The 72,089-nt window shown below is 40.2% G+C and overlaps 1 pseudogene; it reads right to left on the bottom strand.

Moving 5' to 3' along the window:
- Nucleotides 1-29,158: 29,158 nt before the first annotated feature.
- LOC148016446 (uncharacterized) lies at nt 29,159-55,149 on the bottom strand (annotated as a pseudogene).
- Between the last annotated feature and the right edge of the window lie 16,940 nt (nt 55,150-72,089).

Below are 72,089 nucleotides of genomic sequence, written 5' to 3'. Positions count from 1 at the left end.
TAGGGGTGAGTGGTCTTTTCCTATTCTCTCAACTATCATGTTGTTGATAAATATCGCATCTCCAAACATACGCAAACACATCCTGGAAGATGGCAGGCCACCAGTAACCTGCTCTTAAAGCCTTTTGTGCTGTAAGGCCTCCGCAAGCGGAATCATGGCACTCTTCCAGAATGAATGGCACCTCATCAGGCATCACACATCGGCAATAGATGTCATCAATCCCTTGCCGATATAATGTACCTACGATCAAGGCAAACTTTAACGCTTGCTGCTTAATTTTCCTTCTCTCAGCTTTAGATAGTTTGGATCCAGCCTCTCCTGTCGATAAATAATGCATTATTGCAGCATACCAGGAGGGAATAGACGTCGTATCTATTTTAAATAACAACTCCATGTCACTACCTTCAGCCCCCACAAATTCTTTCGGCTCCCCAAAGTCCACAAGACATTCCACAATACCCTGTAACCTTGGTGGCTTACTGCTGATCTCATAATCAAACTCCTGTAAAGTGATTAACCACTTCGCGAGACGATCAGGCGGCTGCAGCTTATTCATCAATAATCGAAGCCCCTCCGCCTTCGTATAAAGCACAACTTTCTCATAGAGAATATAATGCCTGAATTTCTTGGTCCCAAAGACCATCACAAGACACAACTTCTCCATGTAGGTATAATTAATCTCTGAAATGCCCAATTTTTGACTAGCAAAGGCTATCGAATGATACCACTTTTCTTCCCAAATTTGGGCTAAACAGCAGCTAATACTATGCATGGTGGCTGCTGAAAATATATAGAACACCTCACCTCTTTTAGGTGCTTTTAAAACGGAAGCTTTGACTAGCTCCTGCTTCACATCCTCGAAAGCTACCTTACAAGGGTCGCTCCATACAAACAAACAGCTAAAGGACAATAGATTTGTAAGCAGCAACGTTCTTTCTGCCAAGGCATTTATGAATCTACGGTAATAACCAACCGAAGACAGAAAGCTATGAACTTATTTTGGAGTGCGTGGTGGACCCATGGCAACTATGACTTTGACCTACTCAAGATCTGTCGCAATTCCTACCGAACTGACCACATGGCCCAGCAAGAGCCCATAAGGTACACCAAAAATGCACTTCCGTGGGTTAAGAGTGATACAAAATTGTCTGCAGCACTCAAAACATTTTCGCAAAATAATCAACTACCTTTCTCTCATGGTGGCGGCCCCTAAGTCATCAATAAACACCTTCAACTCTTCAGGGGATATGTCACCGAATGTCTTATTTGTTGTTCGTTGCCACAAACCAGGCGCATTGTATAAACCAAAGGCCATCACATGGTACGCAAAAGTACCAACGACAGTAATAAAAGTTGTTTTCAACTTCTCCTCTTCTGCAATTGCTATCTGGTTGTATCTTGCAAAGCAATCCATAAACGAATATATCTCCCTACCCACTAATTGATCCAAAATCTGGTCAATGAATGGCAACGGGTAGTAATCCTTAATTGTCTACTTATTTAGCTCTCTAAAATCTACACACAATCAGATTTGATTATTTTTCTTCTTCCTGATAACAACTGATGAACACCATTCTGTGTGTTGAACAGGGAAGATTAAACTAGCTTTTCTCAGCTTCTATAACTCCTCAAACAGCCTGTCCCTCAATTCGAAAGGCATACGCTTTACTTTCTGCCGCACAGGACGGCTGCCCTCTTTTACAGGAATAGTATGAATAGCCAGGCTGGAAGGAATACCTCTCAGCTCATCAAAACTCCAAGCAAAGATATCACGGAATTCTTGAATCAAGGACACATAGTCCTTCCTGTCTGCTGAACTGAGCATAGAACCTAATTTGATTGGTCACGGCTCATCAGGCGTACCAAGGTCTAGCTCAATAACATCTGCATCTCTTATACGATCTTGGGGCTCTATCGGCTCATTCAGAGTGATCTGATAGATGTCTTTCGTAGTGGATCCCTCTTTGGACTCATCACTCGATGATGTCTCACTGGCGGATAAATCCTCTAATGTCTCCAATTCTATAGAAGATAGAGGAGCTCTCTCACTCTGCAAGGACTCAGGATAGGCATCAATCACTACGCGTTGAGCACCTCTACCGAATATCAGCCGACCGGCGGGTATATCCACTTGACAGTCCGCTTGCAAGATCCAAGGTCATCCAAGTAATACTTGGTAACTTGGACGCCCTGCAAAACGAATCACCCTAAAGTCCAACAGGCATTCTACATTTGCAACAGTGACATGGACCTTAGTAATGCAACCTTTCGGCTGTCTCAAACTATCATCCGCCATTCTGAGAATTATGGAGGTATCTTTCTGGATCGCAAGATCCAATCTTTCCATAAATTCAGACCTCATAATGTTAACAGATGATCCCGTGTCGACAATGGCATAATCTACTAATATCCCATCGACATAGGCTGCAACCCTTGGGCAATGCTTCTCAGCATGCTCGAACCAGTCATCACCAACTCGCGCAATACCCAAAGGTTCTACGATATACCCGGTACGCTAGATCTTTCTAAATTCCTTGCGTACTCCTGGGGAAAGCTTAATAAGATGTAGAAGGTTCACATCCGGCTTGACTTCGCAAAGAGAGCTCGCCAAATCGAATTCATGATAGTTCAGTAGAGTTCGCTTTTCACGCCAAACCATCCGCTCTTTATGTCATTGAACCGACTTTATTGCCTCTTTTTTAACTTTCACCTTCTTCATCGGTGGTTCCTTATCCCTCTTAACATCGGCTTTACTCTCCACGGGCTTCAAAGGTTCCCCTTCCATGGCAGGATCCAGAACTTGCGTTCCTTTGTCGCCCTGTTTAGGGTTTTCGTCGACAGGCTTATCCTTGTCGGCCTCTCTACCCTTTTGACCTCTTGTAAGGATAGCTCGCAGATTAGAGGTTTCAGCGTCATTAACGCGCATAGCCTCAATCAAACTAACCCCACTACCACTAGGCAGCTCCTCCACTGTAGTCTTTGGTCGTTGGAGTATTTGTTTAGGTCCGTCTTCTCGTTGGGAATCATTTCCTTGCGCACGATGATTAACAGGCCCTCGACTACCTCGCTGGAGGGAACTAATCTTACTCCAGCAACAAGTGGTTGCTAAATGGCCGGATTTCCCACAGATGTCGCACTTGACATTTGGGCAATTTCGTGGATAATGTTGCCCACCACACCATTTGTAGCTAAACCTCGAAGGTGCACCCTCATCTGGGTATCTACTTCCTATCAAATTTTGTTGTTTTTTAAGAAAGTTGACATCAACGGCTATTTTTCGATATTGTTCTGTAATCATGTCGGTATAATGCTTCATCATGTCCTTAACCTCGCCAAGAACATTGGAAGTGCTCGACTCGTAGCCTTGATCATGACCTTGTCATTCCATCGGTCTAACGATCCAATTAGGCACTGGTTATTGAACCACAGGCATGGTATTAGGATTAACTGCCTGGCCTCCACCATTTGGAGCCATTTGACTACCCGTAGGCATCAACATGCTAGGGGGAGCTGGTAATAAAGGCACATTCTGCATCATGTTTCCTCTCCCATTAGGATTAGCCATCGCTATCCCTGGGCTACTACTGCCATTGGCCGTCGCCATGTTATTTCCCAATGCTAGACCCATATTCGGATTGGCACGAGAGGCATAGGCTGCTCGTAGTCAGGATTCCACTTCTTGTACTCGTGTAATGGCAGTATCTATATCCCCCAAAGGGACACTACTCAACTGCAACTGGATATTAAAGTCCAAACCATGCAGAAAATACTACAATTGGGCAGCTACGAGGATAGGAATAGAGGTGTCCAACTTACGAAAAACCTATTTTAGTTTCTTCGCATAAGCACGAATATCCTCGTGTGGTTCTTGGCAGGTTACGTTGAGTACACGCAACCAATATTGCCCACCCCTTTCAGGGGCAAACTCCCTTCGAAAAGCTCCATAAAATGAATCAATATTCAATATGGTTCCGGCTTCTAAACCATGATACCATATGGCAGCTCTTCCTTTGAGAGTCATGTTGAAGAACATCATTAAATGTCCTTCTTCTTGGATGCGACAGTTAAACATCAGCTTTTGAAACTCCCTAATGTGGAGTTTCGCATCTTCCTCAACTAGCCCATTAAAAATGGGTAGCGGGTAACCTAGAGCCGGCAAATCCGTCATTCCTGCAGGAATTGCAATGTGTTGCGCCATGATGGAATTTGGATTTGCACTAGAAATAGGGGACGATGGGGTTACATCTCCTACACTTGATGTAGACTGCCTTCTGGAAGAAAGGGGAGTACTAGAGCTTCCACCTTCTCCTAACTTACTGCTTGTGGCACCAAGACCACTAGATCCACTCCCTCGTAAGGGTTCAGCACTGCTACGCTTAGGGGAATACCTCCTAAGAATTTCAGTACGTCGCCTAGCTCTTTCATCTCTCTTTTGCTTTTGGATTTTGACTAGACAATGCTTATCAATGAATAACGGGTCAATCTCAATATCCTTTGGCATAAACTGCTATCTGGTCCCTAGACAACCAAGATTCGAGGACCACCACTTGTAAGCGGCTCCCGGTAGATGCACCACTGATGGGACCTAAAACGGGCCGGCACTGGCTCATGCACTAGCCGGACCTCTATCATGCGCTCAACAACCCCACAGCCTTGCGGCCAAGAGCATGGATGATACATATATCATCTTCCTAAACATCTTGCGTTTGTATCACGTCTCGTAGTCCAACTCTAACCCAATTAACACTCCTCAGAGGCAGTCCCAGCACATTGCCAAATAGCACGAAGTACGAACATAGGAGGTCCTCCCATGGCTGGCTGTCGCTAACTCACTGCGACTCTCCTACACCTTGGAGATTGGCTCCTCAATGCATCGCTAAACACATATAACACAATATTGCACATATTTCCACTCAAGATACCAATTATTTATTTCCAGGAATGTACCATTTTCCTCACTTTCTTTCCCCTTAGACCCAACACCTAGCCTACAGCTTGGACAACCTTGCTCACTCAACGTTGATCATGTCCCTCTAGAAAGCAATTGCCATGCATCCATGAGATATTGTCTGCTACCTTTTATCATTTCATGCTTGCAAATTGTGAATGTCCACGTGCTCAAACAATTCAGAAAAATCAGCATTGGTGCACATGTGTAAAACATTTCCTTCAATGATTTTGACTATTGCTCGTATGCGGCGTTGCATGAATCTAGCACCGATCAGAAATCCTCGTGCTACCAGGTTCTTAATTTTTAATTATCAACCAACCTAAATGGTATGCATAAAAAACAGCAAGCTTTTCATCATTTCATTCAGCATTTAGACACCTTTCATACACTCTACCCCCTCACCCGTTTAGGTTGTGCATGGTGCATGGGTTTAGGGTTCATTTTCCACTTTTTTTTTTGTATGAAAAGCAATAAAAACTCACTAAAACATAGAGGTAGGGCTGAACTAAGACTAAAACTCATACTTCAGACCCCCCATACATTCACAAACATGAATCTTATTTTTCCTTAATTTTCGGCACTCAAAATCCATTTTTTCCCTATTTTCCCCAATTTTTCCTATTTTTCTTGTATTTTTTGTAATATTAAATAACTAAAAATACAAAGTGAGTTGTGGGCTGTGGCCCTTAGGTTCATTTGTGGAAAAAACATAAATTTAGTTGGTGTGTCTTATTATATTTTCCATTTATATATCAAAAACACCCAATTTTCCCATATTTCACGTGTTTTACGGATTTTACACTATTAATTTCAGACAACACTTATGATTTTCTAATTTTCTGAGTATCAACTAATCAAACTCATAGCAAGCAACATCATAATGCATAATCATCCCATGAGAACAAATATTCATGAAGCAAATTGCATAAAATATCAATTTCCTTTGTAAAAATGAGACTACCGTTCTTTGCGGGTTGCGGGTTTTTATTTGCCATATCTCGAGACTGATTTCCAGCCACCATTAATGCTCATGACAGCCCACAATCAGAAATCTTCCTTCCTCTTGAACCACGGAGCAATCCGGTCTTCATTGGACAAGCATCAGTCATCCATTCTTCTTCTTCTTCTTCACCACATGAATCTGCCTTTAGGGGAGAGAGAGGGAGGAGAGAGAAAGATTGAAATCAGAATTCTTAATAGAGACCGCCATTGGAGGAGCGAAGCATAGTGAAATGATTGGCATCTAGGGGGGATTCACTGCCAATAATCATTGGGGGGGGGAGGGTGTTGCATTGAGACTGGAGATTGGTCATGAAGCCAAGAAGTGCATTTTTCGGGCGCAGATGGCGCCATCCCCTCCACGCCTCCTCCACATTTTTTTTTCTCATATGCATGAAAAATTTTATGCTACATTTAAATTTTGGGCTCCCAAGGGTCACTTGCCCATTTTAGCCAAATTTTGTCCACCTCTTCGCATCTTGACCGGTTTCTTGGCCATTTCTCCGTCCGGACTCCAAATTGAGCTTTGAAAAATCTTGGGCGTCCGGCTCGACATCCCGCATTGACCGGTAACTCTTGTCAACCCGCACAATAGTCTGAAAAATTATGAAAAATCAATAAGTGTCGCTCGGGCGCCTTTAAAGCACTTTGACGCTTAAAATCGTCCTAGGTTGAGCCGCCGCCTTCGACGTTGAATATTTTTCCCTTGATATTCATAATTTTTAGCTATTTTTAAGCACTTCTCGGCACCAAAATTCCGCTCTCAAACATCGAGCAGCATGGTACCTTGTTCGAGACTACTCACAACATGTAGCTCCTCCTCAGTGAGAACCTTATCAATAAGAGAGTTTTCTTGGCTAGTTTTAGCTAATTCCATACCTCGAATGGCACTTAGCACCTCGAAAGGAAGTTGGCACCACATAGATTGGGTCTCTTTGAGACCGCCATTTGGCCAATCACTCCTTTGAGACTGTCATAATCTGGGCTCCCAATTTGGCCATTGTAACGCAATTTTCAACCCAACATTTTTCAAATTGACTTTGACCCTCTAATTGTCAATTTAGTTGCTCTATCTCTAAGAGATTTGGTTGGCAGAGCACATCATTGAATGTTACAGTTAAGTGTAGTTTGTCGGCTTCCTCGTTAGAGATGAGTTGCATGCGTTCATGAAAGAGCCTGTCATAGTGCTCCTCAAGATGTTCTTGCTCTTCCCAGGATAGAAAAAATGGCAAGTATTCTTCAAGCTGCTCCCTAGGAAATGCGCCCATGTCTGCAAGGACATAGACACATGCGAACACTTTGAGCTTAGCATCCAACTCAGTTAAGCATTATGTGACACTTCTATGTTGAATGAGGGCTTGCTCGGTTGCTATCTCATGCAAGGTTCTAGGAGTTTCCCTAGGCTTTAGTATAGCTAGGGGCTCAAGCCTAGAGAAGCAAGATTGGTCAACTCTAGGATTACTTATGTCCTCGGGGTTTCCATGTTTCTACTTAGTCTTTGTTGTTATTGTGTCATAGTTCCCCTTAGATGTGACTAGTATAGATTTTTTGCCCTGTTGTGACAGTGTTATATTCATTCTTGATTGGTCAAAGTATGCTCTATTGTCGGTGGATTGAGTGTTGCAAGCAACCACTAATGGTGATGGTTGCTTTGACTTATCAGAACACATGGATGTTTCTGAGGTTTCACTATTGTTAGGGGAGATGGCAATGGGTTCCTTAGTGGGTGGACTCAATGCTTTATTCTCAAGTTCTTCCATGCTCTTGGTCTCAATCTTCTTGTGCCCACAACCACTTGTAATTGTCGTTGTGTTCGTTGTATTCTCCTATTGATCATGGGCAATCAAGGTGTCTTTCTTAAAAACTCAAGACACTAAACTAGGTCAGCCCATTGATGTGCTTGGTTGGGCCTTAGCACTCTTTTTCTCTCGTGTGCTCTCATGGGACTTGGTTTTGACATGTTGTACAACCTGTCAAGATTGTGGGAGAGAAGGAAGGAGTCTCACTTGTAGCTTTCTTGCTTGCACAATGGGGGAATACACACAAGGGTGGAGGCTGAAAACAGTTTTCCTCTTCTTAGTTGTGTAAGCCAAAAGAACTCTAGTACAAAGAAATAGAAGAACCCTATATATGGGTCTCAAACCAAACTCAACTAACTAAGGTGGCATACTAACTGAGCCACGAACTAGAGTAGATAAGGATAGCTATCATGTAGCTATTATTCATGGGCGGTGTACCAACCGTGTCTGCAACTGACAAGTCGGTGACATAAATACACAATGGTCACCCTGGCGTATCACGAGTGGAGCTTGATATCTCAACACTCCCCCTCGAGCTCAATCCCAATTCCTGCACACCAAGCAGGTCTCTGAACTTGCGCAGCTTCTCTGCGCCCAATGCATTCGTGAATATGTCAGCTACCTGATCCTCTGTGCTGACATAAACTAGATCAATAAGACCTAGTAAAACCCTCTCTTGCACATAGTGATAATGCACCTCAATGTGCTTTGTTCTAGCATGATAGACTGGGTTATTTGCCAAGTGTATACTACTCATGTTGTCACAATAAATGACAACTGGTCCGTCTGTAGACTGATGCATATCATAAAGTAGCTTATGCAACCAAGCTACCTCACATGCAGCCATTGCTGCACCCCTGTACTCAGCCTCTGTGCTCGACAAGGCAACTGTAGGCTGTTTCTTGCTGCTCCAAGTGACTGCAGCACTCCCAAAAGAGAACACATATCCACTGCTAGATCGTCTATCAGAAATACTACCAGCCCAATCAGCATCAGTGTATCCATGCAGCTGTATCTGAACCCCAGTCTCATAAAATAGTCCATACTGCAATGTGGACTTCACATACCTGAGTATGCGTCTAGCCGCATCCAAATGTGGTTTCCTTGGAGCCTGCATAAACTGACTTACCAATCCAACAGCATAGCTCAAATCTGGCCTGGTAATAGTCATATAAATCAAACTTCCTACTATGCATCTGTACATAGTAGGGTCTTCTAGAAGCCCACCTGCATCTGTACTCAGCTTCACATTCTGCTCCAAAGGAACTGAAATAGGCTTATAGCCTGTCATCCCATATTTGGACAGCATGTCCAATCCATACTGCCTCTGCAAGAGCTGTATCCCACTTGGTGATCTAATCACCTCAATGCCCAAGAAATAACGCAGCTCTCCCAAATCCTTCATCTCAAACTTCTGCTTCAATAGCATTTTCACATGAAGGATATCTTCATCACTGTCACCTGTCATAATCAAATCATCAACATAAATAACAAGTAGCATAATACCTTTCTCTGTTTTTCTCACATAAAGTGAGAAATCTGCCTTGGAAATCTGAAAGCCAATAGTGACAAGATACTGTCCTATCTTGTCAGGCCATGCTCTAGGTGCTTGCTTCAAGCCATACAAGGCTTTCTTCAACCTGCAAACAAACTCAGGATGAACAGCATGCACATAACCTGGTGGCTGCTCCATATAGACCTCTTCTTGCAAATCACCATGCAAGAAGGCATTCTTTACATCCATCTGATGTAAAGACCATCCCTTTGATGTAGCCATAGCAATGGCTGCTCTTACGGTTGCCATCCTTGCAACCGGACTGAATGTTTCTTCATAGTCAATGCCGTATATTTGTGCATACCCCTTGACTACTAATCTTGCCTTGTATCTGTTCACAGAATCATCTGCATTGTGCTTCACCTTATAAACCCACTTACAGCCAATTGCATTTTTACCTTTAGGCAAAGGTACCAATTCCCATGTAGCATTTGCTTTCAAGGCATCCATTTCTTCATCCATGGCTTTCTCCCATTTTTCTTTTCCCATGGCTTGCTCAAAAGAAGTGGGTTCTGGTTCCTGTATCACTTTGACCATATATGCATAGTGAATGGCTGTAAATCCATCATATTTCAGCCTATCCACAGGATACCTAGCTCTCGTAGACCTGCACAAAGTAGGTTCACTCCCAGGTGCTCTCAAAACATCCCTGGTCTTCCTTACTCCAGGTGTAACAATAGAAGGAATACCCAACTCATCATCAATGCTCTGTTCTGAGCCACTGGATTCACCATCCACATAAGAGTGACCTGCATTCACATCAAACATGGGCTGATCAACCTTCTCTTTTCCTTTTCATGATATTTGCATACCACTATCTGCATTACTTTGAGAAGATTCTCCTGATCTCAATCTGCCTGTCCATGGCGAAGAATGTGAACCACTGCTAGAGGACGCTCCAGGTCCACTAATATTTTGTGACTGCTGCTGTGAATTCTGTGCAGCATTACCATTTTGTGCATCTACATCATCAATCACATTTACCGGTTTATACCAGCTACTCATCTCATCAAAAACAACATCTCTGCTCACTGTAAACTTACGAGTAGAAGGGTTATAGCATCTATACCCTTTTTGCTGCAGAGAGTAACCAATAAAGATGCACTTCTTAGCTTTTGGATCCAACTTGGATCTCAACTCATCTGGCACATGTACATAGGCAATGCAACCAAAAATTTTCAAATGAGAAATATCTGGTTTCCTACCAGTATACCTCTCCTCTGGAGTCATTCCATGTATTGCTGCAGTGGGAGTCCTGTTCATTATGTAGACTATTGTAGCAACTGCTTCAGCCCAATAAAAATCTGGCAAGTCTTTTTCATTGAGCATGGCACGAGATACCTCTCCAATATGCCTGTTTTTCCTTTCTGCAATTCCATTTTGTTGTGGGGTATGACTGCATGAATATTGCTGCTTTATGCCATGCTCCTGCAGGAACCTTGCAAACTCATTTGAGAGGTACTCTCCCCCTCCATCTGACCTTAGGCATTTTATCTGCAGGCCTGTTTCTTTTTCAACCATCGCTTTAAGAGTTTTGAAATGCCCAAAAACTTCACTTTTCTTTTTCATAAAATACACCCAAACTTTTCTGCTATAGTCATCAATAAAACTGACAAAATAATGACAGCCTCCAAGAGATGCAGCTTTAGTTGTCCACACATCAGAGTGGATTAATTCCAATGGCTTCTTACTCTCTTGAACATGTCTAGGAAATGGTTTCCTTGCCTGTTTTCCAAACTGACAGGCTTCACATACCTTATGCATTTTTGCAACCTTGAATTTCGGCAAACCTGCAACAATATTTTGGGCCTGCATTGATTTAAGTCGCTGTACATTAACATGACCAATGCGTTTATGCCATATATCAATATCTGCAACTACACCGGTCCCATGTGCAAACATTGTTGTACTCAATTTAGACATGTCTGCATCCAATGTAAACATTCTGCCCTTCTTCTTTCCTTTTGCTATCAAGCGACCTTTATTTTTCATATCCTCAACAAAGCATCCATGAGGATTAAATCTGACCTGCAAGCCCTGCTCAACCATTTGACCAACAGAAACCAGATTCTTGGTGATATTCGGGACATGAAATACATCGGAGAGGTATTTCTTTTTCCCATCCTGCATAGACAAAGGAATTTTTCCAATCTGCACAATAGGATGTGCAGTATCATCACCAGTCTCCACAAATCCTAGTTTTTCCATTTTTCTTGCATCCTCCATCCATTCTGCATGACCTGTCATGTGGCTTGATGCACCTGAGTCAACATACCATACATCATTGCTTTCTTCTACACTTGTCACAAAATTGTTCATGTACTGCACCATAAACAAGTGCTCATTTCTGTCATCACCCTGTCTACTAGAAGATGCATAATTCCCTTGTTGCAGTTTTCCATTTATGATGTCATTCTGCTTTTTATAGCAGTCTTTAGCCATATGACCCATTTTACCACAGTAGTAGCATTCAACATTACTGTTTGCATTTTGGCCTCTTTGCCATCCACCACGACCTCTTTGGCTCCCCCTGCCTCTAGAGTTACCACGTCCTCCTCCATAGGACTGGTTTTCTTGAGTTTGCTGCATATTCTGATTTCTTCCACGGCCTCTATATCGGCCTCCTCTACCTCTGCCTCTACCTCTTCCAGCATTTGAGTAGAAGACGGCTTCTTTTGAAGTTCCTCCTGAAGAAGATGCACCACCATTTCTCTGTTTCTCAGAAATGAGAAGAGCAATCAACTCCTCAAAATCAGGAAATCTTTCACGAACTAAAATGGATGTCCGAAACTGTGCATAATCCTTTCCTAGACCATTCAAGGTCACAGAAACTAAATCATCATCTTCCACTGGTGACCCAATGGAAGCAAGTGCATCTGCAATCTTCTTCACCTTCATGTGGTAGTCGTTGATGCTCATATTTTCTCTTTGCACATTGTGCAACTCTTGCTTGAGCTGCATTTTCCAGGCTTGCGTATTTGTGCTATACATTTTTGACAAAGTATCCCATGCCTCCTTTGGCGTACTTGCATCCTGAATATGCACAATCATAGAGTCTGAAATGCTGATAGATAGCCAATACATAACTTTCCTGGCTCTCTCATGCCATGCTTTAAATGCCTGCATTTGCTGTTGATTGGGAACATCAGGAAGAACTGGTTCTTCTTCATTTCCTGCAACAAATTCCCAATATCCTTTTCCCATAAGGAAATTCGTCATTCTAAACTTCCATGCTTGGAAGTTGTTCTTGTCAAGCTTTTCAGTGACAATCTGTGAAAGAGAATCAGATGCCATTATAGAAGACTGCAAAAAATTCTGTCACTGCAAAAACCACAGCTTCACCCTCACAAGGGAAAATATGCAAAACTAGCGAAAGTGGTATTTGACCACACAGTCACTTCCTAGTGACGATTTTGCATCAACAGGCAACAGGGATGATTCTGTAACTCCCAATGTCTCTGCGCACAAGCATACAATGCAGTTTTTACAGTAACTTTTCACCGACCCGTAGAACAGTGGCTGCATAGCATAAAACTGGGCCTTTTCCTGAGTGCGTGCAGAAACTTCCGCCTCCAAAACAGGCCCCGAAATGGCCTCAAATCAAAAAAACAAGGTCGCCAAGGGCCAAAGCCCTTACCCACAGCATATACTGCCCTCTTGCTTCACCGCGAAGGGTGTCTCAACCTGAGACAATGCACTCCTGCACTTTCCGGCTGTGCTACCTGCAGAGATCTGCTCCCAAAACAGAAAATGAAAGCAACACTGCTCCTCTTACCAGAACACCGCGAGCTTGGCTTGCTTTCTTGAGCTCCTTACCACGAACAAGGCTCTGATACCATGTCAAGATTGTGGGAGAGAAGGAAGGAGTCTCACTTGTAGCTTTCTTGCTTGCACAATGGGGGAATACACACAAGGGTGGAGGCTGAAAACATTTTTCCTCTTCTTAGTTGTGTAAGCCAAAAGAACTCTAGTACAAAGAAATAGAAGAACCCTATATATGGGTCTCAAACCAAACTCAACTAACTAAGGTGGCATACTAATTGAGCCACGAACTACAGTAGATAAGGATAGCTATCATGTAGCTATTATTCATGGGCGGTGTACTAATCGCGTCTGCAACTGACAAGTCGGTGACATAAATACACAGTGGTCACCCTGGCGTATCACGAGTGGAGCCTGATATCTCAACACAACCTTGATAGGTTGATTGGCCAGATACTCCATCTCCTGAGCCACATCTTTGAGAGGTTTCTCCTCAAGCCTAGGCTTTAGGTACTTTGGCAATGCTGGAGGAATCAAGGATGTTGATTGCGACACCTCTTCCACCGGTGAATGGATAAGGACACATTTGCTCGTGGTTGTTAAATGATTCTGCCATTTGCTTTGTTGAGCAATTAACCTTACCATGAGCAATGTTGTTACTATGATGCTCGTTATCCTCTCGGGAAATCAAAGGCTCCTTGGGCACTAGTGGCTTTTGTGCATGCTCAATAAGTACATATGATATGTAGTTGTTAAGCACGCTAGGCTGAGGATCTACCCTTCGAATAGTCTAGTTTAGTTTCTTGATTTTCATGAGAGGTTCAGTCACTTCAACCTGTTGAGTGAAGACTTGGATTTTCATCTAGATTTCCTCCTTCGCTTCTTTTCTTTTGACATGATCTGGCCTTCAACTAATAGAGGTGATTTAGCAGGGGGCTTTGGCACCCAGATCCATCGGTTACCTGCATAATACCCTTGAACACGTAGCAACGCTTTGGATATCCATCATGGCATTGTGCTGGCTCTCCATCAATGCCTTTGTCTGTAAGGCTTGGGCTTCTTTTATGGTCTTCTACGATATTTTTAAGTCTAAATCCTGTCCTTGGCATTGTCTCTTAACCTTCTTGTTTCAAGCATGGCCTCGCTCACTGGTTCTCTCTGTTCAACATGCACTTGTATCAACTCTTTCAACAAGTCCTTGCTCTCATTAGTAGGCTTTCCTATTCTGTTAGGACTTCAGTCAGTGTGTGTGTGTACTCTGTTCCATGCATTGTGTGAAATTATGCTTTCGGGTTTTCTTAGGTGTACTTCAAGTGTTGGAAAAAGTGTATAAGTGCAAAGATAAAGTGACTATGCGACTGTCGCACTCTCATTGATGGATTTGGCCTGATAGGCTGTAAGTTCAGTTTCTGGCCGTTCTCACTAGTCCTAGGATCTGTGCTGCGTCGTTCAGCTTGATCAAGATCTGTTTGGGGATCTATGACTTGGTTTGATGCTACTTGCAGCTTGGACTACTAGGTGGTTAGCTAGAGTCGCTTATAAGTCTGCGTTTTATTGATTTTCTTATTTCTCACATCAGAAAAGTGTTTTAAGCATTTGTATGGCCTCTCGGAGTTCACACGTCAGTGGTCTAGGTCAATTAGGGTCCATAGGTTAAAAATTTGAAAAATCTAAATTTGACCAAGCATGTCAAAATTATAGGGGCCAAATGTCTGACTTGGCCCGTCCGAATTCCATTGTCCACCTATCTTCCTAGCTTCCTTTCTACCACCCATTGGCCTTTACAATTTTCATAGGAGGGAGCTTGGTGCTCTTTTACAATAATTTTAGGGGCACCTTACATTTAAAAATATGCTTTTGACTTTGACTTGATTTTTTAGGCCGCCTTGCACTTTTAGCTATTCTCCATCTTGCTTCTTGTTGCATATGAATTCTTAACTTCTTTTTCTTGCGTCTCAAACTGGTGTTAACAATAGTCAATGCAGAGATGGAGGGTCCCATCCTTCTTCTTTTGGAATAGTACCAGGGTTCCCCATGGTGAATTACTTGGTCTAATGTATCCTTGGTCCAAAAGTTGACTGAGTTATTCTTTTAGCTCAATGGCTTCTATAATGGACATGTGAGAGGGTCGCTATTGGCATAGTTTTTGGTATTAGCTCAATCTCATGATCAACTTCTCTTGGTGGAGGAAGTTCTCTTAGCTCTTCAGGGAACACATATGCATATTCCCTTAACTAAGATGGTTCTTCATCAACTTCCTTTCCTTGCTCAATATTATTCAATTTGATTAGTAGATAGGTAGCCCTTTTCTTAGCCTCTTCATGATCCAAGAAGCTTTTGCTAGTTGGATTCTAGGGTTTCTAGCTTTGCCTTGAGTGGTTACTAACTCTTCTTTTCTTGATCCACGAATGTGACTTGACCTTTTTGCAATGAATATGAGCATCATTGGGGATTAGGCAATCCATCCCTAGCAAATAATTGTAAGCTCATGAATTCATAACTTTGAACCACATGTTGGAAGGATTGCCTCCTAAGTTAAACTCCACTCTTCTGGTCTATTGAGCAGAAATTGCCTTTTTTCTATTTTTCAAATCTACTATCAACTTAGATATAGGTATAGTGTTTATTCCTAGACTTTTTGCAATGAGTAGGTGCTTTCACAATCAATTATAAGTATAAGATTTTAAAGGTTTTACCTCAATAGGTTTTTGGGGTCTTGATTTACAGAGAATTGGCAAATGGAGCTCTTTTGTTGAGAGAAACATGTACCATTGCTCTTTCCATGTTTGCTTCTAAAGTGGGATCTTCACCTTCGTCTATCACTTTATTTCTCCCTCAGTGAAGGTTACTTTGGAAACTTTCCCTTTGGTGGTTAAAATTGCTTGATTCTAGCCATGAAATTGTCCTTGGAAAATTGGTTGACCTAACCTTGAGCATTGTCCTTTAAAGTGGCCGAGTTCATTGAAATGGAAATATATTGGTATCTTCTTACTGACTAGCGATACAGTGTTTCCAATGTAGTTGTTTCCGTCTTCTTCCTTTGGCTAGTCTAGAATTGTCCTTGGATCCTCTTGACATATTCTTGTGTTCCTTTGTATAGGGAGCTCAGTCCCCAAAATTTGCCACTCTTGGATGTTGATTAAAGTTTGTGTATAATGTGCCTTGCTTGAATTAACGCGTCTTCTAAGTCAAATGGGGGCATTGCTCTTCAAGACGAGTATGAAATGGAGGGTTTAGCTTGTGACAAAACTTTGACACCTATTAGGTGATGTCCATGGGTGGGGCATATTTCAAAAGGGGTACAAATCTAGAATAGTAGACTTCCAAATTTAATCCGGATCTTTAAGTTAAAGAATTCATTCATTTTCAATGTGTGATATGCTATTGGGAGGTATCACCCAGTTGCAACTTCCTTTAGTTTTTCCCAAGTAATGGTTTCTTCCACAACCCTTGGTCCTTGCACTATTGCTTCCATCAAAGTCAACCTTTTCCCATCAACTTTAGCTTAGCTATCATTGCGTGACTAGGAGAAGCAGCATTATCAACATCAATGAAGTAATCCTCCATAGATTCAATCCAATTTTCTACTTCCAAATCAACATCCTTTCCTTTGCCATCAAACTCAAGTGGTTTGATTTATTTGAGAAGGAATTTCTTCCCTTGTGCTTCAACCAAGGATAAGCATAGGCATGGAAGGGGCAATACCTTGGATGAAATCTTTAACATTTGCAAGATTAGTTGTACGTCTTGTATGCTTATAATATTTGTCTCTCTTCAAGGTTTTCAATACTTAAATCCACAAAATTTATTTTGATAGTATAAAGTTATTATGAAGTATACAATCTTGCAAGAATTTGAGACTCTTTTTTCATTTGTAGCTTGCAATGGAACTAATTAGATTTCTTTATTACATCGAGTAGATAATTGGAATCAAGCTAGGGAGGATTTTGGTTTACAACAATCCTAATTATGAAATTCAGGTACATCAATAATTTTGTAGGTTAGAGATTCATCAAATATCTTTAGGCCTTTGTATATTTAGGGAAGGATTTAAATGTGGTTCTTCAAAGATGAATAGCTGGACTAGCTTAAGGTCTTCCATCCACTTGATTCTTTTAACGTTGCTCTGGATACAGTGGCAAAGGGTTAGTCATACCATCCAAGATCCTTATGAAGTGACCCTACCAATCAAAATCAAGGAAATGCATCGTTGAGATAAACTTTGCTTAGAATACCGATAACTTTTTTCAATCTTCATTACTTTGAAAGAGATTCCACCGATAGTTAGAAGGTGAATCATTTTTACATTGAACATTTCTTTAAAAATGAACACAATAAATATGCTTGTATTTTAATTTCATTTCACTCTCTAATACCAAATATGATATGCCTACTTTGAGACATCCTTAGCGATACAATTTAGTGGTCCATCTTCGAGATTATTTTCTAGGTGAAACCATTCGGTACTCTATTTAATAACATGAGATTGCTATCTAGACTCTCACGTGTCCACTTCCCAATGGAAGTTCTTATTCATTCCCATGACAATTGACTTGAATTTCGTGTTCTAAGTAAACTAATGTCACCTATTTGGATTAACTAGCATTGATCTTTGAGCAACTACTTGTGCTAGATTGCCCAAAGTCGACTCGTATCACACTTGGCTCAAGGAGAGGTAGAGTGTGAGTACCTCGACCCCTCTTTTCATAAGGCAAAGTCTCACTCTGTTCCCCTAAAATGATATGGAGTTAAGATTCTAATTTATTCTATAGGTCAACATTTCGTATACTATAATGCATTGAGTTTGTAAAAAAGCTCTTGGCTTATTGAGACCATCCTCTCTTAGATAACATTTGTTAGGAATCATACCCTCCTAGTTTTCTTGGTTGGGTAGTTTTTAGTTTTCTACTTACCTAATGCATTTAAGCTATACACATAAAATCACTTTTTTTTAAATTAATACTTTTAATCACAAAGTTCATTCAAGTAAGTGAAATCACAATACACAAACAATAAAATCAATCCTTTGTAAAGCAACTTCTTTATTTAGTAAAGATTCTTATATAAGTATTCACCTTTCATCCATATGGAAAAATGGCACAAATACCTTGATTTTCCTAAGATCTTTACCCCTAAATTGTAATGGGACCCTTAGGAAGTCCTTCTGGAATCACATAGGGATTTGGATGATTCCTAGGAGTCTAATAGTTTATTTTCAAGAGCCTCCCTAGCACCCTCTATTCGTCATGTTCCAAGGATTCCCCCACAGAGGGGCCTCTCACCATCAAGGTTTGCTCGAACTCTCCAATGTGGCAAAAGCTAGTCCCCCTTGGAAAGGGACCGTCGACAACTAGCATTGGGGGAGGTCTAGCATGCTTTATTTTTATCCCATTTCAAACTTAGTACATTAGGATTTTGATTCAATTTAATCAACTTCCTAAGTGCATCAAGTAAAACTTGTATGCACCATTATAAGCATAATCAGTTGTCTCTTAAGTAATATTTCTACACAATATACACAATTTAGTAAATTTTAATATACAAAATATCCATTCAATAATTTCTAATGACAATATACACAATTTAATATTTTTTCTTAATCCTAATAATGGTAGAATTTTCTTTGAAGAGGATACTTCTAATCAATAGTTTAATTACCTAATTTAGCTATATTGATTTACATTATATGATTTATAAATTCCAAGAAAAATTATTTTAAGCATATTTTTAATATTTATGAATTCAAAAATACTAAAAGAATATTCTTAATCCAAAATTTTTCGCTTTTCCTATAGCTAAAGAAATACTCTTGATGCGATTTTCACTTTCCCCCATAGCTAAATACATATTCTTAATAAAAATTTTTACTTTCTAATTCTTACTAAAATTTGTTGTGCATTTTTCTAATAATCCTTCCTAAGTAAATGGTTGATTTCTTTGATGCAATCTATTTATACGCAGCCAATGATAATTTATTCAATGGATTGCAATGTCATGCAATTTATCCTAACTTTCAGAATTTAAAACTCTAAATTAATAACCCCTTACTTGTTTCAAAATTTCTTTCCTATTGAATTCCCATTAAGCTATAACTTCTTCATCAAATAATAAACTCTTTTACTTAGATTCTTATTCATATATCAATAAATGATCATTAATCTATGAAAGAACCCAGTTGTGTTACATGTGATGGCATGTAACATCATTAATCTATGAAAGAACCCAGTTGTGTTACATGTGATGGCATGTGATGTCATGTTCATCATGTTCACGGTTGTATTCATAGCTCCTGTGCTCCTTGCTCAAAAATATCATCTCTTTGTGATATGCCCTAATAAAGTCATATTGAATTTTTTTTTGACATGTATGTAGATAGAGTTTGAAAATGATTTTTAGGTCATTTTAAGTGTTTTGATAAATTTTGACAATGGTGAATTTTTTGTCAAGATTTTTCTGACTTTTAGGCATGAGACTTGTTTTGGAAGTTGATTTGTGGTCAAATAGACCAAATTTAATCAAAGTTCTTCTCATGGTGCTCAAAGAGGAGATTTTTATGAGAATATTTTATCATCTCATAGGCTTGGTCCAATTCTTCACCATTTTGAAGGTATGAGTATTCGAAAAAAAAATTAAAAAAATCAATGCTAAAAAAAACATATCTTGCTTTTTGTACTTTCTTTTTGTTTTTGGTAAGTCGTATGACAAAAGAGATGATTTGGAGGATTTCATCAATTTTGACATACTTTTCTTGGAAAATGCAACATTCCTCGAAAAAGCCTATTCTGGACGTGTAAAGCCACCTTGGCAAAAAGCTAAATGAATAGTTATTTTTATCATCCTCGTCATTTAAAATCTGAGATAGAGATTGTGAATGTGACTACAGTTGTGATTGCGATTGACATTGTGAGCAAGAGTGTGATTGTGAGTGAGATCATGATTCTATTATATACATGAAGTTAGCTTGAGGGTGGTTGGGAGGTTTGAGCTCTACATTGGAGTGCAATATTTGATTGTGCTATCTATTGCTATGTTTCCTTCAAACTCTAATATATATTTCTCTTTCTATCTTTCTATTAGTATCTCTTTATCAGAATTGTGTTGAATTGTGACTAGTCGTGTTGCACTCTTTGAGGCCATCATAAATAGGGAGTCCATGTCTGCTCGCTTCGGGTCATGATTAGGAGTCTCGATCGGTTATGTGGATTCCCCGTGAGGAGTTGGGAATTTGACAGAATGTAATAGGATGAAATTTGTGGAAATGTTGGATCTAGAGCATGGTAGGAGTTATGGCGGTTGGAAGGTGAAGAGTGAACTCATGAAGACATACAGTTGGAGATAGAATGCCACACAAGTGAATTAGGTTCCAAGATTGAGACTTGGACTCATAAACACAATCTTGTGTGGTTGGATAATGACTTAGACACTTAACTGAAAGGACAAGAGTACCATCATATTACATTACTCATCTTGCAAGTACAATGCTTTATATTAGTTGGGTTGTTCCACTCTCCTCACTGTGCATATGGGATTCAGGACATCTCTTCCCAGAGCATACATCATTTGTCATTTCTCAACACCCCCCCTCAAATGACAAGTTCCTACACTTGTTGGATTTTACCCCCCCCTACATGGTGACATGGCCTAGGAGACTAGCTCATAGGCAGCCTAATCAAGTTAAAGCTTGAAACTTTACATATTTGGCAAGGGTTTTTAAAAGCAAATCCACTTAGGGAAACATATAGATCCACTATGGGAAAAACATATGAAAGATACAATGAAAAATTATTTAGAACAATTTATCAGAGTTGTTGATGGTAGCGGAAGCATCTTCTTCTTCTCTTTCATTCATGAATCGATTATGGTGGTTACCATTCTGCATCTGTTGTGCTCTTTTACAGTGGGAACATTCACTGGCTATATGGCCAATCTTACCACAATAATGACATGTCATCCGATCTTTGTTATCATGGTGTTGAATCCTCGACCTCTTCCTTTGGGTCCAATAGCTCCTTTGGTGTATAAGAGATTTTCCCTAGATGATGGAACACCATCTTTTGCATTCTTGTTCTTTTGTTTATTCTCTACTCTTCATCAAGAAGAGAGTGCTCAATATTTTTAAGTGAAATATTTGGAACATTACTTAGGGTGGACACAAGATTCTCATATGGATCCTTATTTACACTTGCAAGCAGTATGGCTATTGCTTCATCTTCATCAATATTCTTCTTAAGAGTTGCAAGTTGGGTTTTTAGGCTCTTGGGCTTGTTAATGTGTATGGTCATGGAAGTAGTGTCTTTTATATCTAGTCTATGAAATTGCATGAGTAATTTTACATTTGAATTTGGGTACCAAATATCCTGTCAAGTTCCTCCCAAGTAGTTCTAGCATCTCTAATGCCAAAGATATGATGTAGCACATCATCACTTAGTCCCCATGCAATGATGGCTAGTGCCTTGCTATTTATCTTCTTCCATTCTTTGGTTTTTGGTGGAGCTACTATGTAAGGATCCCGCTTTCTAAATCTTCTTTCCCATCATCTGCATCACCTTCATCATCTTCAAAGAGATCCCAGAGGTCTTTCCTCATGAGGTAGTACATGGTCTTTTCCTTCTAGGCATGGAAACCTTCTCCATTGAACTTTACTATTTGCTCAATCTTTGCCATGTTGATAAGCTACAATTAATCAGCAAAAGACTTGTATTTCAATGTGTCAAGAGACACAAGAATATCAATGTCAAATTGACACTAGTTGAGTATTAGTGCATACTAGTGGGTGCTTGATTTTCTTTGTCTCACGAACTTTGTGGATGACTTTTGAGCTTACTCTCGGGCACTTCTAGATTTGTAATGAACTTCAGAGAGTGTAGCTCAATGATTAAAATCACTGTTGATAGCTTCATTGAGAAGAAACAATGAAAAATGTCAAACTTTGAAGCTTTGGCTATGGCTATCCACAACGATGATGGTTAGGGTTTCATAGATTGTGATAGATAGAGAGAGAATTTTGGGGAGCCCTTTCATCTTGAGATTGGACTCTTGGGATCTTCAAATGCCCCACAAAGATATGGAGAATTGCGCTTATGTTGGATGCTAGATCAGATCGAATCCTTGCCTGCGAAATTTGTGCTAGTTTCATGTATTTCTACAATGCTGGGTCTTGCGGGGCACACTGTCTACCTGTGATGTGATGAAGAGGAGTGCCTCAAGTTGGAAAACAACTCTCTTGAAGAGAGCAAGGGATACGATTCCTTAGTTTGCTCACACTACCTCCTCCAAGGTTAGTAGGTATGACAATTTGCAGGCATAGTCAGGACAACAAGCAATAATTTGTGCAATGCTAGGTAGAAAATACACCAATGTCCTACTGTAAAGTGACAAAAAATCCTTCTTGAGTCAGGGAACACTTCTTTAGAAGGATGCTTGAAGGGATTTGGCTTGTGGAGGGAGATCCAAGAGCTCAAGCAAGTTTCTCTCACCTTGTATTCCCCCCCCTTTTGGAGAATTTTCAATTTCGATTTTTTCCCTCTCACGAAATCAGTTTGACCCAAAAGTTGAGAAATAGACCACTTTCCCTCTCTTCTCTATACTTGTGAATTTTTGTCTCCATTGAAGCCCCTTGCTGGTTGAGTGATCAAAACCCCAAGCATAGGACCAAGTGGAAGATGCAACAGAGAAGATAGACATAGCAAGGACAAACACCACTAGAGGAGTGGATCTACTCGATCTAATCAATCTCATCGACAACCTAGTGGAAAGAGAGAGACCGCTAACATGGTAGAGACAAGTATTAATAGAGCAGACAAAATGAAGAACTCGACTTGGGAGATTTCCTAGAGGTGATCCAAGAAATGGTGAATAAATATAGCACTCAAAGCTAGTTGGACCACCACAGTAGGCTAGCTGAAGATATTATAGTGGATCTTGAGGAGGAAAGAGTGCTAGCACACAAAGCCTTGCAAGGCGTAGTTACATACAACCAGGAACAACAAACTAGAAGCTTATGGAAGAACATAGAAATGCGAGAGATCCAATGAGTGTTACCTCTAATAAGCCAAAATGAGATAGAACCAAGCGCAAAGAGAGAGAGAGAGAGCACTAGAAGAGAACCTGACACTAAGTGAGCTTCTGATGAATTGACTACTAGATAACATGATGGCACAACAGAGTACAACAGCTCTAGTGACTTCACTGCTTGCAGAATTAGGAGTTACCTGGGGCTCCAAGAGCCAATCTAAAATTCATGTAGTCACAAAGCAGCTAGATAAATACCAGCTACACAATGATCCCTACAACTTCCTAGAGCAGTTTGAGAAGGTGTGTGAAGCCAACGACCTCACCGATCTCTCTCAGCAATCATATGCTTTCGACCTATGCTTAGGCGATAAGGGAAGGACTTGGTACACCAGCCTGGATGTTGCAGAGCACAATAACTTCAATAACCTTAAGAATATCTTCATTAAGAGATTCTCAGAGGCTAGATACTTAGACAACTTGATCATACGACTCATGAACGTGAAACAAAGAAATAAGGAAGACATCAGGGATTATGTAACCCATGTGAGGAGTCTCTTTAAGAGAATCCTGATGAACGAATGACCGATGGAGAGAGTAGTGTCCACAGTCTTCATCAATGGGATATAGAGTGAAGAACTTTACAAGGCCTTGGTAGGTAACTCAAGCTTGCAGCGAGACATGCTAACTAGGGTTTTTGATGAGGCAATCGGAGTGGACGACCAACTCAAGAAAAGAAGCTCCAAGAGCTCAAGTCGAGAAGAGACTAACTCTAGAAACTCCAAGAGAGCTTCAACCTCAAGCAAAAGAATAGGCCCAAGTACTCAGGACAAAGGAAAGGGTGCTGACCCAAGTCAAGAGCTAGCAAAGATGAAGATAGAGCTAGCCAAACTACAAGAGATGATGAGATGACCAACATGCCCCTACATTCAATGTGTGTATTGTGGTAGAAACCACCTGCCAACTAAGTGTTAGGACCCTAGGTCTTGATCTTATGCAAATTTTGGTAGGTTCAGCTATGATGCCATGCATTGTAGACTTCCAAGGAGACTTCCATACTCGCAACCTTACAATCAGCCTTACCTAGAAAATAGGCCACCAAAATTCTTCAGAAGGGAGATCCATTAGCTCTCCTGGCACCCAACAATGCTAAACTAGCCATTCCTAGGATGGAGATAAACCCCACAAGAATACCTAGACCATCTAGACCCTATGTAACCCATCTACTGAGCAATGCTCTAGTCCACTATGTGGAGGAGCTGAATGAGAAGAACCTTACGTGAACCCTTACATCTCGTATGACGAAGAGGGTAATCCAATCCTTATGGATTACCAACCAACACCGATGATGGTGTAAGGTAGAGGCTTAGGAGGGCAAACCAAAAAGTTGGATTTCATGTTCGACTTGCAATCACCCATGATATATCTCCTTGCACTGCCTCAAGAGGGAGCAAGCCCCAACCATAACAAGGTAGATCTTAGATGCATGGAGTATGGAATCACTCATCTCTTTGTCAATTGCCCTAGACAAAAACATCCTCTAGTTTGGCAATCCATCCTCTACTTTGGCAAATCCAAGAGAGTTGGATCTCATGTTGGACTTGCAATCACCCATGATATATCTCCTTGCACGCTACCTCAAGAGGGAGCAAGCCCCAACCACAACAAGGCAGATCTTAGATGCGTGGAGTGTGGAATCACTCATCTCTTTATCGATTGCCCGAGATAGAAACCATCCTTTGGTTTGGCAATTGTGCCATCAATCCCTTTGGGGTTGTTTTGTGTCAAGACACTCGATGGGGAGGCCATTCCCACTTCATTGCATGTCATGACCCACCACAGATGAAGCAGGCCAGCATATCATTGCCAAGGTCTAGCAACTTAGATGCAGTCTCAATCGAGAAAAAGAGGCGTAGACGAAGGAAAAAGAAACCAGATGCAAAAATCACACTAAAAACGGAGAGTGCCATGACGTTTCCTGCTAGAAAAAAGGTGAGAGATGCAAAGGTAGAAATGTCAGCTCCAAAGAACACAATATTAGTGAGTTTGGGAATCTCCCAATTTTCATTTTTTGAATACTAGAAAGGTGGCACTCGGATAACATTCCCATAAGTTTCTCAAAACCATATGATGTGACCTATCATTGGAAAGTGCTTGAAAAATGGAATCTATTGAGCTATAGAGCGCTCAATTTAGAGTTATAGCATTCAAGTATAACAAACCCAAAGATTTGACCACGTGTACCAAACTTATGGGAAATTCCCATATTCCCCAATATGGTGTTAAAGACAGCTGAGAAGGGAAGAGCGAAGGTTTGGGAGTACCCCAACCCCAAGTGCCAACTTGAAGCCATTGACAAAAGTGAAGGAGTGGGTGAAAGAGGCCCAAGAACACTTAAAAAACGCTGAGTCCATATTGAAAGATGAGATTGATGATCTCTCAAGTGTAAGAGCACCAGTCTTGCCTCCACGACCAAGGTCAAGAGACGCAACTGTGCCACAAGTAGTACCGCTTAAAGAGCGCCTATATGCTATGGGCCAACAAACCAGTTAGGCCTATTGGCCAAGAAGTGCAAAGTTAGGAGAGAGACAGGCAGTCAACAACCTCCTCGCCATGCTAGTAACCACCCTTGTGACTCTAAACCTAGGAGATCTACTTAGGTAGCATCCGATGCTATGGCAAGAACTGAAGCAATGGGTTGAAGGTCCAATGGAGAAAATGGCAACTAATCCACATTACCACGATGCACTGACTTAGATACCCAGCTTGACTTGCACTTGATACCCAAGTCCTTACACATCAACACTTTTTGGAAAGGCACTAAAAGGCATGCAACCTTACTGGTCCTAGCCATAGGAGACACTACAAGAAACGGAATTGTAGATATGAGAGCAGGAGTTAGTGTGATAAACCATGTCGTACTCTAGGATTGGGGTAATCCGCTTGTTGAGAATGCTAGGTTCAATGTCACCCTAGCCAATGGAATGAAAGTGCGGCCATTTGGAGTGTTGAAGAACTGTTCATTGAAGATTCCAAGGATCCAATTCTCCATTGACTTTATAGTCATGAAGGGAGTGGACTATGAGGTCCTGTTAGGCCGGCCTTGGATACGCAATGCACAGGTCATAGAAGACTATGGCAATGTTTTGATATTCTTGGGAAATAGAACACAAGCAATAAGAGTAGAGATGGATACATGGAAGACCACACTAGTTGACCTGGATGCCATCTCCACCATGCGGAAGGATGACACACAGAGTAAAAACTCTTACAGGCCACTCACGAAGTATATCCCTTGCCTAGAGGATGAGTGAGATTGGATGCATGTACTTGCTACAATTGATCTGCCATTCTTAGATGAGGAAGAGGAGTATAATCAAGCTGTGGAGAAAGAGAGAGTGCCCAAGAAGGAGCTTGCAATGCCCCTTTGCATGATGGCCAGAAGCCCTTGCAGCCAATCCAAACTTGTCACGTTCCATGTCCCTAGCAATAGGCCAGAACTCCAAGAGGTCTTGGAGTACCTAATGGGAAAGTTAGCTAGCAACCTTGCTTCTAACTTGAAACCTCTCAACAATCTCTTGGATGAATCCAAGTGGTCGTGAGCTAAGGTGCACAACCTAAAGTTGATGTACAATCGTACCTTAGTCACCAATAAAAAGAAAACACTGCACCAAGACTTAGGAGATGATGAGCAACTGGATGAAGATAGTTCTCACGACGACGAATACAAGGACTGCTACTCCTTGAGTACTGAGGTCTACCACCCACTACACAAGCCTTCATTGCTAGAATCCCCTCTCAGGTACTAGTGGCCACTATTATGGATATCGAAGATGAAGATGAGAAAGCAATAGAACCAGCTTACCTAAGCATAATAGTCACTGCCAAGCACACACCCTCAATGCAGTGATCAATGAGAAAGCTAACTTTAATGTCCTAACTCATGATCATTGGATCCAAATTGGCAAATAGCAGTTACAGTCCAATGATGTCAAACTTAGCTTATTTGGGGGCCGATCATATGCACTTTTGAAAAAGTGCAAAGTTGCAATCTTTATCAAGTCTAAGAGCATACCAATGATCTTCTATGTGTTGCCAAACACTAAAGATGAAGATATGGAATTGCTATTGGATATGCACATTTAAAAAACAAGATTATTGCAATGTCAACCTATGAGTCCCAGCATATTCACCTCGCCATAGGCAACGTACATATAGTCACCGCTTTCAGTAAGGGCTACGCGACTCCTTCAAAGTCTGCAAAGCTAGCGGTAGAGAAACCCACCATCAAGTCTAAGGAGGGGGGTCATGACCCATTGTCACACAAAAAACACATGGGAGTTCATTAAAGTCGCTCGCCACAGGGACACTTTGTGAGATGGAAGCAAAGAATAATGAAGAGTACTCAACACAAGATAATTATCCATAAGAAGAAGTTTAGATACAAGGCAAATGTGAAAACATACTCATTGATTAAAGATATGGTCAATATACATGTTCAAAAGACTCTTGGTCAAGGGGAGTTAAAGGATATGATCAAAAGACATATGAAGAGCTTGAGATGAATCTTGTGGTGACAAATTGTTCATTAATATGATACCGCTCACCGATATGATTTCCTCCTCTTCATTATGAGCTTTCCCTCAACTTCTATCGTCAACAAGAGACGGGTAGTAAAGATTATGAAGCCGTTAAAGAGAAATTTGCCATATCTCTTTAAGGTAAGCGAAGGATCACTAGGCAACTAGAATTCAAGGTCATAGTCTCTATTTAAAAGAGAAGAGATGGTGCGCAGATCGGACGCAGATAGCTCACGTGGTGAATCCCGGAAGGTCCCCAAGAACAAAGTACTCTACCTTTTTGCACAAAAAACCATGTAAAAGCATGCACGACAAGAGGCAAGAGACAAATTGGGTTCAATCTCCCCCATGCCTTGTGTGAGCGCTTCACAAAGCATGTATTTTATGTATATTTCCAATCTTCATGCTCAATAATAGCCCAATTACAAAAATATGACAAGCTTTTTAGCGTTTGAGTTTGCTTTCTACAAAAATAGGAAAATAAAGCTAATGGACAGTGCCCATAGTGTCTGGCACGCCCAATCTCAATGTCCAAATAGAAATAACATATCCAGGCGCATAAGCGCATACAAAATAATAATAAATAATCGATGTCTCTATAGACATAACAAAATATAGGCGTGGCGCCTATCAAAATATAGTCCAAAAGTCGAAAACCCGCTAGACTCCAATGCTTTCCTCCGCCACTGCTGCTATCTCTACACATCAACTGAAGCATTCACAATCGTTAGTAAAATAATACAATTAAACCGACAAAAGTGAATACCTAGCAATCTTCAGCTACATAAATAAATCAACTGGTTAGAAATAAATCCTAACCTTAATTTATTACGAGTACGCACTCTAAACTCATAAACGTTTATTAATTTAATATGCATTTTGCGGAATCACCCGCTATGGAATCACCCATGTACACACTAAATTAATGAAACGCTCGAAAAGGACAGGCGTCCCCATCAACTTCTCGCACAAAGAATCCTCTTTGTGTATGAGCCCCGGTTATCTAAGTTTACGGAATCCACCGTAAAACCTCACGGAATCCACCGTGTAATATGCCTCCTGGCATCATACCCCCGTTGATGCCAGGAGGCATAAAGAGAAGAAGGTGGAATGTGAGGACTTGATGGAGAGATCTTCGAGGAGGGCGAGGAGCTCATAGCTCATACTCAATAGCCGCCCCCATAGAACTTGATGGTGATATCTTTGAGGAGGGCAAGGAGCTCATAGCTCAAACTCAATAGCCACTCCCATAGAACTTAATGGCGATATCTTCGAGGAGGGTGAGGAGCTCATAGCTCAAACTCAATAGTCACTCCCATAGAACTTGATGGCGATGCAAGGCTCTCCTATTGCCTCCCTTTTATAGATTTTCTCTTCTACTCTCACATTGGGTTTTTTGCTTTTGGCCTCTCAAAAAAAAAGGCTATTTTATTATGTTTGGTTTTTAGAACGTTAAAGCTAAGTTTTCAAAGCTTAAGCTTAAATGGATAACCTTTAAAAGCTAAAATTCTTGATATGCCAGCAGGTCTTTTTGCCTACTCATCAAAGTCACCATCTTGCTGGTCATCTTCATCGTCATCCTGTCTATCAACTCACTACCTTCAGCATTCTCTTCCCAACCACAAGAGACCACATAGAAGTTGCTTCCTCTTCCTGTGAGTCTGCAGGTAAAGGAACACATGTACTAATCTCCTATGAGAATTCACCATTCGAAGACCCCTTCAATGAACCAACAGTTTCATTCATCGTAGACCCATTCACTGGATTGTGATTTAAATCACTCTTATTGTGTATCACTGTTGAGTTTCGGCTAGAGAGAGCAACCTGTATTCTTACATTTTCTTTTACATCAGAGCCATGGCATAGGGCAATAGTAGCCTCATCATGTATTACAGCTTCAATTTCACAGTTTATGCTCACTAAATCTGCCTTTATCTGAATTGGTGAGTCCGCTTTATTGGCACTCAAGGAAGCATTCCCATTAGTGGCTGCTTTTTTTTTCTAAGGGCATTGAAAAAATCACTTTTGTTTTGGGCTTGTACAAAAATCCATTTATCTTCTACAATATCTTTTAATCTCACTCCAGCTGCAACATCTAAAGCACTTGCTCCTAGTTGTCTTTGATCTTGTAAGTTTTTGCATTTACCCTGGCTTCTTGTTCCCATAGCATTTGTTACTTATGTGTTAGCATTTGCAACTCCATGTGAACTTACTTGAGAACCATTGCTCTGGTCAATTTTTGGGGTTTCTTAAACTGTTACACCATCTTTATTACACTTTTGAAATAGTAGCTTCCCTTGGGGAGTTTTGGGAGTACCTGGTCTACCACAGATCAGAGGTCAGTGAAAAGAATTCATCTAAATAAAGCTTGTCAACTGACTAGACTTGATGGAAATTTTCACCCCTGAATCAACTGGACACAAAGACTTGGATTTGTTCTTGTCTGCCAAACTCATTGTCTTAGGTAGAGTTGGAGTCACCGGAATCAACTATTGGGATTGCTTCAAGGCAAGCTCATCCAATCTTTGGGTTTCCACAGCTGGCTGAGGAGGTGTCCGAACTTTAGGAGGGTTCTAAGTCAAAGCCTCAGTCATGTTCAAGGTTGTCATAGGAGCTATAGGAACATGCACAGTAGAACAACTAACATCAGGCAGCCTGAGTTACTGGCAAGATGAATACTTGTTGTAGAGCTACTTCCAGGAACACTTCCATTGGAGGAAGGAGCCTCTGCAACAAGTGTTGAGCTCCAAATATCAATACTTCCAAGTCCCCCACTAGGAATTGGTGTAGTTGAGAGAGGTCCACTTAAACCCCCAAGCAATCTAGGTGATGAAGCTCAAGTCCACCCTAGAAGGCCCTTGTCTTGAAATATGATCCCATAGATTGTAAATATGCATTTAATTAAGGCAATCCCAAATCTTGAGCTATGACCCCTATAAAGACTTTACTCCTACGATAGGATGTGATCAACCATTGTGTACGATCTTTCTCTTGAGAGATCTCATTGTCACCTTAGAAATATTGGCAAACACAAACTCATAGTCCTCCCAAGTTCATGACAAGGAGCGTACTTCCATTGCTAATGTCTCATCAAGGAAGCCTAGGTCCAGCCATTCATAGCTCCTAGCTAGCATGGTGAATGTCACATCCAAGCATCTGATACATGTGACCAAGTCATCCCCCGTGTTCTCACAGCAAGATTAGAAGCCAAGGTAAGAATAGATCTCAGTTCATAAGAGGGTTTCAGGCTTGCATGGGAGATTGGGGTTTGGTTAGCTTAACCACTAATTCTTGTCTTTTGGGTTGTTTAATGGGGTGCCTATAGGTCACTTGTGTGATGGATTGGGCTCGCGGCTCAGTTGATATACTGCTCTCAGCAGGATGTGGAGTAGTTGAGGCACTGGAAGCACTAGGTTGACATGGCCCTAGGGCTAGCTAGTTGCAGCTTTGGTCGATAAACTCATTGAGGTTCTATGGATTTGGTGCTTTTTAAGTCAATGGATTTCTTATTCCTAGTTAGCTCACCACTTTATGGAGATGGGCACTGGAGGGCATGGATTGAGGGGCATGCGTGCTGCTCCTAGTCTTGGGCAACCAAATCCAGTTGTTGCCTTCATAGTAGCCTTGAGCACACAACAGATCTTTGGGTACCCATCATAGCTTGATTGTTCGTCTACTTGGGTAGCACCAACTTTGTCTCCTTGGCCTAGGATGTGATGTTTCATGGTTATGAGTTCATGTGGTCTGGCTTCTAGGCAACTTCTACAGGTGTCATTTGGGCACCCATTTGAGCTGATGTTGCTGCTCAGTGGTCTTGGATGTTTCTCCTTTGCATTGTGATTGGTTTGTCCTGGTAGGGTAGGACAAGTTATAACCCCCCTAGACATTGCATTAGGTTCCTCTACCGGCGCCATTGCAGGTTTTGATGGAGTTGTGTCGCCCTTGTTGAAAGCTGTCACTATCCAAACATTGCCAATGGCAAGGTGAATATACTATGAATCATAGTAAACATTGCAATGGCCTCTATAGGGTCGAGTGAGGTCAAAGTTTGTCAAAATTTGATGTTATGTTTCCATCCGATTTGTAGGTTTTTTTGTCCAATTTCAAGAATCGAGTGTTTGATTCTTGCTTTGTCCAACATTTGAGTGCGAGTACCTAATTTTAGGCATCTAAGTGTTTTGGATCATGTTCAAATAGCCATCCGAGTCAAATGGTTCAATTGGCAAGTTTGACTTGGATGAACGAGGTGTGTCGGAGTGGACAAGTGGTCCGAGTGTCCGAGTCCAAGATTGGGATTGTTCAAGTCATAGTAGGGTTGTTTGAGTTCAAGTGGCCTAGTCTAAGTTCAAGTTGGACTTTCTGAGTCAGAGTGGAACTTGTGACTCAGAATGTCCCAATGGTAGTGGGACTCGCACAACTATGGAATCTGTCCAAATGCAACGGCTGAGGATTTCAAAATGATAAAAATCTTCCCAAATCTCACGTGCATCTTGATCAATCTTCCATCCACAATACTAGAAGAAATTATCCAACATAAAGGCACACCAAAGCTTACTTATCGATCTTGAAGGCATCTTGGTGAAGATCACCAAGTAGAAATGCTATCCAGTCCTATAGCTTTCTCTCTCTGTCAAGCTTTCTCTTTCTCAACTCTAAAATGACAAATGAGCTCTCTCTTTGCCCTCTTGGCTTCTCAAACCCCTAGGTATTTAGTCTTCCACTCCCTTTCTTCTTTCTTTCCTCTCTCAATGCATTGAAACCCCTTTTTCTCCCTTTTTCACTCTGTTTACAGTAGTAGCTCTACTGTATATTTCTCTATTTTTCCTTGTTTTTTCCTTATCAAATCACAAACAAACATTTAAACTAATCCAATCTACTTACCTAAATCCAAAAAACTAGAAACCTTATTTGAAAAGGAGATCAAATACCTCATCAAACTCCCTCTCTCCCTACCTATTACCTCAAGCATCGGTTCGGGGAAAACCCTACTTCAATGCTTGATTCGGAGTATGCAAGCACTCAAAGCTTGAATCTGTTGGTCTTGGCAATTGAATCAAGATGTGGAGCTTTTGCTCGATTGCCAAGATCCATGGATTGCTTATTGTTTCAAGCATTTCAAGTCAAGTGCAATGTCTACCTCTCACATAGTTGTATGCGCTCTCACAACTACGAGTGTAGTGAGATTACCTCCATGCTCGATCGAGTGACCTCCTCCCTCAAGCACTCTAGTATCTCCACAATTCAACTGCAAGCTTCAAGCAAGCTCAATCCTCAAGCTTCAAGTTTCACACTCCATTTCCATACACGTGAGTTAAGAGAAGAGAAGAGAAGAAGATGGAGAGCTTCTCCACCACAGTCCCTCACCCTCACACACTCACTTCCTCTCTCAAGCACAAGCACAAGCATAAGCAAGTAAGAGCAAGAAGAAGAAGAAGAAGAAGAAGAAGAAGACGAGAGCTACTTTTGGCCACACACAAAAACAAGCTTCTTCATTCACTTTTTTCCTTTTATACAAAACCCAAACCTAATCCCCTTTGGGTACCCATCCCTTTTTTACATGCCCGGTTATTTAAGCCTAGGTTCTCTTTTCATATTCCCTTCCTATTTGCATTGTGCCTTCATCCATGCTTGTCTACATTTAGAAATTGCACATGAGGGAGCTTGGCACTCTTTTACAAGGATTTGTGTGTTTTTTTATATTTAAAATGTGCATTTTCTCTTTTACACTTGCCCTGAACTTTTAAGGTTGTCCTTGCTCTTTTTGCATTTTTCCCTCTTATTTCTTAAGCCACGGGATAACCGACTTTTCCATTTTTCCCTGCATCTTTTAAATTTTCCTTTTACTTTCTTTTCACTAGGATTAAGACTTATCTAAAGCTCAAATGTTTGAGGTCGTGCTCTTTCTTGTATGCTTTGAGTTTTGAGGTATCTATTTTAGCCTAGCTCACACTTTCTCAATTTCTCTCTTTCTCTCTATCTCTATCTCTCACTCTCTATCTTCCTTCTCTCTCTCTCTCTTCTTTCCTCTTGTCTCTTCCCCTCTCTCCATCTCTCTCACTCTCTAGATTGTCTCTCTCTTCTTCTCTCTTGTCTCTCCCTCTCTCTCTATATCTTATCTCTTGCTCTTTCTCTCTATCTTCTTTCTTTCCCTCTCTCTCTCTCTCTCCCCCTCTCCCTATGTCTTTTCCTCTCTATCTTCTTTCTCTCTTCCTCTTTCTATCTCTCTCCCTCTTTATCTATATATATTTTCTAATCCATCTCACCCTCACTTCATGTCCATCCCCTTATTCTTTCTAGCCCCACTCCTTGGCTCTCAATCTATCTCTTCATTCTCTCTCTCTCTCTCTCTCTCTCTCTCTCTCTCTCTCTCTCTCTCTCTCTCTCTCTCTCTCTCTCTCTCTCTCTCTCTCTCTCTCTCTCTCTCTCTCTCTCTCTCTCTCTCTCTCTCTCTTATTATCTTCTTCCTCTACTTCTCTCCCTCTCCCTCTCCCTCTCTCTTTTTTCTTCTCTTTCTCTACTTCTCTTGCTCTATCTTCCATTCTTCCTCTTCCTCCCTACTTTTCTTTTCTTCATTTCTTCCTCCGTTTCTTTCCCCCTACCTCTCTCTTCTCCCTAGCATGCTACCAAAAACAAGACTAGCTCATTATGCCTCAACCTAACACTTATATAGTATTATATAAATGCTAGTGATCTTTCATTCCTCCTCTTCATCGTTGCTTGCATGCACTCTCTCACACTTCCAATTATGCCTATGACACAATTATTTATCAAATTTCTATTGGGATTATGGAGTTTGGGATGCCACGGGGAGCATTGGATTGGAGAGGGGGAAGTCATGATGCTTATGAGGGGGTGGCAACATAATTACACAACTACTGATTTGACTATTTCTTTTAAAAAATATTTGAAAGATTTTAATCCTTATAACTTTTCCCTCAAAATCCACATTCAAGTGTGGGTGTAGAATATTACATCCTCTCCCCTTAGAGGAATCAATATATCCTCGTCGCAAAGGTAGGAGGTAAGTTGGATTATATGACTTGTGGATTAAAGTCCATTACACTTCGGATTCATTACTTTGATCATGCACCACTAGACTTAGCCTCTTAAGTATTCAAAATTTTAGAAAACCCTCTGATCATGCTCTTATACTACATAAGGATCTATCTAAATTCGGGTTCCTAATTCTAAGCTAGGGTCACCTGCTACCATTAGCTTATCTAGAGTCAATCTTTTAGCCACTACATTTTCAAGTTAACTCAAATTGAAGTAGATCAATACTACACTTGGTTAATAGTGAGTAAGAAATGATGGGGAGTGGTACATGTCCATCCCTCTACCCATAGGATATAGTCTCAACTTTGGTCCCCTAAAATGGCATTGATCAAGATCTAAGACAACACACTAGGTAGTCAAGAATTTGGCATTTTCCTACTTCTAGTTCCTTGAAGGAAAACCCTCAGCTCACTAAGACTACCCATCTTTAGGATGGACCCGTTGGGGATCCCACTCTCTCACATTTGTCAAGGGTAATTTTTAGTTATCTAACTATCCTAATACATTTATGTTTGATATGGAAAGACAAATTTCTTAATTAACTATCAAACATTGATTTATTAACATAAATTAATTCATAACATAAAGATAGTATCAAACATTCCTTTGAAAATAGCTACAAAACAAGAATATTTATTCTATACATTCTCTAAGGCATAATGCAATCTTGGCATTCCGTTCCTCAACCCAGGGCTCTATCCAAATCTCTTAGCACACAATCCACCAATCCACTCATATCTAGCATCAAGGCTTTCCAGAAATTCCATTCAAAGCTTGTAGGGGTTAGGTTGGTTCTTGATAGACCAAAGGGATGTATGGTCACCTTGGTACCCTTATTGCCTCCTTAGCCTAACATCCTTGCTACCAAGAGACCTCTTGGATCCAGGGCTGGGGTCCTAGCCTCCTACGTGATCAAACTAGCCCCTTGGTGAAAGGCTCTTGCCACTAACCTAGGGGAAGGTCTATGCATAACCATAATTCCATGAATGAGAGAACAATAACTTTTGTGCAAAAACATAATCAAGAAATTAGCCGATCATTATCTACAAGAAAAACATTCGTTTTCCACAATATTAAGACAAACATTTACTTTGAATACCTCATAAGAATCAATCAACTTATCTCGATTAGGAAAACCATCTCTTTTCCAAAAAATCAACCTTTTCTTAAAATGAAAAAATCAAAAAATCAAAAACCATGTCCTTTGGATACTTTGCAAAAGAAGATACAATTTGTAGTTATCCTTACTTAGAATGCAATCACATAAGATTCCTCTTCAAGTAAATCATGCTATTCAAGTCGTTCATGCTACTCTTGTTATAGTATTCTAATCTTTTCTTTCACCAAATTATTGCTGATATTTACCTACTAGATCATATATCCTTTTTAATAAAGTCTAACTTTATAAGAGGCACCTGGAAGGGTTGCAATGATGCAAGTGGAATGGACACATCATAGTTGCATTGAGTGTTATGTATTTGAGGTGTTCCTCTTGGGAGCCATCATGCATCTCAAGATCCTTGGCTCTTTCTTTATCCTTGACAATATTTGTGCTTATCTTCAGCTCCAAGGTTTGAGGTGATGCTCCTTCTTATATGATTAGAGTTTCGAGGTACCTACAAGATTGGTTTAGCTAAAACTTCCTCAAATTCTCTCTTTCCCTCTATCTCTATTTCTTTCTCACTCCCTATCTTCCTTGTCTCTCTCTTTTCTCTCCAACCCTCTCTCTCTATCTCTTATCTCTACTTCTTTCTCTTTATCTTCTTTATTTCTCTCTCTCTCTCTATGTGTGTGTGTGTGTGTGTGTGTGTGTGTGTGTGTGTGTGTGTGTGTGTGTGTGTGTGTGTGTGTGTGTGTGTGTGTGTGTGTGTGTGTGTGTGTGTGTGTGTGTGTGTGTGTGTGTGTGTGTGTGTGTGTGTGTGTGTGTGTGTGTGTGTGTGTGTGTGTGTGTGTGTGTGTGTGTGTGTGTGGTCCTCTCCATCTCCATCTATCTATCTTTTCTCATTCCTCTCTTAATTTGCCTCACTTCTTGTCTATACCCTTATTCTTTCTCTCCTCACTCCTTGGCTCTCTCTCTCTCTCTCTCTCTCTCTCTCTCTCTCTCTCTCTCTCTCTCTCTCTCTCTCTCTCTCTCTCTCTCTCTCTCTCTCTCTCTCTCTCTCTCTCTCTCTCTCTCTCTCTCGTACCTCTATGTTCTTTTCTTCTCTTCCTCTATCTTCCATTCTTCCTCTTACTTCCTACTTGTCTTTTGTTCTTCTCTTCCTCTACTTCTCTCCCTACCTCTCTCTTCTCCCTACCATGTTGCCAAAAACAAGATTAGCCTATTAGGACTTAATATAAGTCATGTATAGCCTTATATAAGGATACTAATGTTTCATTCCTCCTCATCATTGTCGCTTGCATGCACTCTCTCTCACTCGCAATGATGCTTCTATGGTAGTACTTTGTCATTTCATTTCTATGGTGATTAGTGAGTTTGGGATGCCATTAAGGTAATGTTTGATTTGAGAGGAGAAAGTAGTGTGATTACAAGGGTTGGCGGGTTGTTCAAATAATCCAACAGCATAATTGCTCGCTCCTATCACATAGGAGTGAGGTCAAAAATAGGGTATTCCCTCTATCCCTCAGAAGGTCATGGAAATTGGCACCAAGGCAAGAAAGACCCAAGAAGGGCGAATGCTAAGCATTCAAAGATAGGAACTCCACCTTAGCAAATTTCCAGAGCTCTCACCTTCATTGTTGTTTGTGCTTGTAAATCTAGAATCACTGTCTATGAAAGGAATGTATAATCCAAGCTCACAAAAGAAATTTGAATAATGAATCAAGTTGAATTCATGGAGGACGCGCCAAGCTACCCCCAACTGGTCACCAACCCTAGCCAAAGGGGTTCTAAATAACCGTGATGGGAACGTGGACCAAACCCACCATAAGAGGCCTCTTTGTGGGTTGGTTTGAATGTAGGAGGACGCTTGGATGCTAGGGGGGCTCTGGTTGTAGATTCCTTGTCTCTAGGTCCTACTCAAACAATCTATGTGACTCAAGATAGATTCTTGAGGCCCTGTTACTAGTACAAGGGCGAAAACTTGGAGGAAATAAGATCCATCCTCATAGATTGCGGAAATCTACCTTTTTGGACAAAATTTATATCTCAATTAAGATGCTAATATAAAGTCTACTTCCAAGGAACCTGTCTGAAGAACTGATTTTGTATCAGTGCCATAAGTTATGTGAACGAACCCAATTCTCTAAAATGCTTAATTAAGGAAGTTGATTTTAGATGTCACACATAAATGCGATGGGACCTAATTAGATAAGTAAAGAATGCCTATTGAGGAAACTGGGTGGACGGAACCCCCGACAGGTCTGTCCTATGGAAGGGTGGTCCCAGAAGACTAGGAGGCTTCTCACAAGGTTCTACAGTCATATGATCCTTAGGTGCTATTAGGTTAGATCCCGATTCATGCGATTTTAGGGGACCGGAATGGGACTATGCCCTATAGGTAGGGAGGTTGAGAGGTGCATTTGATGGGAAAGGTGAGAATGTGAAAGTCGATGGAGAAATTCGGATCAAATCCATGGAAGATTATTTTACTACTGCTAGAACTGTCCTAGCCAACCAAGCCATGATAGCTTAGCTAAAATTAATTGGCAAAGCTCGACTCTGGTGGAAGCACTAGTGCCAAGATCAAGGCATTCCTAAAAATACCATTACTTGGGATTTGTTGAAAGAATCTATAAGAGGAATATATTTACCTCTATCTTATCACACCCAAAAGATGAATGAGTTCTTTAATTTGAAGCAAATGGGACTGACCATGGAAGCATATTACTCCAAGTTTGTTTCACTTCTTAAGTATGCACTCCCCATGGATATTGTTCAACAAGTGTCTAAGTTTTGCAATGGGCTAAATTCTCCTCTGAACACTTGTTTGGAATCAATGCACCCAATAGACCTCCAAGATGCTTTGATTCGAGTTGCTCCTATTGTGTGGGAAGTACAATTAAATCCTAACAATAATAATTTTGGGAGCTACAATAACCAAAACAAAGGAGGATTCAAAGGTCAAGAAAAAAGAGCCCAATGCCAATTTTACCAAGGTCAAAAGAAAAATACAAAATCCAATGTAGTTGGAAATTTTGTTCCTACCCAGGGAAACATGAATAGTCTTAGGTGCTTTCACTGTAATGAGCCAGGACATTTCAGGGGAGATCATTGGTGGAAACCATTGCCAAGGCCAATTTCAAGGTGAAGGCAAAGCTGCCCAAGGCCATGGTCAAGTAGCTATGGCAAGAGAAAGAACGTCAAATATTACCCTAAAATAGACTAATAAGAAGGAAGACCCTACTATGGAAGAAGATATTGAAAGAGCAATTGTTTATGATTCATTCCACACGAAGGGTCCAAATCATCAATATTCAGTAATACAGACACTAGCTAGTCACCAAGGTAAATCATTTAAAGTTTTGATTGACTGTGGAAGTACACACTCATTTATTTCACCCAAGTGTACTAAGAAGTTAGGAATGGATACAATAAATGCATCAAAACTGCTTGTGGAATTAGCAAATGGAAAGGAAGTACTTTCTACACAGTAAACTGCCAAGGTAGAGTTTAACCTAGGAGAAAACCTTTCAAGTATGAGGTTCAGATTAATGAACTTAGGAGCTTATGAATGTTTACTAGGAATGGATTGGTTGATTCCCAATGATACTCATATCCATTGTGAAAAATTACAAGTCACATTTCAAGATTTGAACGGTGAACTAGCAACACCATGTGAAACAAGGAAACCTAAAGTTTAATTAGCAAAAGCTTCTCAAATTGTGAAAGGCTTGAAGAAAGGATTACATGTTTACTTGATCAAGCTTAATAAGGTAAATCAACCTGGTCAGTAGACAGAAGAAGTATCATCTTGGTTTAAAAGAGTATGTCGACATATTTTGTGAAGAGCTAATGAGCTACCTCTGGAAAGAGAAGTCCAAACTCGTTCCAAGAGTAGCTCTAGTGGCAAAGAGACCTTACAAAATGTCTATTCCTGAAGCCATCAAACTAAAAGAACAACTCAAAGAACTGCTAGAACAAGGGTATATTTGGCCAAGTAGTTCACCATGGGGAGTCCCACTATTATTCCAAAAAGACAAAAGATGGAACTCTCCATCTTTGTATTGACTACCAAGGGCTAAACTAGATAACAGTTAAAAAATGAGTACCTAATCCCGAGGATAGACGAGCTTCTTGATCGTCTACAAGGAGCAAGGATCTTTTCTGAGATCGATCTTCAGTCAGGATATTATCAGACCAGAGTCAAGAATGAAGATATTCCAAAGACTGCTTTCAACACAAGATACGGTCATTTTGAATTCATCGTGATGTTATTTGGGTACAAATGCCCAGCTACCTTCAATAGGTTAATGCAAGACATTTTTCAGAACTCATCTTGATGACTTTGTTTTGGGATTCTTTAATGACGTCCTAACTTATTCTAATGAGGAAGAAGATCATGAACCACATCTTCGTATTGTCCTAGAGACAATGAGAACACACAAGTTGTATGCCAAGAAAATGAAGTATGCCTTCAACACAATATTAGTGAGTTTGGGAATCTTCCAATTTCCATTTTTTGATTACTAAAAAGGTGGCACCCGGATAACATGCCCATAAGTTTCTCAAAACCATATGATATGACCTATCATTGGAAAGTGCTTGAAAAATGGAATCTATTGAGCTATAGAGTGCTCCATTTGGAGTTATAGTGTTCAAGTTATGACAAATCCAAAGATTTGACCACGTGCCCCAAACTTATGGGAAACTCCCATATTCCCCAATATGGTGTTCTTCTTCAAAAGGAAGATTGAGTACTTGAGATTCATAGTGTCTGCTAAAGGTATATCAGTAGATCCTGTCAAGGTCAAAGATGTTCAAGATTGGCCACCCGAACCACTATCAAGGAAGTGAGAAGTTTTCTAGGTCTGGGCAGAATGGTATAGGATATTCATCAGAAACTATGCCCAAATTGCAACACCTCTTATAGACCTACTCAAAAAGTAAGTTGCCATTATCTAAACGCCAATTGAACAGTCTAGTTTTGAGCAACTAAATCATAGTTTGGTAAGTGCTCCTATTTTAAGGATACTTGACTTAAGCAAGGAATTTGAAGTTGTCACAGATGCCATCTCTCTTGCATTGGGATGCATACTAATGCAGGAAGGTCATCCTATAGATTACTCTTCGAGAAAATTGAAAACCCATGAAAAGAGATATGCTACTCTCATGACCTAGAGTTGTTAGCTATGATTCATGCTCTCAAATTATGGAGACATTACTTGCTTGGAAATAAGTTTTCCTTAGTCATGGATCATAAAGGTCTTAAGTGGATTTTTACTCAGCCTGATCTTAATATGAGGCAATGACAGTGGATCAAAATTCTGTAGGAGTATGACTTTGAAATTAAGTTCAGACCTGGTAAAGAAAATGTAGTAGCAAATGCCCTTAGCCATAAGGCATTCCTTAATGCTCTTATCACTAAAGACCATCTAGGGCAAAAACTCTGGCTACAATGGTATCAATGCCAACTAATCCTATCATCGAGTTGACCAAGGATGAAGCAAATAAGAACCCAGACTATCAACAATTTCTTTGGGAAGCTCAGAATAAGGAACAAGATTCCAAACTCAAGACTAAGTATCAAGAGTTCTCTACATATGAAGACAAAGGACTTGTTTATTTCAAAATGAGACTATGCATTCCTTCAAGTCAGACTCTCAAGAGAGAAGGATACTTTGGGAAGCACATGACTCTCCATTTTCAGGACACCGCAGTATGCAAAAACTCTAAATGTTGTTAGGAAAATCTAATACTGGCAAAGACTCAAGGGCGATGTACTGTGTGTCACTGAATGTCTAAATTGCCAAAGGGTAAAATCTGAACGTGTCAAGTTACCAAGAAAACTCCATCCACTTGACATTCCCCAGATGAAATGGGAGTTTATTAGCAAGGACTTTGTAGTTGGGTTACCTTCTATACAAGGAGGATATAACTCAATAATGGTGATAGTAGACATGCTAACAAAGGTTGAGAGGTCCCTCATCATATTTTAACAAAAACCAATTACAAAGCTTCATATATTGTAAGAATTTTTGTAAAATATATTTTTAGGTTACATGGGTTACCTAAACGAATCATCAGTGATCGTGATTCTCTTTTCACATCACATTTCTAGAAGAGTTTATTTGAAGCCATTGGAACCCAGCTTTGTTTCAGCACTGCTTATCATCCACAAACTAATGGGCAAACAGAATGAGTTAATCAAGTAATTGAGGATATTCTCCGTGATTGCACCAAGGAACCTAAAAGGTGGATTCAGTATCTACCCTTAGTGGACTTTGCTTATAATGCGTCCTATCATCGAAGTATTCAGATGACTCCATTTCAGGCACTATATGGTCAAGATTGCCGTATGCCACTTAATTTTTTCAATCCTACTCTAAGGATAGAAGCTTCAAGAAAAATGTTAGAAGAAATGGATGATCAAATCAAGATTATCAAATAGGATATTCAAGCTACTAAAAAGGACTGACAAAAGATGTATGATAATCTAAAAAGGCAAGAATGAATCTTCAAAGAGGGATATATGGTTTTCACCTATGTTTATCCAAAAAAGAGTTATTTTTCTTTAGGAGAATTTAAGAAGCTAAGTCCAAGATATTGTGGACCCTATAAGGTTCTCAAGTGCTTAGGACCAAGCGCTTACAAGATACAACTCCCCAAGAATATAAAAATCCATAATGTATGTCATATTAGCATATTGAAAACATACCTAGCTAACTCTAACCATATCCTTGATGATCAACAAGTTGTAATACCTAACCAAGGAGTCCTTAAGCTATAACCTGACAGAGTAATTGGTGTAAGAGAGAGAAAATTGAGGAGTAGAACCCTTAGAGAATACCTTATCTAGTGGAAGAATTATCCTGAAGAAGATGCTACATGGATAGATGAAAATGTTCTTTATCAACGATACCCATGATTTCCCTCGAGATGAGGACATCTCAATTTCTCTAAGGGGAGGAGGATGTAATACTTCCATGAAATTAAAAATCAGTTGGTTAATTTGAAAGTTAGTTAGTCAATTAATAAGTTAGTAAGATTACTAACTAAAGACTAACTAAAGTAAAAACTCACTAACGCTAATAAATAACAATTTTTATTTTTATTTTAAATAATAGTTAAATCGATGATCATAACCCAACCATTTTTTTAGATTGACAAGGACAGTAGCCACGTATCACGAAAGTCACAACATGAACGAGAATTATGAGTCATATTAGTCACTAGTGTTAATGTGTATAGTATGGATGGTCCAAAAATATTAGATTTTAGGACAAAACTATCATATTTTAGATATTTTAGATATTTTAGATATGATTTATTATAAATATCCTAAAAAGATATGGAAATTTCTAGAACATGATATTATGTAAAAAAAAAGTGAGTGATTTTTTCAGCTGGTTTTGAAGATTTAATGTAAAAAAAAGATTGGCAAAATCGTGTGCATCACAATCGAAGTTTACAAGTAATAAATAGCACTTCAAACAGGGAGAAGGAGAAGGAGCGATCAAAAACATTTCTAATCAAGTGTCTTGATGTTTTACCCCCCTTTCGGAGCCAACGAAACCATCAAATTTGTGATTTGAGCATCAAATTGCATCTTAGAAGTTTCAGATTGCTAATTTTTCCAAGATCCCCTCCACAAAGAGCTCTTCTTCTCAGCCACCACAACCCTTCTTCTCTTATTTATCTATAAATATGGGACATGGGGAGTAGTTTAGAGAAGCACAAGGAGACCCCGAGAGGCTATGAGAAAGAGGTAGAGAGAGGAAGGTAGAAGGATACCCCCCCAAGAGAGTGTGAGAAGGATCTTGAGAGAGTGAGAGAGACAGAGACAGAGACACACAGAGAGAGAGAGAGAGAGAGAGAGAAAGAGGAGTTATCCCAAGAGGCTGCGAGAGAGAGAGTTAGCTCGATCCCCCTTGTCTTGGTCTTCGACTAAGCCATCTTCTCTTATGCGCTCTCATCTCAAATTTATTATGCCTTCCCTTTCTCTGGAACACACACACGGATGATGGCTCCAAAGCGATGAGTTGGAAGGACCATGGGAACCACTACAACTGGTCAAGGAATAGGTATTGCGAGAGATACGAGAGTGCTCGAGGTTGTGAGAGTTGCCACTACCAACAATCGAACATCGGGTGTGGACAACACAATTGTAGTGGGAGCTCATGCTCAACCGCCAAGACCCACGGACCGCTCATTGCTTCAAGCACTTCAAGCCGAATGCTAATGGCTACCTCTCACATAGCCTATGCGCTCTCATGCCTACCGGGTGTAGTGAGCTTACCTACATGCCAATCAAGTTGCCTCCTCTCCCGCACACTCCGGTAGCTCCATGATCCAAGTGCAAGCTTCAAGCAAGCTCGATCCTCCCGCTCCAAGCTCCAAGCTCCATTTTCGTGAGCAAGATAAGAGAAGAGAAGAGAAGAGAAGAAGAGAGGAGAAGATGGAGAGCTTCTCCACCCCACGGTCCCTCACCGTCACACACTCACTCCCTCACACTCTCTCACTCCCTCTCTCAAGCACAAGCTCAAGCAAGCAAGAACAAGAAGAAGAAGAAGAAGAGGAGAGCTACTTTTGGCCACACACAAGAATGAGCTTCTCATTCACTTTTCAACTTTATATACAAAACCCTAAATCCCTTTTGGGCGGTCATCCCCTTTTCCCCTTTTTTACATGGCCGGTCGTAGCCTAGGCCCTTTTTCCCATTGTCCTTCTATCTTCCTAGCTTCCTTTCCACCGCCCGTTTACATTTACAAATTGCACGGGTGAGAGCCCGGCGCTCCTTGAATTAAACCATGATGCGCTTGCACTCTTTTACAAAAGTTTTGACTTACGCTTTTCCTTGTGCGCCTTTCTTCCTTATTTAGCACTCTTCTCCTTGTGCGTCTTTGTCTTCCGTTTCTCTTTGCCTTGACCTTTTTCTTTGTCTTCTACTTTAGCTTTTTCGGATTTTCCACCTTCGTTCATTTGAGGGTTAACATTACCCCCCTCCTAGACGAGTGCCAGTCCCATCGCACTCACCGTCGTAGGTAGCAAGCGTTAGCATGCACTGAAGATGTGGGTGGCAAGGACATCTGTGGTTGCCATGGCGGAGTGTTGGTAGTGGTAGGGAGGAAGGTCGTTGGGGGCACGTTGGTGGGTTAAGTGGTAGGTGGTAGGGCTGTTCTTTGGGGGGGTTGCACTGATGGAGTACAAGTGGCAGTTTGTTGGGGATTTTGTACATGATAATTCTTGGCAGGCTTACAAGGTAATAAGGATAGGAATTCAGAGTTGAGTGTTGATGAAGAGCAAACGACACCTTCGTTGGAGTCTTCAATACTTGCAATTGAAAACCTCTCATAGGTGGTTTTTCCCTAGGGGTAGTGCTAGTCTTCTTTATCGTGCACAAGACATAGTTTAATTAGTTTGGGAGACAGGTCGAACTCTAAGCAACGAACTCTAAGCAAGCTAAGAATATTGTCATGCACTTGAGGACCCAAACTGTGTATATACTTTGGTGCAGATATTATGTGAGTGCTCGTGCATACTTAGATATTACGTAGGTAGAAGACCGCGGGCTTGTTTCTCAGAACGACGTGTGGATGAAGCAAAGTCATCCATGGTGGGAAGAAGTACACGTGAAGGTGTGTGCGACATCCTGTGCATTGTGATTGCACGATGTAACATAATAGAACACAGGGATACTGCACTATCGGTAGCTAGTAGACAGTGGACCTGTGCGATGAGGGCAATGTACTTTTCATGGCCATTCTTGCAGTGCTTACCACAATTGATTGCAATGGTATTCAGGCAAAGTGCAAGAGGGAATTGTGTGAATGGGTTAGGGTGACAGGTCTAACCATAGGCGAGACAAGCTCCCTAGGTTTGTCATGTACTTGATGTGCCCTGAATTATTGTGGGTGATGCTAGGGGGATAGGGGACTAGGGACGGAGCCAGCCGACCAAGGTCACTGGACGCATCTAATTTGAGGACCCCTAGGTGCGGTGTTGTGATCGTGGGTGTTTCTTATCTTTTCGTTCTTTTGTTTTCTTTTCTTTTCTTTTTTTTTCTGTTTTCTTTTTTGTTTCTTTTTCTTATGCCTTTTTTCTTTCTTTCTACCTCTTTTTTTTTTTTTGACGTGCCTGAGTACAACCATTGCAATATGTTGAGGTTATCAACCTTTCAATGGGTTGGGAAATGTCAAGCTCCGAAGGCTCAGGAAATGGATATGACAATGATGATTGTGCCCTAGCCTTGTTGTTAGAGAAGCTGTTGTTGCGATGTTGGTACGATTGAGGTAACAACCGTCATGAGCTCACCACTATAGAGCTTGACCCAAGAAGAGAGCCTAGCCCATGACTATGCTTTGGTTCATGTGATGTGGGCACTCGCAAGGGTGATTTTTCGTGTTTGACAGCGTGGCTTTGTTGCGGTTCTTTGTGCGGTTGGTGGTCTTGCAGTGACTTGGGCATTAAACATGTTTGCACGAAGACCTATGTCATCCTACATCCACTTGTCACTTCATGAGAGTATATGCAAGTCGCATGCGTCAAGTATAACGAACAAATGCAATCATGTCAAGATATAACTTTTCAAAATGCTATGATGCTGATTGCAATGCCTATTCCAATGCTTGTTAAAGACGCGGCATATACTAACGATAGGTAAAGGAAGTGTGTACAAGTGGGGAGCCTGCCCCTTTAATCATCAAAAGACAAAAAGTTATGGGAGGATGGCTTGTTAAGCTACTTGTATATCATAGGGGTTACTCGATTTGCACAAGGCAGGGTGAGTCCGGGTGGTTAGGCGTCTAAAGCTCTATTGGTGAGGGGCTCTTGTGAGGTTGGGTAGGGAAGATGTCGGCTAGGACCTAAATGGTGTAGTCTCTGGCCATGACCGTTTCCAAGATGCTTTTGAACAATGCATCGAATTCTTCCTTATCTTGAGCTGCCCTTTCATCCTTTGAGCACCTAGTGCCCGAGCGCCTATTGGGGGCTTGCACAACCAATGTTGCCACACCTTGTGTGCTTCTTTGAGCTTCTACTTCCCTGACCTAGGGATTCTTCAGCCTACATCCAGGGCGGTGTCGCTTGGGACCTTGTTTCTTTGCATACCTTTTGAGGGTAGGCATGTAGCGCACCGACGGAGGGGCGTGTGCTAGATGTTCCATTGACAGCAGAGAGAGTCTTTGCAAGCCAACTACCCTAGGTGCTCCATGTCTTCCTTGTAGGGGGCCTACAAGATGAGAACCAAGGATTAGGCCTTGATACAGGATAAAACCATTCGCATGTAAAGGATTATAGTGTGGGTTATCAAGCGCATATGACGAGAAGGGGAGGGGTGAGGCATGCAGTGCTTGTTGTAGAGGGATGGCCCCCATGATGATGTTCATTTAGCCTCCAACCATTAGCAGATCTTGGCTCATGCTAACTTACGTAGACTGGTGGTCATGGATTGGGGTAGGGCTCATCCTCGGAAGGATAGACCGAAAAGGGAAAAAGGTGTATAGAAAGGGACTGCACCCTGTCTACACTATCAGAGATGTTGGTCAGCGCTTCCTATGGTGGTAATGAGGGGTGCATGCCCTCCGCCCGGAGGTGGAAATGGTCACACAACTTCTAAATATGTGGCGAGAGGAGGACTTGACAAGCTTAGCCTGTTGACCCCAACTCTTCTCTCTACGCTTGACTATTATTGCTTGTATGTGTTGATAGTGTCTATACAAGGTTACAAAAGTCATTGTGTATTTACATACATATCCATGAATCCATGTCACTTCATGAGGATAAAAGCTAATTGTAGAACTCTGGATTGTATTGGAGTGTGGTACACGCATCCAGTACTCATGGTAGCTTACTCAATACCGATAGATATTTTGCAACATCGAGTAGCATGGAACCTTGTCCGAGTCTACTGGCAACATGTAACTCCTCCTCAGTGAGAACCTTATCAAACAGAGAGTTCTCTTGGCTAGGTTCAGCTAAGTCCGTACCCCGAATGGTAGTCAACACTCAAAGGGAAGTTGGTGCCACATAGGTTGGGTCTCTTTGAGACCGCCATTTGACCAATCGCTTCTCTGAGACTGTCATGATCTGGGGTCCTAGTTCGGCCATTGCAATGCGGTATTCACACCAACGCTGTTCAAATTGACTTGGCCCTCTGATAGTCACTTTATTTGCTCTATCTCTAAGAGATTTGGTTGGCAGAGCGCATCATTGAATGTGACAGTTAAGCGCAGTTCGTTGGCTTCCTCGCCAGAGATGAGTTGCATGCGTTCATACAGGAGCGTGTTATAGTGCTCGTCAAGATGTTCTTGCTCTTCCCAAGATAAGGGAAATGGCAAGTATTCTTCGAGCTACTCTTTAGGGAATGCACGCATGTTTGCCAGGACATAGACACGTGCAAACACTTTGAGCTTAGCATCCAACTCAGTTAAGCACTCTGTGACACTTCTATGTTCAACGAGGGCTTGCTCGGTTGCTATCTCATGCAAGGTTCTAGGAGTTTGCTTGGGCTTTAGCGTAGCTGGGGGCTCAGGCCTAGACACACAAGTTTGGCCAATGCTAGGATTTCTTATGCTCTTGGGGTTTCCATGTTTCTCTTGACGCTTCGTTATTGCGTCATGGTTCTCCTTGGATGTGACTAGTATAGGTTTGTCACCCTGTTGTGACAACATTATATCCACTCTTGATTGGTCAATGCAAGTTCTATTGTCGGTGGATTGAGTGTTGTAAGCAGCCATTGATGGTAACGACTGCTTTGATTTTTCAGAGCACACGGATGTGTCCAAGGTTTCACCGCTATTAGGAGAGGCATCAATGGGTTCATTGGTGGATGGACTCGATCCTTTATTCATTAGCTCTCCAGTGCTCTTCATCTCAATGTTCTTGGGATCCACAACCACTTGCAACTGTTGTTGTTTTCGTTGTTTTCTCCTCTTTTTCTTGGTCAGTGAAGGTGCATCTCTCAACGACTCAGGTTCTAGACTAGGTCAACCGTTGATGTGCTTGGTTGGGCCTCAGCATTTCCTTTCTCTAGTATGTCCTCATGGGACATAGCCGTGGCTTGCATGAATAGCCTCGCTAGGTTGTGAGGGTACAACTGTCTCCCTTTTGGGAGAGTCTATCTCTTCAGCCAATTCCCATGTGTTTAACTCCTCCAACCTAGGCTTTAGGCACTTTGGAAGTGCTGGAGTTGTCAAGGAAGTTGGTTGCGACACCTCCTTCACAGGTAAACTGCTAAGGACATGTTCCGCAAGGGGCATTGTCACAATCAAGGACTGTGACTGATGTGATCCCTAATTGGAAGTAGTAGTGGCTAGTCCAGTGGGCTAGCTACTCTTGGTGGATTGCGGTGTCAAGTCCCTAGGGCGATTGGAAGCGGTCGCTTCTTTTGTTGCCCTTTGAGCATTCATCTATGTAGATCGAGCATGAGTTGATCTAGTCACATTGGGTTGCACAGGCATATCCTTGGGCCGAGAGCTATGGCTAGTGTCATGTCCCCCCTCTTGGATATTTGGAAGCTTTGATAGAGATAGAGATTGGGAATGAGCATTCGCCATTGACAACCGTTGTTGTGCTTCCTGTGTCAGTTTATGTAGGAGATCTAGGACTCTTAGGTGGACTTGGCACTGGCTGAATGATTTGCTCGAGGCTATTAGACGATTGTGCTATTTGCTTTGTTGAGCGATCAGCCTTGCCATGAGCAATGTTGTGCCTATGATGCCTGTTATCCTCTTGGAAAATCAAAGGCTCTTTGGGCACTAATGGCTTTTTTGCAGCTCAATGGCTACATATGATATCTGCTTATTAAGCATGCTAGGCTGAGGCTCTTTCTTTCGAACACTCATGTCTGGTTTCTTGCCTTGAGACCTAGAGTTTCTCTTAGATTTCCTCCTGTGCTTCGTCGCTTTTGATGCAATGTTGCCTTCAGCTAGAGATGGTTTAGCAAGGGATTTTGGTATCCAAATCCTTCGATTACCTGCATAATACCCTTGAGCACGTAGCAACGCTTTGGATATCCATTGCGGCATTGTGCTGACCCTCCATCGATGCCTTTGCCTATAAGGCTTGGGCTTCTTTTGGGGTCTTCTACAATATTTGTAAGTCCAAAGCCCGTCCTTGGCATTGTCTCTTAACCTTCTTGTTTCAAGCATGGCCTCACTCACTAATTCTCGTTGTTCGACCTGTGCTTGTATCAACTCTTCCAACAAGTCCTTGCTCTCGTTAGTAGGCTTGACTGTTATGTCAGCACCTTCCTTGCCTTTCCCTCGAGGTTCGATGAGGTCACCCTTGCTAAAGGTTGTGACTATCCTCACACCCGGTAGTGTCAGGTGTATCCTCTGTGCTACATAGTCAGCCTCACATTTGGTCGCCCTTTTGAAGGGTCTTCCCAAGAGGGTTTCCTTACCATATTTAGCACTATTTGGAGGAACATGAAATAGGATAGGCAAGCTTTCAGTTTCAATTTTTGCAAGGATATTGCACTTCCCTATGAGTGCTTGTGGAGGTCCCCCATAAGGGCTAAGAGTTGCATTAGTTGATGTCAGCTCTGGTTGGCCTAGTAGGGTCCATGCCTCATAGGTCAAGACATTAAAATCTGCTCCTTTATCAATTAGAGCATCGATAGCATGCTCTCTTTTCGCGGTGAGTTTGACCCTAAGATAAGCATGTGGTACTATGTCTTCATCTTCTGGGTCTTGGCTTGTAAATTTAAGCCTTTTGACAAATGCCCTTGAGTCCCCAACTGCACGACCAGATGTGGATTTTCCACTGATGTCTTGGCTCGTCAGTGCAGTGCTATTCAAGGAGCATCTATTGTCAGGACTGTCATATCTAGTCATTCTCGCTATTGTAGCTTGATGTTGTTGCTTTCCGCTTTGACTAGATGCAATCTGAATGCAACACGTATGTGTTTTTGCAATGTGGCCTTTTTACCCTTGTTGGCTAGATTGGCCCATTGAGGTTCTAGGGTCTCTGTTTCTCTCGATTCGGGTATGGGCTTTTGGTTGCTCTTTTGTCAGTGAGAATCCATGTTCGTGTAGAGCCATTACTACACTACGGTCTAATTTGAAGGACCTTCCACGGCGCGTGTTTTCTCTCCAACCTACTTAGGGGAGGTGCGAAGGGGACCCCCCTCTGTGGGGGTTCGGGGGGGCAGTTCCCCCTGACCCGAAGGGCCATTACGATAAACACCATGCGCCATTTGGAGGACCGTTTAGCCAAATTTTGAACTACTTGCTCTAAGTTTCAACCCAGTGATGGATCTGTGATGTGTCTACTTAGCCTTTGGGGTCCATTTTCGGGGTTTAGATGCGTCAAAATTTGTGTTCTAGATACATGTTCGATTTTGACAATTTTTTGTCTGATTCTCAGATGTCCGATTTTTAGGAGTCTGATTATCAGAATCAAACGTCCAATTTTGGGTTGGTCTAATCTACCTAATGGTCCAATTTTGGTCACGTCTGATTCTTGCAGTGGTCCGATTCTAGGAATCGGATCGGATAGGGTGGTCCGATTCTAGTAGTTGGATGGTCCGACTCTGGGAGTCGGATCAAAAAAGTGGTCCGATTTTTACTCTAGGACCAATGGTCCGATTTTGACACGTGGTCTGATCCTGGGTGGTCCGACTCTAGGTGGTTTATCTAAGTGAGTTCCTTCAGTTATTATTGAATACAATCCTCAATTTATGGTCACTCAGTGTGCATGTCGCTTCTCGTGCACTTGTGCTCAATCAGGATTTCAATTTCCTTAAGTGCATTCGATTGCGAAAATTCAAGGTGAGTGCAGCAAACAATCTCAAAGCATCTTACGCACTCTCGCTTTGTTTTGGGCCTGATAGGCTTGTTGGTCAATTTTCTGGCCGCCTTGACAAGGTTCAAGGTTTTTCTAATATGTTGCCTTGTTTGTTTTTGGCCAATCAATTTTTAACTGCTCAGCGCTTTGCATCTAGGTCTCTGGGTCTCGTTGCTGCCTACTTCAAGCTACTAAGTGGCTGCTCCCTATGATTTCGTCTATTCTGTGTGCCAGAATCAAGTTATGAGTGTCAGAAGGACTTTTGACAGTTTGCGCTACTGAGCTCTAGCCAGGTTGTAGGGTCCGAGTGGGTCACTCGAAGAGGCCGAGGTACATGGGCCAAGGTCCAAATTCATAACTCGAATAGGGTAGACTCAGACGGGCCAAGGCAGAGCCTCAAACAAAGTCGCTCGGATAGGTTGGCTCGGATGGGCCGAATGGTCAATTCAAACGAGGTCACTCGGACGGGCTGAGGCACTTGGACCGAAGGCCGAATATGACACGTGGCCGAGGGCCGAATCCTATGGCTCGAACGGGGCCGAGGGCTGAATTAGTCGATGGTCCAAATGGTCGACTCGGACGGGCTGAGTAGGTCTGGGCCGAGGGTCGATTAGGGTTTCGAGCCGAGTGGGCCGAACGAAAGAGGGCCGAGGGCCGATTTTGGGACTCAGCCTAGAAGCGACCGCTTGGACTCGCCGAACGCGGTCCGACGACGTTAGCGAGAGGTCGATTTTGCTCGATTCTTGCGATTTAATCAATCATAGGAAGCATAAACCTCCAGATCCTATCTAACGGGACCAGCAAACTGAACCAAAATGTAGTGGGAGCTCACGCTCAACCGCCAAGACCCACGGACCGCTTATTGCTTCAAGCGTTTCAAGCCGAATGCTAATGGCTACCTCTCACATAGCCTACGTGCTCTCATGCCTACTGAGTGTAGTGAGCTTACCTTCATGCCGATCGAGTTGCCTCCTCTCCCGCACACTCCGATAGCTCCACGATCCAAGTGCAAGCTTCAAGCAAGCTCAATCCTCCCGCTCCAAGCTCCAAGCTCCATTGCCGCGAGCAAGATAAGAGAAGAGAAGAGAAGAGAAGAAGAGAGGAGAAGATGGAGAGCTTCTCCACCCCACGGTCCCTCACCCTCACACGCTCACTCCCTCACACTCTCACACTCTCTCTCTCAAGCACAAGCTCAAGCAAGCAAGAACAAGAAGAAGAAGAAGAGGAGGAGAGCTACTTTTGGCCACACACAAGAATGAGCTTCTCATTCACTTTTCAACTTTATATACAAAACCCTGAATCCCTTTTGGGCGATCATCCCCTTTTTTACATGGTCAGCTATAGCCTAGGCCCTTTTTTCCATTGTCCTTCTATCTTCCTAACTTTCTTTCCACCGCCCATCTACATTTACAAATTGCACGGGTGAGAGCCCGACGCTCCTTGAATTAAACCATGATGCGCTTGCACTCTTTTACAAAAGTTTTGACTTGCATTTTTCCTTGTGCGCCTTTCTCCCTTATTTAGGACTCTTCTCCTTATGCGTCTTTGTCTTCCATTTCTCTTTGCCTTGGCCTTTGTCTTTGTCTTCTGCTTTAGCTTTTCCATATTTTCTACCTTCGTTCGTTTGAGGGTTAACAACAATCACAAGCAAAGATGAAATTTCCAATGTCCTTGTGCCAAGCCAAGTTATTCACTACTAGGTTATTATTTTTCCACATAAAATAATAAGGTTTATGGCAAAATTTTACATAAAATATTGGCTTTCATATTTTTCATTTACACGAATTGACAATTTTATCTAGAAAGTATACTAGTACACGTATAAACAATTAATCGCTATGATTTATAGTTAGATTAATTGAGATTCAAAATTGTGGAATCATGATGAAACTAGTTATAAGAGGTTACTGCATATATAACTTTATTGAGCACTTGAGATTAGTAAAATAACTCGATATAATTATTGTCAAACGTGACAAGGTTAAGTATTGACTAATGCTTAAAAAGTGAAACTCTATTAAAAGGATCTGTAATTCATCTCGTTAATATTGGCACAATGTATTTCTTTAAGGAATTTTGCTTATGTTTGATAAGATAGCCCAAACGGGAAATTCATGCCTTGCTTAACATGTTGTAAGAGATATATCCAACACTTCTTTATGGGGAAGAGAATTCTCATTAGAATGTAAGGTTACCTTAGGATAAGGTCTACCTTGGCTATGTGAAGCTGTGAGCTACACAATGGTGTGATTGTCATTGCATCATTTGATATACATTTGAAAGGATTGTTTGTGTTTGCTAGAAACTAAATCTCTAATTGAAATTATTGACAAACTGGATAAAAAGAAGGTTCGCGCTAGGCTATCCCCAAACTAGCTATGAGACCCTAAGCCAAGGGGTTCATGGTTATCACTTCGAGAGGCTTAGAGCAACTCCATCAGTGAAAGGTCTATCTGTAGGGATAGTCTCGAGCAGTAGGAAATGTGGGTGTAAATCTTGCATTGTTCCTAGAATTTGACGAGCCCCTTTTTGTGACCCAGGATGGGATACTGAAACCCTAAATGCTAGTTACAAGGGTGGAATCTTGGTGGGCAAAATACCCTCATGAAATTTTGTGTATCTTTCACAGGGTTGAAAAGATGGAAATTTGAATAAGCTTCCAATATAATAAAGAAATTTGTCTTATGCAAGGATTGTTTGAATTGTATGAATGTTCGTGAGATAAATTACATGAAGGAACATGTGATTTAACGTACTAATTAAGGAAGCTGGTTGTATATGTTCCAATAAATGTGTTGTATATAATTAAAAAACTAAAGATGATTCCATCATCAAAGGAAAGCGGGTGGTCATAACCACCGACCAGTCCATCCAATGGTAGGGTGGTCTCGATTACTAGGAGCTTTTTTAAATCAATGATAGAAATAGGAAGACGACCAACTAATTGTTAGGTAGAACCAACTTGCATTGTTTTAGGGGCCCAAAATGGGATTTTTCCTTATGGGAAGGAGGATTGATGTACTGCACTCCCCTCCATCTCCCGTTCTCTTTGAACCAAGTGCAATGGCAAGTCCGCTTTAGATCGAGTAATCATGTAGAAGTGGAAACTTGAATTACTGACATTAGCTGGCTATTAGGAGACTCGTCTGATTTTAGAAACCCAAAAATTCATGTCGATCCTAATGGATTCCGATCGGAACACTTCCTTTGCGAATGTAGACTCAGTGGGGTCTAAGTGGCAAACCCCGTGATATTCCAAGGGAGCGCCAAGTGACATCATTTGGAAAACTTACTGATGGACTACAAAAAGGTGCACCTTGGAATAAGCCTGGCAAACACCTCACAGTAGGCTGCATGCCCTGAAGTCCCAAGTCCTTCATTGTAACATCAATCATGATGTTCACAAAGGAACCTCCATCTATCAATGCATCTGCAATGAAGTAACCCTCTATCCATATGGCAATCTCGAGAGTGCTAAGGTGTAGGAAGGTGTTGGCCCCCATGTCCACTTCTTTCACAAGCTCTAAAGCTTTGTTGGCTTTTGACATAGATATGGGGTTGGCAATCCTCAATCCACATCTTCTTGTCATAATGAATTTCAATGTTTTGATGCAACTAGAAGATAGCCTCAAGAAGTAACGGCATTCCTACTTTCTCTCCCACTAGAGGTACATCCATATATTCTATCTCCTGAATCCCTGATCCTACTTCTTGGACTATGTCTATATCCTTCTATGGTACTAGAGTGCTCTATACTATATTGTCATGTACTGTGATAAATTAGGGCATTGGCGGAAGCTTAAATTTTATAGTTTTGATAGGGGGATGAGTTTTTATTGGAACAAATGGTTCTCTTTTCTTGGCACGAGTACTTGTGGTAACATCCAGTTCCACCAAATTGGATGCACGTTCTTGATTAACAGTGGCATTAGCTTGGGGCATGACAAGGTTAGAGTCTTTAGTAGTGTGGCCTTCACCTTTGCATCTACCATAGAGACTTGTAATCGATAATGGATCTTCTAGAGTTTGGATAGTTTGGAGAGATATGACCATTTTCTCTACATTTATAACATTCCACTTTGAATCTCTGACCATTGTTTTCCTCTATAGCTTTGAGAGAAAAACCTCATTAGATCTAAATTAGGTCCAAACTCTCTAAGTTTAGTCCAATTATTTGGATTGTCATCTTGGATTCTAGCATATTGAATCTAGCTTCCTGATCTATCTTCCTTCATTCATACATCTCCTTCATACAATCTAGCACCTTCCACCCAATAGCTTGTAAATTAGCTTGTCGTCTCAATTCCACAAACTTGTAAACCTTTGGTTGCAACCCTCTAAGAAAAACTCTCTTCTAAATTCCTTCATTGAGATTATAGTTTATCTATCTTTTCAATATTATGGATTCCATTCTAAAGACATATGCTTTACCTCAATCTCCAAGGAACTTGCTCAAATTCATGAGTGCCTCTTTTATCCTCTCTTCAAAGCCTTCACACCTGAATTTAGTGAGGAAAGTCAATTCCATGCACCAAAAGGTCCTACCACCTACCTTTCATACCACTAAAACACCACGCCCTTGAAAGTGACACAAACCAATGCTCCAGGTTTCTTGCATTATTGGCTACACATACTACCATAAACTCTACTACATGAAGATCAAGGTCTTCATTGTATTCTCCTCTAAAGGTAGATAATGGGACTACATTTGGTAATATGTCAATCATCAACATTTCTAGGATGTATCTAACTAGGAAGGGTACCTTGATTCAACTATGCTATTGGGACTTCTATAAAGAGTGCCGCAAGGTTTTCAAAAGATTATTCTCCTGATTTTTCATTCTCTACTCTAGCCCTCACTTTTTTCCTTCTCATGTATCTCTAGAGACACTCCAATACTTATCTCTTTATTGTATCATTTATCAAAGAGTTGACTCCACCTAGCTTTCAATGCTCCATAGAGGGAAACATAGGGTCTTCTATTTTTCTCTAGTCTTTGGAAGACTCTCTTACTAATATTTTTTCTACTTCTTCTTTCTCACAATCTTTGAATTCTACCTTCATGCCACTGTCGAGGGAAAGGAATTTGGTTCTAAAGGTCTCAAAGTTCATCTATCTAAGGATAGGCATAGTGCCATTGTTCTAATATTATCAACTTTAGAGGGTTTAAATAATGTATGTGATGAAGACATGATCCAACAACTTCTGATTGTTTAGTAATTGAACATACAGAATATTATCAATGCACCAAGCATCCCATGTGTCCTGCTATTGTGCATATATAAATAGATTCCAGCTTATCTCCTTTTTGTTGTGGTGAACTTTCCCTAACTAAGACTCGTGAAACTTCTTTACTATTTTTCACTTGTTATTGTCAGGAAACTCCTTAACAGAAGTCAAATCTACCATCTTTTACCATTCTCTATGCTTCTAATTCTTCAGTTTTCTCCCAAACACACCAAGATGCAAGTCTCTGTTGCTTCTGTAGATAGAGGGAACAGTTCATCACAAAAGACCCACATCAAAATAGCATTGTGCTTCCACCATTGAGAAATGAATCTTTTGAAGAAAGTGGTTTTAGCTATGAATTCTTTTGATTCTTTTGGATCTTCATAGAACCACACAAAGAAAAAAACAAAAACAATAAGAACATCTTTACACAACATCATAGACATGATCTTCCACGGATTTATCTTCAATTAAATATCACATAGTCTTCATATCAACAAACAAAAGAGAAAAACAATTCATATACACCATTATATATATAGAATCAATCATATAAACTTCATATTAGAGCTTTCATGAGCATAGCCATGTCTTCTACTCTCCTCCTACTCTCACAATCTCTCTTATATACAATGTTTTAACTTTTGAAATGACTAACTTTCACCCAATATCTCTCTTTCTCATACTCTCAATCTCTCATACATGAGAATACACTAGAATGAATGTAAAAAATCCTCTCCTAGTTGTAGAGACACCCTTTAAAGGATATGGTTGATTCAAAGAGTCACCAAAACCACTACAATGTCCCTTTGACACTCACTCCAATTCTTCACTTCAATCTTCATTGACTACTATTTCTTCCTTCAAACAAGCTGAAAAGAGCTTGTATTCTTATTTTTCCAAGGCAAGAACGCATATCCAAGCTAAAAACCCATCCAACAAAACATATACAAAAATATACATAGCATTTATAGAGACATACAAAAGCTCACAAAACACCTCAGAAGGTCAACAAAACCACTCAGCTCCAACCAAAACTATCCCAACCTATCAAAAACCATTCAAAACATATCCAACCACACTCAAATTCAATCTTTCACAACCTCAAACCTCTTAATAGAGCCAAAAAACAAACCCAAATAAAATCAATTATACCATAAACAAAACACATCGACCCATCACAACTCCATCAAAAACCATCATAAGCTAGCCAAACATATTCAACCACTACCAAAACTCTTCAAAACATTTCCGAAACCAGTCAAACTCAAAACAATCAAGCACGAACACCACCAATCAACACCAAAAAAGCCAACAAAAAATAGCCGAAAATACAATCTTGTCGACATGCAACACTCCTCTCAAACCTTTGAAAAAAAGTGGGTTTTTCTCTCTCTACATAGACTAGTTCAACCAATGTAGTGAAATAATGTGCTACTAGTTCAAACCCTTCAACGTAGTGTGAAAACAGTTCTTCTTCGTAAGTGGTTCATCGACGGAACAACCAATTGAATTATTTCAAATGTCTAAAGTGTGAATATACAAAAATGATGAGGATCAAGATTTCAGAAATTATGCAGGTAGTTGGCGAGAGACCATAGACCGCGGCAATATGATAATAGAAAGGAAGCAGGCATGGAAGTAGCCTCATATTATGCGAGACACGACGTCGAGAGACTGCGGGCTGCTAAGATCAGAGAAGCACGTAAGAAGTTGATGTTTTCCATGAGGAGGATCAGGCTGGTAGGGAGCTGCACTGAGCTTAAGTACGAACTACGTTAAAACCGCTGCAGGTCGCAGAGGAATTACCGTGCATGCAGCCAACCACAGCTACCCATCTATTTCCAGGAGGTGCGACCTGCACCGGCAGTTTGCCACCTTCCTGCCCATTAGCATGCAATGAACCGCCGGCCACAGGCCACGACGCAGGAATCCTCAAAAATGAAGAGCTAGCCATGATTGATGAAAGCCTAGATGCATGTATATACAACGGCATTACCAAGGATCAACCTTGTCATGAATTACCAAGTAGTTGCTCGATGGTATCCTTATTACCCAATATATAACCATATTCCTGCTACAAAGGCATAAAGCCACTAATTGAGCTAGTCCAAATAGATTGCATCAAAGAGCTGCAATTAACCTACTTCACTGCCATTGAAACCTGCCAACAACCCGCCCATACCTTTCAAGACTATGGGCAAGTGGTGGTATACTGAGGGACCACCACTTGCCATAGCAGCGGTCCCAAGGTACCCACCTAGTTTCATTGCGTGTGTGTGTGTGTGTGTGTGTGTGTGTGTGTTACAACTAGGCCATTAATATCAAACAACATGGTTACATCAAAACATTGAGAGCCATTGTTTTGTATAAACAATATTTCAACGTGCTCATTAATAGCATTACATAGGACAAGCAATGTTTCATTAAGAAAGTCAAGAGACACAGAGATCATTGACAAGAAAACAAGGTTCAAAAGGGAAGGGTATCACACTTGTTACTTGTGCAAAATCAAACATGTAGTTTATTAGTAAGAACTAGGTTAAAAAGCATACATTGTAGGTGTCAATGGCGATACCCAGTTGCCATCACTATCACCCTCTTAGAACAAGGTTACCTTGTTCATGTCCCTGAGGCTACAAAGGCCACAACAAAGTGATTTTGTCCTTTGAGAGTTTTAGTATGCAAGGGAATGAATTATTGATGGTGCAAGATGCCTCACATATATATAGGCCAAGAGCAAGAGATAACATGAGTGGTAAATTTTTTATTTACCAGTAGAGCTGATAAAAAAAGGAAAATGTAAATATTACCCCATGGTTCCATAAGTATGCATGGATTTGGGAGACCATGGTTATCCCATACATCCATGATAGTCAACCAATTTCAAGATCAAGGCTTAACTTCAGAAGATGTAAGAGAAGAAAAGAATTATTGTTGAAAAAGGGGAGGAAAGTAGATTTTTGAATGAATAGCAACAAAGAGAAATGCACATAGTTGAACATGGTTATCTCATAACTCCATGGGTAGCTAATAATTTCATGATCAAAGTTGAAGATGTAGTACATAAAGGAGATATGCATCAACAGAGAGATTATTGGTGGGATTTTTTAAATTTATTATAAGAGGAGGGGTTAATGGAGAGAGGGGTATGATTGTTTAATCTACCATTATCCCAAAGATAGACTAAAGCCAATTTTTTATTTTAAGTTACATCATGCTAGTCCTAAGGAAGAATAAATTAATTATAGGCTAGCCAACCTAGTTTTCATGTGAGAGGAACTATAAGGTGAGTATACTTCAACAAACAATGAAGTGAGATATAAGTATCATCATTGCTTCTAGTAGGTGTAATCATGGGCAATACACACTAGTTTTTTGTGAGGGGGTGGTGAGTATATATCACCAAAGTTTGAAGCTAGATATACGTATCATCATTGTTTCTTGAGAGGAATAGTACAACAACAAAAAATGCTATATAATCTGAGTGAAAATTGATGCATATAATGAATCAGTATTCAATATGAATAAAACATTAGTGAAAGTATTTTTTCAATCAATAAGGATCAAAGAGTTGTACTATAAACTAAATTTATGCAAGTTAAATTCCATATAAAGATACATGTGTTAAGGCAGTTTGTGAGTAGTCAAAGTGGTTATCTCAAGACACTAGTCTTATGAGTTCTAAAGGTTAAAGGCCTATGGTTGGTTTAATCATGATCATTCTATTATGAACAAGCCCCATAATGGGTAGGTTAGATCAAAACTAGCCCATCCTAACAATTTTGAGCTAATAGAAACTTCTTGGTGAACATTCACTAGGAAGGCTAGGTATAAGTGCCATCATTGCCTCTAGCAGGATGTGTGTATGTGCATGTGTGTGTGTGTGTGTGTGCGCGCACGTGAATGCATGCACATGTGCATGTGTACTTAATGTGTTTGATATTATGTCATGTATGTGTGTGCATATGAGCATGTCAAAAGGAAAATACACAATAGTTTGTGTGCGCCCAAAAGATGCAATGAATGTTTACATGTGTGTGCATGTATTGAATGTCTATACGTATGTACATGCATGCATACACACATGTATACATTCATGTAGTGCATGCATAGATGTGTCAATGACAAACTGTTAGCTAGTAACTTCTCAACCTTGATGTATATCATTGGAAATAAAAAATGAAATGGAAAAAACACCAAATGCCTTTGAAATGTTCTTTATAAATCAAAGAGATCTTAAGGATCAATGGGTAAGCTTGCAACCTAATTATATGTAAACAAAGAGTTTCTCTATGAATGATGATAATCCATTTCATGTTAGCTAATGATATACTAGGTAACATAACATTAATGCAAAGATATTCCAAAATCATGACAGCTCTCCTTTTAGACTATTCAACTATGTGAAGTACTTGTTTTAGCTTCTTGCAAAACAAAATTGCGGGGGCTTTATGTTCTTTTCAAGAATTATAATGGTAACCATGATTTTGGGAGGTTACATTCTTGAGAAATAAGATGCTCAATATGATGTGCAATTCTTAAGTTTAACAAATACTCTCCTTGCATTAGTAGAGGTGCTATTATAAAAACATTATACTCTAGGCTTTGGATTATTATTAATCTCTCCTTGTATAACTAGCAAGTGAATTATCATGTAATCGGCACATGAGCACATTCATACTATCAAAGTAATAGAAAATGTTAAGCTTCTCAAAAAACTATTGTGTCTTAAATTATTATGGAGCTTCAAGCATTCTTCTATTAGACTTGGGCCTAGTGGGTAGTTACGGCTACATATGAGTCGATTGTCCACATCCTTAGTGTTGTGCGGTCAACAAGCCCCCATAATCCCACCACCATTGATATGAGAGGTTGAGTTACTAGCATCCAAGTTTGGCAGAAAAATCACTCATTGTTAATAGGTAACTCAATAATGGCATTAGCATGATTCTAAGGAGCTTAAAAACTCTCTCATTTTTAAATATATGATTATGCTACATGCTTACAATGTTTTTCTCTTCTCAATGAATCTATCTTTATTTAAATGCTACTATTTAATGTTCTTACACATGATGTTAGGCTATAGTTCTTTATGGATCTAGGCCTTCACATAATGAATGTTTACCTAAAGGCTATAATTCATGAGTTTTTGAGTCACTTAACATTTACAAAACTCAATATCATTGTACTTTAGTTTCCCAAAGCTTAAATAAAGCACTTAAAGCAAGATGTGGATGTGTTACCAATAATTATACAAAATAAAACCTACTTTCATGCTTTAATTTCAAATATCTTTGTGATTCTTAGAGCTTACTTTATCCCACAAGAAGACATTCCTCCATTCCCAAAGTAAATCCTACTTTCTTTGTCTTTTAAGCTCAATTCGCATTGTGCTTGTAGAGCTTCCTCAACTTTGTCATTGATAGCACATTCCTTCATTCACTATGCTTTTTCAATGTTGTAATTCTTTCTTCCTAATTGCAAATTCTCTAAGTAAGATTTGTATAATTTTGGATTCACAAGCTCAATCAAGAGACTTTGAAAATCATGTGACCTATGAAAACTTTAGTAGCTTGGATTTGCATTTGAGTACCTATTACTTTGAAGATCATGAGAGGAGGAAGTTGAGGACCTTGAACATTGGATGGTGTGGCATGTAGGAAAATTAATAATGTGTAAGTACTTTCAAGTCTTTGATATATGAAGTGATGTATGAAGTGATGATGTGTAAGCACTTTCAAGTCTTTGATGTATGAAGTGATGTTGTGTAAGCACTTTCAAGAGTTTGATATATGTAGTGATGTCTAATCACTTTCAACACTTTGCTTTAATCCAAGCACTTTCCTTGAATGTGTTATATACAAGTATTGTCTTATGGCTTCCTTATTCTTAGCATTTTGACTAAACCCTTTTGTGCAAAACTTTCTAATATACATTCTAAGACAAGAGTGTGTATTAACAAAAAGTTATTAAAATTTTATCTCAAGGTTTAATGCATACTAGAGATCTCTATGCCATATCGTTAATAAAGCAGCTAATACACACTTGAAGGTTTAAATATGTCCTATCATGAATATAATTTTATTTTAAAGGATAATGCAATGTTTACATTAACCAAACCTAATGGATCTTGTAATGTTAAACCATTGAGACGGTGACATTTCTCCTTTGTCAAGGCTAAACCTTTGAGTCACACACACTTCTTACATTAAAATTTGTTTTTTTGCATCTTCAAGGATGGAAGACAACTAGATGACATCCTCTCACATGATTGAGCAAGGAGAATGTGAAAAAAGTCATAAAGTTGAGTTGAGTGTGTTTGAGTTGAGGAACATGTTTTGTGATGTGCAATGACATTTTTGCTTTTACATGATATGGTTGTAAATTGAAATGCATGTACTCTTAGATTTTCTCCATTCTCCAACAAATGTGATGGTCATGGAAAAGTTGAAGTGATGGATTATGCCCTTTGAACTTTTTGCTCCTTGGGTCATTGTTAAGTACAATTGCCTTGACCTTCCTTACGTGTGTATTTATATTTTTTGTGGGCATAAAAATGCAAAGATCACTTGCTTGCTCTCACACGTTTTTAAAAGCATGTTGTGGATGAAGAATAAATGGAGAGGAGGCTCCTCCAAGTTGAACCTTACTATTTAATCACATTGTATAAACGATGCTTGGCTAAGACATTAGCTCTAGGCTATTTAGGAGACTTTCAACATTACTCACAAGGAATGCTAGTGTTCACAAACCTATTATTTGTGGATTTTTTAGACACTTTGGACATAGAGGAGCCTTGAGTAAATGATGAGTATGAATTAACAATCTGCAAGACTATGTGCATCAACATGCCCTATCAAATGGACTTGCAATTTTGATTAAAGAATAATAACATGCTAAAGAAAGTGATTTTTTTAATGCACAAATATGAAAATTGCAATGCCTACCAGGGTAAAATTTATTTACAACTCTAGCTAGGAAAAACTACTCTCCCTATTCAAGGAAACTAATACCAAAGTTACATGGCTTTCTTAAGCAACTTATTGGCTACCTTATAATAGTTACTTCTATTTCAATGTGCTTCTAGGCATGCCAAAATTTCTTGCATCATTGTGGTATAATAAGCGGACAAACACCACTTCAAACTTTAACTCAACCCACCATAACAAGATTCATTATAGCCCATACGCATTTTATCAAAAGTGCCCTAACAAAGTTCCAAATCTTTTGGAATCCTCATTCATCCTTCCTTTCCCACTGGCATTGTTCTCTTCCTTCCATCAATTGTCTAATAAGCACCATGGAGCCATTTCCTTAAATTTGACCAATTGATCTTTAGTTGGCATTTTCTTCATCAAGACCCTCCACGACATCAAATTTAATCTCAAGAGGAAGATGACTTCCAAAAATTTTGGAATCTCCTATCCCCAGAATGAAAAGAGGCATATAATATCACATGTTTCCACTTGTTTGCAACTTGCAACATCCACCAAGGGTTACTCTCCTTTGAATCCTTACACTTCTTAACACTAGTTAACAAAAACTCCTCAGTTTATGTTCCATTCCTTGCATGGATTGACCTCCCCACAAATCTAGAAAGTGGGCCACTCCTATTTCAACCTTTCCATGATCTCAACTATCCACCTATATCTTGCTAGGTGAGGGAAAATTGGACTTGGATTACCAATAAGAACTTGAATCTACTCTCCCATAATTCCATATGTCTCACTGCCTCTTAATCCCTGCCCCATTAAGAAACATAGAAAGGCTAAAGTTAAGATCAATTGGCAATGTACCATCCTTGTGAGCAACCTTATACATTTAGACATTCTATAATAATGAGGAATAGCCCATTAAGGTATTGTGCTCTTTCCACTCTATAAGATGTCTCTATACATGAAAAAAACACTAAGCAAGTGGAGAGTCTTTAATTATTATTTCTGCATCCACAAACAATCTATTGTTAGATATGTTGAATAATCCATCCTTGAAAGGTGCCATCAATGATACATAGTGCTCAAGCAAGCTGTAAGGTGCCCATTATGATGAGAATCCATGTGTGACCCAGGACATGGGTTGCATCTTGAGTCCTAACTTGTATGTTAGAAGAGAGTTACGTGATCGAATGGTAAGAAGATAAGTTATGTGGGTCTAGCCTATGGGTTAAATGGAGCATTTAAGTTGGCAACAATTCAAGGAACTATGCTTGCAAGGTGGGAGTTATTAGGGACCCCTATTTTGGCCTAGGAGCCACTTCTATAGCCTTCAGTTATGAGGTCTCAAGGGGGGCTAGTAGTCCCCCCTAGCAAGGCTTGGGAGCAACAACCCAACCCAAGGATAAAGAGAATATTGCACTAACAAACATTATAATGTGGTATGTCAATTGAGTCAGCATGCCACCTTTGTAGCCTATGAAAAGGGGCTCCCTATAAATCATGATCATTCATTAACACAATAAAAGTTGAGCAAGGGTGAGGGTCCATCGAGCAACCTTCTCTAAAAGCAAGAAAGATGGTATAAAATACACTTTATGGAAGTTCAAAATCACAACTATCACTTATCCTTATGAGCTTTTAGAGATGATGTTGGACAGTGGCCCAAAACCACATCCTACCCCAACTCATTGAATTTGAGTGTAATGATTCCCCAAAGATCAATCTATTATTATCTTGCAAATAAAGGAGCATAGATGCTTCTATTATAAGAAGCAGGGGCATGTAATTGAAGAAGTTAGATGAAAAGAATGATAGATAGAGAAGTAAAGGGAAGGAGACAAGCCATACGATTCAAGTTTGAAAGCTAGAGTCCATCATGGCCATCATTGAGAAAGTGTGCTCATTGGCTCAAGAAGCATCAACCCCACTAGTTCATGGGTATTCGAGAGAGCTGCCTCCTATTACATGGAGGGGGAGGGGGACATATCACATGGGTTCAAAATAATGATTTATTTATCATTTTTACAAATTTTTTACACATAGAAGGGTACTACATGATGGGATTATTCACGGATTGCATAGAAAATGATTGTATTTTATTTAGGAAAATTTCGTAAATAATGGTATTTTTAAATAGGTCTTGAACACATGTCATATAAAGGATTTACATATAGTGAGTCCCCCCAAGTCACATGACTGACAAGAAATGTCTATATAGTTCTCTGCAACCTCTATGAGAACCCATTGGTGTGAAAATTGGTAACAATGGAAAATATTGTCCTAAGGCATGAGTGTTATTTCCTTTGTTTCTAAAAATGGTGGTGTAAAGGATTTCAAGTGTGTTGTATATTCTAGAGATCGAGAAAAATATACCATCAATTTTTTTAAAATTTATATTGGGCATGAAATGAGATTTACACTGGAGTAGGCATAAGAAAACTTTGGCATGAATGATTTGGTCCCATTTCATTTGATCACATTGAATTATCGCCCAAGGCTACTATCCAACAACATCTTTAAGATAATGGAAGCCTTGGGTCTTACTGTTTTAAGGGACTTAGTCCAAATCCCTCCTAAGCCTTCTTAAGTGTTAGCTAATTCAAGGAGATCGCTTGCTTTGTTTTAACATCTCCAAAGCTCAACAAACTCAATGCATCTTTCTAGAAAGCCCCCACAAGCCTAGAACATGGAAAGCTTAGTTTTAGCATCAGCTCAACAAAATCAATGCATCTTTAAGCCTAAAAAATGGAAAGATAGAGTGCATATAGACTATGGAAGATGCCAATAAATTTGTATGCCAATAACAATTCTACCAAGGAATTGGGCTGGCATAGCAACTCACTTCACAAACTTGTTCTTAATCTTCTCAAAGAACCAATTAAACCAATCCTTCATAGTGATGTTATCCCAAGTGGAGAACCAAGTATATGAAGGTCACACTTGGACTTACAAGTTTGAAGTAGCCAATTCAGTGCTTCATCAAGATCAAGGTAAATGAGCTCACTTTTAGTGGCACTAACCCTAAAGCCAATAACCTTAGCAAAGTCCTTGTAAACTTTCAACACCACTTCCAACAAAGGCTTCTCATCAACTGACAAAGATCTCCATAGACTACCACACTTTTACTTCCTTGAAGAAAAGTTAGGGATTTGATTGAGTTGTCCCTTATGTTATACTCACGATTCCAAACTAAAGGCTTGGTAACAACTTTAAATAATAGTGGGGCTATCGAGCATCCTTGTGTTACAAAATGCTTCAAGAATAGATTGCCAATGTGATAAACATTGATTGAAATGCATGAAAAGAAAATGACAAAAGAGCTACCAACATATTAAGAAAGAAGTGTCAAACCCCAAAGCTAGCATAACCTTGATGATCAATGGGCACATGCATCTATCAAAACCTTTCTCAAAGTCCACTAGCAAACCATCTTTCTTTGGATTTAGTCCATGATCATAGCTAGATTTATAACCATATCACAGATCCAACACCCCAAGATACAACCATACTAAACGTTTGCATGTGATCTTAGCCAAGAGAATGTTAATCCTTTTCAACAAAGCTTTGCAAGGAACTATAAATAGCATTAAGCATTTACAATGGCTACCATTGAGAGGGAGTACTCCTATCAAGGCCTTTGGGGATGAGTTTCACCAACCCTCTTTTGATAAAGTTGGTGCCTACTTACATTCACCACATCTTTGCCAAAGCCTACCACATTGGTGATCGCCTTAACACATTGTTAGAGGCAATGCTCCCACCCTTGAAGTGCTTCTTGCACCAACCTTGCAAAAATAATTCACCAAGTCCAAGTTTAAAAGCTAAAGAGCTTTCAAAGTTGGAAAACTATTATTGATGAGGATTATGACATGTACGATGTGGATTATGTTATGCACATCATGTAAAGCTTCCAAAGTTTTCCAACATTTGGATCCATTCTAGATATCCTTTCACACAAATTGCACATTTTCTTCGCATTTTACATATTTTTGAGGATTGCATGTGTACATGCACAATAGATTTATGTACAATTTAATATATGTTGAAAACGTTTTCCCTCTTAGTCAAGACAATAATTCCCCACATTAAAAAAACTCGTTGAACTAAGTCCTTCGTGTGATGTGCTTTACTTTTCAAATATATTGCAATTATGCTTTATACTACTTGTACAAAGGTAGTGAAAGTTTCTCTCCATTTCATTCAATGTGTCTGCCTTGTTTGCTATGCAACATAAATATGTGCAATTATGCATATATACATGTTGTATAAGATTAAGGTAAGTGAAACAAAAACAACAACACCAAATACAGCGAATGTTATAAGGAAAATAGGGCTTAAGAAGTTAGAGGGATCCTAAATTGGAAGTGGAGCTTAAGGTGGATGAGATTACTCCTACCAAGGTTCCTATTAGATACTCCAACTAAAGCATTCGTTGTTGGAGTCTTCCTACTAGAAAGAATGTCAGACATGTCATTACTCACTCATGGACAGCTCATCATACTAGGCTTGTGTACCAATAGGTACACAGATAGTGGTGAATAGTGTGCTACTACACTTGCAAGCACCCTTTCATCACATAACTTCTATCCATGGGACAATCATGTGTGGAGATAGCAAGCAAATTTTGTAAAGATAGAATTCCAATGGACTCTTATCATGGCCACCACAATTATATCCAATATTTTCTCTTCGTCCTAAAGTTGCAAAGAATCTTGTATTGATATACTAGCTTGCCCCACCTAGGGAAGCCATCTACTTTGATAAGGCTTCTATGGAGATCATTGATATCCAATCAAAAGCAATCACCACTAAAGAGATTTAGGAAGGTGGTCTTCATAGATTCATTTCATACATCACTCTAGTTGACTAGGAGAATTAAACAACATCAATAAATATCTGCATGTTATGGCATCACATGTATGGTAATTTCTTGATTGAGTCTAGGTTATGAGTCGATTCTTTTAGGCTTACCTCCATTCATGAAATACAAGGGTGGTGCCTTAAGACCTTCATTCAAGAGTAAGAAATGTCCTACAAATTTCTTAGAGAGACTATTTTCAATGAGTCTTATGGCTTTCCATACAATCAATCTAGTCCATGTGGATCTTTGTGGGCCCATGAGTACACCTTCAATAAATGGGTCATACATCTTGGTCATACCAAAATCACAAAAGATTGTATTGTGGCACAATCATGCAAGATGAAGAGGGAGGGTCAAGTATGGTAGATTGAGTAGTTGGAATAAGGGGAGGAGATGTAGGTGCTATGGCACATTGAGCAGGTGGAATACATTGTCGTCATGTTAAGGGTTGAAGGTCTACCACCGGGGCTTAGTGCAGAAGAGGAGTATGGGATTCAAAGTTCGGGAAAGGGAAAAATATTGGAGTTTGACAAGATCCGGGTTTTAGAAATGATTTAGATGTGGAAGAAGATGTCAAGCTTTTTCTATGTATTTAGCATACATGAATGGAATAAATAACTCTATCTTGATTACATCAAATTCTTTTGGATACATAATCCTTAACATAAAGGATATACTCAAATTCTTAATCCAAATATGAATATCAAATGCAAGCTCTAATGGCTTTTATCTCAAGTTCATAGATGGATTTCAACTCTAGGAAACAAGTATTATGTTGGTAGACTTCAAATACATTCAAGATTTAGGCCAATGGAACATGAAATCATTGAAGGAGCATAATTTTAACTTCAGCCCTACTTTAAAACAAAAAATTCCAGCCCATAATCAAGCTCAAAAAGAGTGCATAAACTCATGAATAAGCTCCTCTAATCATTAATGAGTAAAGTCCTGATGAAAAGAGGTAATTTTCTTCTATTACAACCACATAAATCTCTTGTTTTCTCATAAAAATGGACAAGAACAGTGGGCTGCCCTATTTATGACTGGTTATTTCAGCCCATAACAGCCCATACACCTTCAAAATCCTCACCCTTTGCTTGCCCCAAAGTCACTCAAGTACTTGGGTACAATCGGGCTTCATTGGACCATGAATAAGGTAGACAAAATGAGAGAAGACGTACATAAGAGTAGGCTGAATACTTTTCTCTCACATTTCCCCCTTTTATAGACTGTCATACCATGCATTTTTGTCAGACCAAATGGACAGATAAGTGGAGCTCTCACCTTGTTTGCATCTTCATCTTCAGCTCCTGTTAATCTCCAATTTGCATGCTCCAAAGCATGCACCATGGCTTCAGCTCTCTCCAGTTGCAGTCAGGCTATGCAGGCCCACATTTTGCGCCGAAAAATGCAAGCTGCATCCTGCTCAGGCCCAGGTCACTTTTTGACCTACTCAGGTCACTTGCTGGTCACATTAGTCCATTACTTCAGGTCCCCTGTGAACCTACTGGACTTTTGGCATTTTTCTTGAGTTTTAACCATATTTTTGCACTTGAATCAATTTAATTAATTTGTAGACTGTCAATTACTTCCAGCTGACCAAGTTGTAGGTTCCCATAGACTTATTTTTCATCAATATACATGGTACAACTGAAAATTATATGCTAAATACAAAAGAACTTATGTAACTAAGTTGGTTATTGGGTAACAATGACTGAATTTTGTATGCAATTTCCTCATATAACTCCCAGTGAAATTCTTTTGTGTTCGTAAGAATCCCACGATTTATATTATGAACAATAAACTCTTTGACATTCACCCCCTCCTAACTTGCACATCCTCCGGCATGTGCCATTTCATAAGATTACACGTTAAGGAGGGTCTTCTTCTGATATATCTTCATCTTCATCCTCCAAGTCTTTTTCTTCCTGCTTGTCTTCAAGTAGAGGGCTCATATCTAAGTCATCAAGCTCATAAGTTGAAGATTCTCTCCGTTTGAAGAGCTTGATTCATTTCCCGGCTATTGGTATTTTTATCATGGTCCCATCCATTTCAGCCAAAGAGTAAGTAGCATTATTATGTACTACTTTTACAACATATGGTCCAAACCATCGCTTGGCTAACTTTCTATGAGCACTATATTGATTGTCCAGGCTGCTATCATAGACAAGTACCCAATCATTCTCTTGAATAGCTCTTAGACGGAGTTGATGATGCTTGTCAAACCTCTTCTTATTCTTTAATCTTGTTGTTTTCAGCCTTTCAATGGCTGTCTTGACATCTTCTGGCCTTCTTTCAAGTTGCCTTATGCGCAGAGTCAACAATTCTTCTCTATTCATGCCTTCATCCCAAGGTAAGATACTCCATGTGACAATGGACTCCTCAATAGGCATGATAGGTGGCTGACCATATATTAGTTCAGCCGACATATAACCTGTTACTGCACTATGGGTAGTTCTATCAGCCCATAATGCGAATGGTAGCATTCTAGGCCATTCCCTCATCTTTCCTTTGCAAGATTTTGCTAAAGCTTTAAGAATTGGTTGATAACCTATTTCGCTCTTACCATTGCCTTCAGGGTTGTAGGCTGAAGTAAGAGATAGCTTAATTCCCAATTGAGCAAAGAAATGGCGAGCCTCATCAACATCCAATTCTCCTCTATCAACAGTTACTTTGGCAACACATCCATACCTACAAAATACTTCTTCAAGTAAAAATCTACAAACAACTTGAGTAGTCTTTGTTGTCAAGGCTTTTCCTTCCACTTGATTCATGAGATCTTCTCTAGCAAGTACTAGATATCTCATGTTCCAAATTCCTATAGGCATGGTTACTAAATCAATAACCCATCTATAGTGAATGGATAAAGGATATGTAGGCTGAAGCCCATCTCTATGCTTAACCATAGAGTACATTTGACAAACATGACAAGACTCAACAAAATGCTCAATGTCTTTATACATGTTTTGCCACCAAAATTTCCCTTTTATTTTGGCAAAAGTGCCCCATATGCCACTATGACCAACCAATAGGCTTTCATGAAATTCTTGCATGACCTATCTTTGAGTCTTTTTGTCTCCTAAGACACGAACAGGCGCCCTTCCTTTCTTTTTCGCATGCCTCCAAAGGTAACCATCTTTAAGAAAAAAGCCATAAGCTTTTCTCTTAATTCTCTTGAACTCTTCATTAGACCAATCTTCCTTCTTTGTCATAGTGCTCAAAAATTGGCCAATTTTTAGCCAATCATCTGCATAATATTCCTCTTTAAAGTGTGAACAAACCATAACAAAACATTGAGCATGCTGTCTACCAGCTTCCCACTGTCCTTTTTTGGTTGTTTCATCCTTCCTTGTTGATGTAAAATTTGTTTTAGCAGCTAAACATGTTGTACTTGTTGTAATTATTATTGTACCTACATTTTTTACTGCTGAATCATCATTAGATTCAATTGTACTTGCTA

This window comes from Lygodium microphyllum, chromosome 23 (assembly GCF_053477565.2).
Source record: "Lygodium microphyllum isolate KBCC chromosome 23, Lygodium_microphyllum_v1.1.10, whole genome shotgun sequence".
Classification (NCBI taxonomy): domain Eukaryota; kingdom Viridiplantae; phylum Streptophyta; class Polypodiopsida; order Schizaeales; family Lygodiaceae; genus Lygodium; species Lygodium microphyllum.
Note: the sequence above shows the minus strand (reverse complement) of the source record. Positions and strands in the feature narration are given on the sequence as shown.